This window comes from Capsicum annuum, chromosome 6 (genome assembly GCF_002878395.1).
Source record: "Capsicum annuum cultivar UCD-10X-F1 chromosome 6, UCD10Xv1.1, whole genome shotgun sequence".
Lineage (NCBI taxonomy): Eukaryota > Viridiplantae > Streptophyta > Magnoliopsida > Solanales > Solanaceae > Capsicum > Capsicum annuum.
The window spans coordinates 202,976,358-203,048,446 of record NC_061116.1 but is presented as its reverse complement, the minus strand read 5'-3'; positions in this window follow the sequence as shown (position 1 = coordinate 203,048,446).

Below are 72,089 nucleotides of genomic sequence, written 5' to 3'. Positions count from 1 at the left end.
CTTCTTTCACACGAAGAGCACGGGTGCACCCCATGGGGAAACACTAGGATGAATAAAACCTTTGTCTAGGAGGTTTGCAAGCTGTTCCTTTAACTCCTTTAGTTCCATGGGATCCATTCTATATGGCGGAATAGAAATAGGACGAGTGTCTGGCAACACATCAATGCCAAAATCTATCTCCCTATCAGGGGGTATCCCTGGGAGATCTTCAGAAAAGACTTCTATAAATTCATTCACTACAGGGACTGACTGCAGAGGAAGGTTTCCAACTTTTGAATCTTTTACTCGGATTAGATGATACATACAACCTTTAGAGATAAGCTTTTGGGCTCTAAGATAAGAGATAAAGTGACCTCTAGGTTCCATAGAACTCCCTGCCCATATAACTGGTGTCTTATTCGGGAAATAAAAAGTGACCTTTTGGGTTCTGCAATCAAGGGTGGCATAACATTAATGGAGCCAGTCCATCCCAGGGATGGCATCAAAATCTATCATATCCAGTTCTATAAGGTCTGCCATAGTTTTCCTATTATGAATATACATAACACAATTTCTATATACCCTTCTAGCTACAACAGAATCAACTACAGGAGTAGAAACAGAGAAGGGTTCTACAATAACATCGGGCTCAAACCCGAAACCAACAGCCATATAAGGGGTTACATAAGATAAAGTAGACCCGGGATCAAGTAATACATAAACATCACGAGAAAAGATTCGTAACATACCGGTGACAACATCTGTTGAAACTTCCACCTCCTGGCGGTTGTTCAAAGAATATAACCGGTTGCAACCGTTTTCGGCAGCTGAATGGGCACCCTTAGGAAAAAGAGCTGTGGAGGAGGCTTGGGACTTAGCCCCCTCCATACTTACTCCAGCAGATGGACAATCTCTCTAAAGGTGACCCACTTTGCCATAAGTATAATAGTTTCTCCCCTCAAACCAGTACTTCCCTACATGATTCCTTCCGCAAACCTTACACCACAGACGAGTACGACGCTGCTGGGCCACACTGCCCTGAGACTGTGTACCTAGAGCTTTGGACCCATAAGGAGTATGAAAACTCTAAGTTTGTCTGTCTGTCGGTGGTCTGGGTGGTGGGGCGCTGGCTGCTGATTGTGCATTATTCCAAAACTTCTGCTTCTTCGACCACTTATTACCCTAGTTACCACTCTGTTGCTGACACTGGTGCTGGTCCGCAGATCTAGCTCTCTTAGCCTGTCTGTCTTTCTCTTTAGATTCAGTAATCTTTTTCTTCTTCTCTTCCACTTAATGCAGATGAACGGTCAGTCGAGCAAATTCTAACTCCTTATTCAACATAGCCTGCTGGGACTCAAGTACCAGGTCATAAGCAAGACCAGATCTAAATTTTCTCATCCGGGCCCTCATATTACTTGTCAACTCTGGTGCATAGCGGGCTAGTTTATTAAACTTCAAAGTGTTCTCCTAGACACTCATACTGCCCTGCTTTACATTCATAAACTCTTTCTCTTTGGCCTCCCTCAACTCTAGAGGAAAGAATCAGTGAAGGAAAGCTTCCACAAATTTGCCACAAATTGTGGGCTCAGCACTTTCACCTTTTTCATTTTCCCAGTTGGTATACCACTGATTTGCAACGTCCTTGAGCTGATAGGTTGCTAGCTCCACCCCTTCAACTTCATCTACATACATCACCTTAAAGATCTTTTCTATTTCATCCACGAACTCCTGTGGATCTTCCTACACTTTGGTGCCAATGAACTTAGGTGGGTTTATCTTCATGAAATGTCCGACTCTAGCAGCCTCAGATGTAACATATGTAGACCCAACATCTTCTGATCATTGAGCCTGGTTAGCTACCAACTGAGTCAGTATATGAATAGACCATCTGAATTCTACATTTGAAATATCTCCCTGAGTAGTTGGGGGATGATTGGCATTAGTCCGCGGAGCCCGAGCTGGACTGGTCGGGACTGGAAGGACTCCCAGAGTAGGGAAAATTTTTGGAGTGTGAGCCCTGTTATGGGTCCGAATCCCATGGGTGGGATAGACCTCATCTGCCTGAGCATTCTGATCGGCGATACGACGTGGAGGCATAACTGTGTTTCTGAAACACAAGCGATCATTGATTAGGGTACAGTTCAGAATCTGAAGAACGAACTAAATCACAAAGAAGGGAAACATTTCCTAAATTCCTAGCAGCCTTCTGCTTATAAGTATGGCGCGCTACACACCCATAAATAAGACTCTACCTGACGCGATTTCACAGATACCCTGGGATCATGAACTGTGCTTTGATACCAAGTTTGTCATGACCCAAACCAGGGCCTGGCTGTGATGAGCATTTTGAACCATGGAGGCTCGAAACACCCCTATCTGTCTAATAATCATGCACATAATTCATATGATCAAAGTAATACGGAAGAAACACAATATAACGGAAATATGGTCATGAATAATATGAAAATGAAAATGGGGAATAATGTCCCATAATCTAAATTAACATATCTAAAATCGTCTGCGAAATCTCTACTACATGACTGAAATAATGTCTATATGAAAACTGGGACAAGGCCCCCAGCAAACCCCCAAAACTGAATATAAGATAAAAGGACTGCAGGACATAAGACCTTCCGAAACATAGAAGGCTCACCACTTGTCTATGCAACTCTATCTGAATGATCTACTGATTCTCTTGACCCCTAGACTGGGCCTCTAAACCTAAGAGGTTGGATAGGGGAGGGGGGTCAGCACAAAAGTAATGGCACGCAGAGATATTAAAGAAAAACATAATATTTTTACAAAAGAAAGTTGAGAGACATTATAAAGCAATTTCGTATCAAATCATTTGAAAGCACATGGGTGTAATGCAAAAGTTTTTCCTCAACAATATTGAAATACAAATGAGCTAGGTGGAATACCCTACATAATTTACACCAACAGTCAAACCTCGGTTGCCACCAAGATTAGAGTATAAGTGAGGGAGAGACACACAATATCACACAGCATGGTGTCTCGACCTAATAGTTGTGCCCAAGATCACTTGGCGTGGGCTCCTACCTATAGTCCCAATTTGGGAATGACATGAAGTCAAGTAGAAAAGATCACTTAGCCTGGTACCAATATTCCATATCGGCAAACACGTTTTTCCAGTGATGAGCCCTTGTGTCTCAACGCCTTCTTAGAGCATCCACCTTTCTCATGTAAAATCAATGCATTCAAATTCCATCTTATTCAATAACATGTCATATTCTGTAGGGTATCATCATACCCGACTTGTAAGACATCAATATCACATCCACATATGCATAATCATGTAAAAACCAAGGTCCTTCATCATTTACAAGTGGTGAACAATATTTATTTCAAATTCATGCTCTCTTTTGTTGATCACAATATAATATGGAGTATCGAAACATTATCATGGGGATTTGAAAACAATTTATCATTTATATATATCAAACTTCCATGGAAACTGTCAAATCACATATGCATGGTTTCAACCATTGAATTATATAGGCAAACAATTCCCATGACATAAAGAAAATGACTGAGAAATCATGTTGAAAGCAAGATATTAGCATTTGATTGAAAACCCCCATTTAAAAGAATACATGTTCATAAAACTACACCCATGAGATTTTTGGATAACCCCATGTACCTCTATTTCCAAGGATAATAGTTGTTTCTTGAAGCTTGCGGATTTGTGATTCCAAATATGTAATTATCTTTGAAAACCTACAGTCAAATATTGAACTATTTGGGTTTTTATTTTGAAGCCCTAAGGAGAATCTTGAGCGCTTTTGATGAAAGAATATGTATTTTGGGGTCTTTGGAACTAAATCTCGTGTTTTAGGGCTAAGTAAGGGTGGAAAAGGACCACTTTGTCCTCAACACGGAGTGTTTAAATCACCAGAATTCCTTACATAGGCGCCGCCCATCCCGTTGCCTATGTTCACATAGGTTCCACCTAGGCTATCGCCTATGTTTACGTATGCACCTCCTAGGCTATCGCCTATGTTTACATAGGCGCCACCTAGGCTATTTCCTATGCTTTCCAGTGGCCATGGGCGATTGGTTAGGCGACACTTATCACTTTGAAGGGCCATAACTTCTTGCTTGGGTGTCGAATTTTAGCCAAATTGGTATCGTTGGAAAGACACTCGAATACCTATTATTTGACACAAAGTACGCTTCTTAATTTGACATATACAGAGAGTTATGGTCGATGAAAGCTGACTCACTTTACAACGTCCACTAAAACTTAGTTGATCGAAATAGTTACAACTCGTCCTTGAGTTGAAGGAACTCTATGGTCTAAATACAAGCTTGAGTGGATTCACATGCTACACTATAATTAACATGCCATATTGGAATAGGATTTTATGGCTTCGGGATTAGCAATTCATCAAAATCATGGTCAATATTGTAGCCTGAATTACGAGGCGTTACAACAACAAAGCATGATCAAGTAACTCACTCAAGCATGAAAAAGAAAATCAATAATTAGCAAATCAGTTCACATACTTGAAGAAGAACCTGGTCTCTTACTTAGCAAGTTGTAGACTTTGTGTAGTAGGTAGGTTCTTAGAGTTATAATGAGTCATTTTTCTAGTCTCAGTGATATATAAACTGAGTTAGGAAGTGTGTCTTCAAGTTTGGGAACTCAAAGACTTGGAAACACTTATCTTGGGAAGATTTAGGTTTTTGTAGTGATAGGAGTTAGAAGTTTTAATTCCTAGTTTACAAGAAGTCTTTTAATTCTGTTGATTGTTGAGGCTCAAGTATTATAGTGAAGTTGGGGTTAAATCCTGTAGAAGTACAGGTCATGGTTTTTTATACCTTTCTTGAGCCGAGTGTTTTCTATGTAAAAATACTGTGTTCAGTATTTACTTTTGTGAACCATGTTTACTTACTTGTCCCACAGATAGGCAATTAGTAGGGCTCGTACTCTAACAATCTCCTCAAGCTGCTCATTTGACATGGTGGCAGAACTCCCCATACCTTGCAATCCACCCTAAAGACAGTGAAAGTTCCTCTCAGAAAAAAGGCAGTATGCCCTTCCCTTATACACGCCCCCAACTACATCCATCTAGCAGAAAAGAGTTTCTTCCTCTGATGACATGATTGGATTACCTTGATTATTTGTCGGTTGACTCCTTTTGAGTTTTGAACTCTTCAATAGCTTGTGAACTTATCGATTTTTCATTAAAAGTAAAATTAGTATATAATAAATAATATAAAATAAATTCTAAGTAAGATTTGAACTTACGTATCCTCTGTTTGTGTTTCAACCCAAACTTCTTTTTCATCTGTAATTTTTATATGGGTGTTCTTCCATTTCTCTTCATGAGTGGCTGACCTAGTAAGAGATGATTCCTGCAAATGAAATAAACATAGTGAACCACACGTGCATAAATAATTTACTACCATCTAAATGCATAAATAATTACCAATTTCCACTTAGTTGTCCACATGGACGCTGAACCACAAGTGTGCAATAAGCCACCTTTCTTAGAATTTCGAGATACCTTTGTCTTGGCACTGTTATTTTGAAACTTCGGAGACGCCCAATATGCAATAAGTTTATCCCAATAATCTGACCCAAGCCATCCAGACCGTCATTTATGTCAAGCTTTATAAAGAATGCAAGACAATGGAGAAAATGCCTTTTTCTTAAAATTGCTTTGAATAACCCAATCCTCAGAAAGGCTCCATGTACAGATTTTCTACAAATAAAATATATATGAGGATGGTGATAAACTGGATATTGAAAATGTTAGTTGTGATAGCTGAATATGACAATTTCTCCCAATTTTTGCAAATTATTACAGCTACATATGACAATAGCTTAAATTATCAAATATTTGATCAACATATTGACCATCAACTATCTTAAGAAAAATGCATTTTAAGCAACTAATTTAGATCAAAAGTCCTTATAACACATATTGGATGCATCAACAAGAGTTGTACATAAAGAAGTTTCGTTCCAAATGAAAATTAAAAGAAAAAAACAATTAGAATTTCTTCGCTAGAAGAAGGATGTAAGAACACTCTCTAATCGATATCACACAACTTTTACAATTGGTTCAAGAATCCACGTGTGAAACTTAAAAAGAACTATTCTTATAGATCATAATCTTGAAAATAGAGGTCGATTACCTCAAATTAAGAGAAAGGATTAACAAAAGAAATACAGGGGTATGTGTGAACCTCCTAGTATCTATAATCTTACCAGAATCATATTTGGAATAGGCCAGTCCCTTACCTACTGGTGAAGCTACTACTGAATTGTTAGTCTTTGGCAGGCTTCTCAGATGTGGAAAATTGCAAATCCAAACCAGTATTGGTTGTTTAAGCAAATGATACTACTATGAAAAAGACACGAAATGAAATCAACATTGCGACTAATAACACTGCTAGATAACTTAAAAGGAGAAGCAACAACAGATGGAAAAGGCCATTAACATTCAAACTCGAAACAGTGAACTTACAAAAATTGAAAGTGAGACAACTATTCCAGAAGTTATTATGAACAAAGACCATTGTGAACTGTTATTGTCACACCCTTTTTTCGTACTCTGAAAAGATATCATTTTAAGGTTCGAAAGGGTTTTTATTATTAAAGTGAAAAAATGAAGATTTGTTTCGAAAAAGGATTATGTTTACATTCAAAACTCAGAGTTGCCACTTAGCATAATCTGGTGTGTCAAGTCACCTTTAGACAATCCTTTTCAAAACAATTTGACTCTTCAAAACATGTTTGCGAACAAAGACTCCAGCTAAGGAATTCTGTTGACCGAGGAGAAGGTGTTAGGCACCCCTCGATCTCGTGGTTCAACCATGGTCGCTTGGTGGAGAGTATCAGCTAATTTTACACTACGAATGTATAAACCACACAAAGAACACAAAAATAATCAATCAAACAATCAAAACAAAATAATCCAAAATTTAGTGTTCAGTCCAATTATACAGTCCTGAATAGAAAAATAATGCAAAAATGTAAATCTTATTCTACCTTACACTAATTTTATACTATGCTTCCATGCTACCCGATGCCTCGGGCCTTCATCACAGATGTTCTCCAAATACAAAATACTTTAGGGCATTCCCCGGCGAATAAATACAAGTGATCGCGGGGCATTCCCCGATTAAATGAATATATTTCCAAATGAAAGAACTAAAACCAAACCATTCAACTCAAATTCCACATTCAAAAAGAAAACTTATTCCTAAATTTTGCCTACCCGAACCAACATTCGCCTATCCATTTCAACATATCATAATTTTATCATGTTCAAAGTAATATTCATGCTCATTACGAATTAAACAAAACAACAATAAACCAAAGTTAATCTAAACTCAACTTTTTTATCAATTTATCAATTCTATCCCCAAATAATTGACTAATTCTTCGATTATCAATTCAATTTCTCACATCGAAATCCAACATCAACTAACCCATAGCAAAGATTCGAACATGCTCAAACAAAAAATCATTCCTGATTAATTAACCAACTTCAACATAGAATCACCCAAAACAATCAAACTTGCTCAACCACATAATCAAGATCATATCATCAACTAAAGAATTCCATCCATAATATCAAATATTGTAAACAAAGAAATAAGATAGTAGAGCTTAGAAATGGACCTGATTTAGAACTTTTTGAAGAATATTATAAGAAAATCCACTTTCGAGAATCTCAACTTGAGCCTCAAGAATGACAAAAATCCAACTCCATATTGCCAATTACGATTCAAATAAATTTTAATTCAAGAACATGAACTCAATATAGACCTCCAAATCAACCACTTAAAACAGACATAACAAACCCCCCAAATCAAGATTTCGAAGATGAACACCAATCTCGAAACCCAAAACCAAACCTAAACAATTCGATGAGATAGAAACCTGATTTTGAACGGACGATGAAGATTCGATATAGATAGAATATTTTTTGTTTAGGACCAGATAGAATCAATGGGTTCTTGATGGAATCTGTGCGTGTGTGAATCATGAGGGTGTAGAACAGAGGAACAAGAATGGAGTTTCTATGCGTGTATATATGTTGCTGTCTTCCCTTCTCCCTGCCTCCGATCTCTATGTGTTCGTGTGAATCGTGGTGTATCAGTGTGTGTGTGTTGGTGAGGATGAGCATCACTGGTGAAGAAGAAAAAGGAAAAATCCCCCCTAAAATGGTGTATGTATATGGTATATGTATCAAATCCAAAAGGAAAAGTCAGGTCCTTTTTTTTTGACCCTTTCCCCTTTTATTGTTGTTGTCCCCCTCCTCCCTCTATAGTCTTCTCTATTTGTATTAAAATGAATAAGAGCATGGCAAAGATAATGAAATCTTGGGAAAAATGAAGTAGGTCCCTCTTATTTTTTTTAATCTTTTTTCTGAATCATTCTTTTTTGTATTGTTGAAATGGGGAAAATGTGTAAGGCATGGGGTATGAGGTAGGGTAAATTATAATGTTTGTTAGTATTAGGTTAGGGATTTATTGGATTTTTGTTATTTTTGTATTTTTGTGGGGTATAATTACATAGGTGAGGGTACACGGTAGGATAAAGTAAAAAATAGGTAAAAATGATATCGGGGAGGGACGAAATTAGGTGTCTACATCATGCACCCTTTGAATGTAAACACAAAGTATTTTCAGACAAAGAAGTAGACAACACGACAGAATTTTGTCCTGACCATTATTCAAAGGAAGAAACAGAAAAAAGAAGAACAACCGAATTCTGACTTAAGCCATCCTACACACCCAAGTTATTGAGGAATCGCGTGACAGTGTCTCAAAAGATTGGAAGGAAATGGACAATACCGAGTTGGAGAGTCGAGTTAGGTTCTATCGAGGTTCTGTTCCGCGACTCTGTCATTACATCAAAATGAAAATTACAAGTTAAAACATAAATGAAATTACAAAATCCTATCTATACAGCTTCTGTTGGACTCGTGACTTAAGTTTTATTACCTTATTCTTGAGGCGGGCTCCTAACTTGCAATTTCATCACTTGTTGCTTGGTCTTCAATTGCTTCTCCTTATTGCTTAAATTTCTATTTATTTGCCCTGTGCTTTGGGCGGGCTCCTGACTTGCCATTTCATCACCCTATTCTTCAGGCGGGCTCCTATCTTGCAATTTTATTACCCTGTTCTTCAGGCGCGCTCTTGACTTGCAATTTCATCATCCTATTCTTCAAGAGGGCTCCTGACTTGCTATTTCATCAATCTGTTAAATTTCAACTTTTCACCATGTTGCTTGACTTTTCATTTATTCGCCCTGCTCTTTAGGTGGGCTCCTGAAATCATATCAAAACTAAAAAGAAAATTATCCCAAACAAGATTATTATAAAGAGATTTCATATGCCAGGAAAGTGAAGTTCCAACACAAGAATTAAACTTTTCCCCAGTTCATCAAAGGACTTTTGCGAAAGTTACATCATTATAGGAATTAAGGAGAATGACTCGACTATAAAGTGCGTCTGATAGGAATCAAAGGAATTGACTCGACTAAAAGGTATGTCTTCTAGGGGTCAAGGAGAATGACTCGACTAAAAGGTACGTCTTATAGGAATCAAAAGAAATGACTCGAATAAAAGGTACGTCTTATAGGAATCAAAAGAAATGACTCGACTAAAAGGTACGTCTTCTAGGGGCTAAAGGGAATGACTTGACTAAAAGGTACGTCTTATAGGAATCAAAGGGAATGACTCGACTAAAAGGTACGTCTTATAGGAATCAAAGGTTATGACTTGACTAAAAGGTACATCTTATAGGAATCAAAGAGAATGACTCAACTAAAAGGTACGTCTTATAGGAATCAAAGGGAATGACTCGACTAAAAGGTACGTCTTCTAAGGGTCAAGGGGAATGACTCGACTTAAAGGTATGTCTTCTAGGAGTAATGGTTCAATTTAAGAAGTGTATCACCTAGTAAATGAAAACTAAAATCCCTGGATAGGAAAGTGTGTCTCTGAGGGATATAAGATAATGAATTTTTACCATGATTTAATTTATCAAACCTGTGCAGCAACATTGCTTTCTGTATTTGTAAAAGCGAGAAATTAGGGGCCTTGAAGTTTATGCTTTGAAATCTTTGATTTGAAGGTGACATGCGTTACTATTTAATGCAAAGAAAGGTTGTGAGCTTAAAAACATGGTGGCTGGTTTGTGGCTTTGGCTTTCGTGGAAAATGCTCTTGCCATCATCACATTTAACCTTGCTTCCAACCATTAGCCTGTGTCATTGACTTGCTGCTTCATTGACCAAATTTAGATTATTAATAGTGACTGAGACAAACACAGTATCTTTGCTTTGCTATGCTTCTCAGATATACCCCTTCGAACCTTGATATTTCATGAGTTCCCAGACTTATTTGTTGACAAAACTTTGTATTTGCCTCATTTTGGCTCACAATCATGTCTCTTTCATGCGTTGGCCTTTCTACCTTGCTTTGAAAAATTGAAGAAGCTGGTAGCTAGTTTTGAAATCTTTTCTCACTTGTTTTGACATAGACTTGACTAAAAGATAAGAGAAAAATGACAATGATTTTATTTGGATAACTGACTCAAGAAAAATAAAAATATAACAATAAAAAAGAAAGAAATGATAATGAATATCCCCATAGAAAAAGAGAAAAGAAAAGTTTATCTGAAAATGACAGTCAACTCTAATGATTATGACATGCATATCAGATTAAACTGCCTGATCTTTTCATCCAAAACTCTCACAAATTCTTGTTGAGTTAATAACCCTGAAAGTGAGTTGCTTTCTTAGGCCAATTGCATTCGGAGACCTCATTCGGATAGTGGCACCTTGAAGGGTTTTCGCCAACAAGCCTCTCTCATTTTCTTTTATCACCTGACCATTGCCTTATAGTATCCAAGAGGGTTTTTTACCAATAAGATTCTTATTTTCATTTTTCTCAACTCACAGTCATCTTATTGTGCCCATGAGGGTTTTCACCAATAAGACTCTCATTTTTATTTATCTCAACTCACCATCGTCTTACAGTGCCCGCGAGGGTTTTCACCGATAAGACTCTCTCATTTTCATTTCTCTCCTGATTCCTTATGCTGAGGAAGACAAGTAGTTCCCAAAATGCGTTATCCACATCCATTGCATGCTTAGCTTGAGCATTCTCAAAGATTGATCTGAAGGTGTTTCTTTGGTTGTAACTTGGATTTTGGATAGGGTTAGAAAGAAAGGATGACATGGGGACCAAACGAAACTTGAAGTGGGGTAGGACTTACAACTTTTGGAGTCAACTCAAACTATGAGGATTAACTCATGCCCCGTTTTCTTTTGACTGGGCAATTCTAAATTTATTATTTGGTTGAATCGAGCCTGAAGCAGGGCAGCCTACATATCTCACCCCCGAGAGGGGAGAATCAGGTCATGCATAGTTTTGGCTGCTTATTTTTCTTGATTCTGAATTCTTCTCTTTTTTTTCTTTTGTTGACTCTTTTTCTCTTTGAGATTTTTTTGACTTTATTTTTCTTGACACTCTCCTTTTTTTGACATAATTTTCTCTTTTTTTTGAAACTTTTCTAACTCTATTCTTTTTTCTCGACAATTTTTTTTTAAGCTTTGCTGACTCTATCTTGACTCCTAAAGAGGGGTATGAAATAAAATAGGACTAAAGCTCAAATGGGGTAAACAAAGGATGACACGCTGTTTGGATAGCAGAATGAAATTCCTTCGTCATGTTAATCCTTGAAAATGCAAGTACACATCATGCTATATGAAATGAAATATGAAGATCATTTGGGACACTTTAAAAACACTAACTTCAACTGAGCATGTACCAATTCTTCTTCTACCCTTGCCTAGCATACAACTCCACCTTAGTTATGCATCCCTCACATTGAATGATTCATGCTTTTGTGGAGCTGATTTCTTTTTGTTCCTCTTGATATAAGATCACGCAGCCACTGTTTGACCTAATTGAGACATGTCTTTCAATTGATGACCAAGTTATTCTCATGATTCTCACAATAATAGCCTTAATTTTCAAAGAAGGCTTCAACTTGATCACCAAATGCCCCAGCACTCTATTTATTTTCTCAGATGCTCTCTTTTTCTAACTTTAAACCGCTGATTCAATGTTCATGCTTAAACTGGATTTTAACATGTGACTGAAAATTTCACTAGCATGTCATATCTCTAGAGTCAACATAAAATGTACTATGTAAATAAAACAAACAAACAACACATATTTAAAACACAAAGGAAAATAGGACACTTCATTTAGTTACAACAAAAGATAGAAGGGTTTGAACATAATGACAAAAGGACAAAACAAGATAGATCCTAAACTACAACCCTGAAATAATTTAAATAACAGAAAATAAAACAAAACAAACTACCAGACCTCTTCGTAGTAGGGAGGGGTGACTTCTCAATTGCTCAGCCTGATATCTTAGCCACTAGTTTGCATATCAGCATGACTAGAGCTTTCCTCACTGTCAATTTTCTGCACCACAATTGATTTATCTTGAATCATCTTTTCAATTTCTCTTTTCAAAGCACGACAATCTTCAATACTGTGACACTGAACATCAGAATGATATACACATCATATATTAGGATCAAAACTTCTTGAATGTAGGTCAGGAGTATACCCAAGGATAGGAGTGATCATGCCCTGCTGTACCAATCTTTGGAATAAACTAGCATAGGCTTCCCTAATAGGAGTGAAATTATTTTTTTCCTTCCTCCTCTTTGCGAACTCTAGCCTCGGATGAAACTTAGATTTAGAGGTTCCTTGGTAAATTTGTGGGGGTCGAGGACGATATTGAGGGACAGGTGCATGCCATTATGGATAAGAAGATGGATGAGCATACAATTGTGCATTATTCAAAGAATATTGAGGAAGTGGAATGGGATTTCTTGGATTTTAGGGGAAGAAACCTTGTTACAAGTGGTTCTGTGGATCTAATATGTAAGCTTGCGATTGAGGTTGACAGTATTGGCTGGTTGGACCTCTCAAACTCTGCTTTGGCCCTGGCATGACAATAGGTGCATTTTCCCTCTTCTTTCCTTTAGTTTTCCTTGGTTGATTGCAACATTATCCCAAATGTTTCACAGAATCATTCTATCCACCAAGTTCCTTAAATTTTGATGTCTCAAAGCCTGGAGGAAGGTTAATACTTGAAAACACGCCCCAGTTTTTATATGAAATATCTTCATAGCCCAAAAGTCCCAAGGAAGTTTTCATATTATTTTCTACACTCTTAACTTTCACAACCATTTTCTTTGGGTCTTCTAGCATGCTAGGCTTCTTAGTAAGAAATTTGGCAGTCTACTTAACTTAACTGTAGGATCAAGAGTATAACAATGATCATCACAAGTATTGAACGTCGATTCACTAGTGGACTAGGGAAGCACAATCGTTGGATTGATAGCCAAAGTGGAAGCATTAGTAGAAGGATGAGCAACAAAAGCACAAATGGTATGTGGTGATATGAATGTGGTAGACTTATATTGAGGAGCTAAAGAAAGAGTGGTGGAAGTATTGAGGTGCATTTGGCATGGAATAGATACTGAGGCATGCTGTGGTGCATCAACCATAGTAGGAAACTGACTTTGCGATTTTGGTGGAAGACTCAAGGTATTTGCAGGGTCAAAAGTGGGGAACTGAGGTGGAGGTAGCCCACTGGCCCAAGCTCGGTAGGTTTCCATAATTTGTTGTCTCAGTCTCAAATTCTCTTCCTTTAAACTCTCAATTTCCTAACTCTTTATTTCATCCATGATGCCACTCTCTATATCCTTGTTGGACACAACTAACCCTTCCTTGAATTTGGTGTGATATGGAGGATCATCCACGAAGCCCCAAACCAACCACCTTAAACTAACTGAACAAGAGGCAACAAATATGTTAGAGTTCAACATTTTTTCTTCAAAACCCTTTTTTCTTTTAGAAAAGATACCGAACCCAAAAAGGGTGCCTACGTATCTCACTTCTGAGAGAGGAGAATCAGGGGTACATAGTTCGTAAAGTCTTGCCAAAATGGCCAATTAAACTCGTTTTCTATTCCTTGGAACTTTAAGAAGAAAAAAAAATAACAATTTATCAAAAGAATTAACGAAAATCTTTTTGAATTTTTTCATCTTTAACATACCTATACAAAAATGAAATCTATGATTACCAAAGAAAAATCTTTTTTGGGTTTTCGATTTTGAATTTCATAAGAAAATGAAACTTGAAACTATTAGAGAAAAATCTTTTTGTAGTTTTCTTTTAGAGATACATACAAAACACATACTCTAAATAAAGTGTGAAGAAAATCTTTTTGGATTTTTCAAATAAGATCCCCAAACCAACAATAGGTTGCCTACATATCTCACTCCCGAGAGAGAAGAATCAAGGTTGCGTAGTTTGTCCAGATTGGACAATTAATGATTAAATAACAGATTGCACCTTGACTTGAGATACGATCAAAGGAAGACGATGAACCACGTTAGTAAAATATTTTGAGTTTTTATTTTGACACTTCACAGAAAAATGACATCAACAACTATGAAAGAAAAATCTTTTAGGTATTTTCGTTATACAAAATGTAAAAAATTTCTAACATTTTTTTTTTCATTTTTCTTTTATAAAAACACCTATGAATGAAAAATATTTTTGAAGTTTTTGAATTGTGAATGCATGCTAAACGAGACAAAGGAAAATCTTTTTGATGTTCTTGAGAAAATGAGTGCGAAAGGTAAGAAAAATCTTTTTGAATTTTTGAATCGTGGAAAGCAAAAGCCATAAAAATCTCTAAAAACTACGAAACTCTTTTTTTCTTTTCCACTCACTTTTTCCTTTTTCTCTTTTTTTTTCAACACTGTCTTGTCTACACACTTTACTTCTAATAGATGCTTTTCCTAAATCAATCCATCAAATGACTATGTTACCCTCTGAGATGCAACATTTAGCACGTAGGGATGCTTTAAAGGTGAGTTTCCTACGAAGGACCAAGTGGGCCCCGCTAAGTCTCAATATGATGCGCATAAGCATGACGTAAAGGCTGACCTACATTGGGGTTTACTAACAAGGCTGTTCGAGAGAGCGTATGGTTGATAGTGGCTTGCTTTAGCTGGCCACCTACTTCATAAAACCCAATAGCTCTCCCTCCCAAAATAAGGGTGACTCAACTATAGGTCGTGTACACACGTGTACTATGGACTTGTTGTAGAAAGAAAGACTCAGGTTATGCATATGATGCCAGATATAAAGTGATAACACATAAAGTAAAAACTGTAAACAAAGAGCACGTAGGCACTCAACAAATGATAAACAATAACACAAAACAACACAAACAAAATGTTTATACACCTATAGTGCCAAGCTAAGCCGATACAAACTCCAAAATAAACTCGAATTCTGAAAAATCCCCAACAGAGTCACCAGAGCTTTCATACCCCTTTTGCGTACTCTGAAAAGATATCATTTTAAGGTTCGAAAGGATTTTTATTATTAAAGTGACAAAATGAAGATTTGTTCCGAAAAAGGATTATGTTTACATTCAAAACTCAGAGTCTCCACTTGGCATAATCCAGTGTGCCAAGTCACATTTGGACAGTTCTTTTCAAAACAATTTGACTCTTTAAAACTGGTTTGCGAACAAAGACTCTGGCTAAGGAATTTTGTTGACTGAGGGGAAGGTGTTAGGCACCCATCGATCCCGTGGTTCGACCACGGTCGCTTGGTGGAGAGTATCGGCTAATTTGACACTGCGAATGTATAAACCACACAAAGCATGCAAAAATAGTCAATCAAGCAATCAAAACTAAATAATCCAAAATTTAATGTTCAGTCTAATTATATAGTCCCGAATAGAAAATGTGAAAATGTAAATCCTATTCTACCTTACACTAATTTTATACTATGCTCCCATGCTACCCGATGCCTCGGGCCTTCATCACGGACGTCCTCTAAATACAAAATACTTTGGGGCATTCCCCGTCGAATAAATACAAGAGATCGCAGGGCATTCCCCGATTAAATGAATACATTTCCATATATAAGAACTAAAACCAAACCATTCAACTCAAATTCCACATTCAAAAAGAAAACTTATTCCTAAATTTTGCCTACCCGAACCTACATTCGCCTATCCATTTCAACATATCATAATTCTATCATGTTCAAAACAATATTCATGCTTATTACAAATTAAATAAAACAACAATAAACCAAAGTTAATCTAAATTCAACTTTTTTATCAATTTATCAATTCCAGCCTTAAATAATTGACTAATTCTTTGATTATCAATCCAATTTCTCACATCCAAATCCAACATCAACTAACCCATAGCAAAGATTCGAACATGCTCAAACAATAAATCATTCCCGATTAATTAAGCAACTTCAACATAAAATCACCACAAACAATCAAACTTGCTCAACCACACAATCAAGATCATATCATCAACCAAAGCATTCCATCCATAATATCGGATATCATAAACAAAGAAATAAAATAGTAGAGGATAGAAATGGACTTGATTCGAAAACTTTTCAAAGAATATTATAAGAAAATCGACCTCCGAGAATCTCAACTTGAGCTTCAACAATGACAAAAATCCAACTCGATATCGCCAATTTTGATTCAAACAAATTTTAATTCAAGAACACGAACTCAATATAGACCTCTGAATCAACCACTTAAAATAGAGATAACAAACCCCCCAAATCGAGATCCCAAAGATGAACACCAATCTTAAAACCTAAAACCAGACCTAAAAAATTGATGAGATGGAAACCTGATTTTGAATGGATGACGAAGATTCGATATAGATGGATTGTTTTCTGTTCATTACTAGCCGGAATCAATTGGTTCTCGATGGAATCTGTGCGTGTATGAATTGTGAGGGTGTAGAAGAAAGGAACAAGAATAGAGTTTCTGTTCATGTATATATGTTGCTGTCTTCCCTTCTCCCTTGCCTCCGATCTCTGTGTGTGCGTGTGAATTGTGGCGCATCAGTGTGTGTGTTAGTGAGGATGAGCATTACTGGTGAAGATTAAAAAGGAAAAATCCCCCTTAAAATGGCGTATGTATATGGTATATGTATCAAATCCAAAAGGAAAAGTCAGATCCATTTTTTGGGACCCTTTCCCCTTTTATTGTTCTTGTCCCCCTCCCCCCTCTATGGTCTTCTCTATTTGTATTAAAATCAATAAGAGCATGGAAAAGAGAATGAAATCTTAGGAAAAATGGAGTGCGTCCCTCCTCTTTTTTTGTCTTTTTTCTAAATCATTCCTTTTTGTATTGTTGAAATGGGGAAAACGTGTAAGGCATAGGGTATGGGGTATGGGGTAGGGTATAGGATAAAGTTTGTTAGGTTAAGGTTAGGGATTTATTGAATTTTTGTTATTTTTATATTTTTGTGGGGTATAATTACATGAGTGAGGGTACACGGTAGGATAAAGTAAAAAATGGGTAAAAACGATATCGGGGAGGAACAAAATTAGGTGTCTACAGTTACTTTGGACGTTTTCTAGCCATAGCACATTTCTAATAAAATACACAAATGGTAGCACATACGACAATTAGTAGAGAATAATGAAACAAATTTGTTACAGAGCTAAAGCCAAGAATTACAATAGCACACATCCTTGAATCTCCCTTGTTGGAAAAGATACTGTGCAATTACCATAAATCTTTTTTTCTTTTTACATTAATTTAAGTTGTTGAATCTCCTTTTCAGAAAATCTGTTATGTCTCAGGATCTTAGTACTATACACTACTTTTATTATTATTATCTATAACTAGAGTAAGGGATATTCTAACACCTTACGTCCTTGTATTTGGGGATACCTCTAATATATTGTAATCGTAAAATGAAAGAAAAAATGCAAAAACTATATACACCTCAACTTCAAGAAATTTGAAGTTGACTACATTAATTCTCACTCGACTAACTATTCAGATCATGTTTACGAAACACAATCACTAATTCATGTATCTCACTGCAAGACTTTATAACGTATCTGGGTCTTAGATGATAAAAAGTATGGTACCTTTTCAGTAGCAATTGCAAAAGCCAGTTCAATTAAGCTATATGTCCTATTAGGTACTCTAAATAGTGTCCCTCCCTTTGGTGATAAAATAGACTTGAAATAAGTCCATCTAAAGCAAATAGAAGAAGCACACCTGCCACTTCCTGATCTAATTTTCTCTGCTCTATATACTCATTTTAAAGTTAAATATCTAAAGGTAATTAGTAATATCCTAAAAGCAATACTTAAACTAAAACATGTTTTATGCTGATAAAGGATTACTAAACTAGTGTTATATAACAGTACACAGTGGAAGGTTTCAACATTAGACCTACAGCTACCCATCACCATAAAGATAGAATTTACACCCTCTTTGCACTCAAGCTAGCCCATCTGGCTAAATGCTGAACTCAAGTCCTCAAGATAGTTTAGTCTTTGCTCATTAATCATCGTGAAATAACCTTATGTACCACCTCGAAAATGGGTCCCGAAGCATTACACGGTGCTTAAGGCTATAAGTAGCCCCAAGCTAACCCTTTTGAGCCGTTTTCATACCATTCAACACTCATCGATAGGATTACTATAATCAAACATCAAGATATTATCCATAATACCATAATTCAAAATGAAAGAGATGCGAAAAGTAACAAAATAAGACCTCTCCACAAGACTGATCAATCTAACCATCTAGTCTAACAAGCCTCTACTAAACTGTATAACACTGAGCCATTGGGACAGACCCTAACTGACCCTAACATCAGGGAATAAAATAATAACTCAAAATAAAAGAGTGAAATCTGAAATAACCAGTCCTCAAACCATAAGGACTCACCACTGCAGAAAATGTAGACCAATGTTCTCGGAGAATCACGTCAAGCCTGGGAATGAGCACCTGAACCTACATTATAGGGAAAATGTAGCCCATGTACGAATACATGTGTTAGTACCATGGAATATGGACCAAGTAGGTATATGCAATTTTTCATAAAATTCCTATATCACAAATATTCATAGGAAAATATGCATGCTGTAATAAGAGACTCACATAGCTCGAAATAAAATCATCATAATCACCATAGAGTAAAACACATCGGTGAAAACATGTGAGTCATCATAGTAAATCCCAATCACTTTCATAATCATTTTCAAATTATCAAAATAAGTATTTTTCATAACAATTCACTTTAAGATATAGAAATATTCATCAAATTCTTCAAAAATGATAACTTTCTTAACTCACCCTTTCAAACTATTACATTTTTCATCTCAAACAGAAGAATACACACACACTGGGAGTCTCTTACAACTGACATAATCCATGTGAGCTACATGGAGTCCAACATCCAACCCACGTTAGGGAGAGCTGTCCTATCCTTGCCATCAGAGTAGGACCTTAATCTTTTGTTCACTAGTGATCACTATATCAATCAGCCTTAGGATCACATCCTATGGGGGCACGTAGTTCTAGGGAAGTACCAATCAAAGCTATACCTCCCACTCGGAGCAAAAGACTACTCCCGGACTGAGCTCAGATCATTTCAAAAGAAAATCCACAACAACGCAATTCCACAATTCATATCGGGAGCCATCATGCTATCCCTTTTTCATAATAAATCAACATGTAGATTTCTTTTCTCATTTGAGTTCAAAAATAACTCTTTTAAGACCAAAAGGTCAAATCATTCAAATATCAAGGTGTGTATAACACATTACTTCACCAAAGATCATAATCTCAAAAAGGGTTTAAATCTCATATATCAACACTTGAGCAAAACATTTCAAGATTCATACTTTGTATAGCAAACAAGTATAACACATATGAAAATCTGGAAATTCAACTTGAAACATGATATTAACATCAAAACACAAGGAATTTATCTTTAAGACATCACAAAAATATCATAGTCTCTTGAACAAGAATATAGGATAATAGTTTCCATCTTAAATTCATAGTTAAACAAGTAAAATCATTTATCTTCATAAAATAATACAAATTTTTGGGCACAAGAATGAAAGGATGTTCTTGTTGAAAACCCCACATACCTTTATGGTACCAGATTCGTTGAAAGATTGGACCCTCAATGTTGATTGTGCAACCCTAGTTGTTTTTCTCTTTTAGTGCTCTTAGACGATGAACTTAGAGTGATAATAGGGTTATGATGTGTTTAGATTCTATTAAATCCATAAGGTTAAGTTTAAGGGTGTGTAAGGAGTGCCAAAATACTTAATTGCCCTCAAAATAACTCAAAACAGAGTGTTTTAACTACCTAAAACACCAAGTGTGCGCCTCATTGCTTATTGCATACATTTATGTATGCTCCACATTTCTTATCGTAGACATTTAAGTCTGCGCCACATTGCTTATCACACACCTATTCCAGTAGCCATGTGCGATTGGTTTGGCGATGCACTCTACTTTGAAAAGCCATAACTCCTTGCTCAGCGTCGGATTTTGATGAAATTGGTATCGTTGGAAAGCTAATTCGATTCTCTATAAGTTGGTGGGTAGAAATATGGAGAAATACAACATATTTATCAAGTTATGCTCATTCAAAGATGACCCTTGTGAATTCAAACACTAAAACTTGATGGATTTCAAAACTCTTAGCTTGTACTACCTTAAGTGACTCATATAACCACACTTAACACATCATAAGCTCTCTAATAGTAATTCATGTGCCCAAATATGGCTTACAGAATTGGGGGTTTCACATGTACGAACAATGGTTTGCTTTCTAGCTTAGGAAAGTGCGAGGTATCACACCTTAGGAGAACCACACCCTAAAAGCTAGCTATTGAGGTGGGAGACTCCTAGGTTAATATAAGCCTTACATCAGTTTCTTATTTAATCGATATAGGACTCAAGTCCCATTACTTGCAATAATATCATAACTCATCCAAACAAAGATAAAGTCATCCCTTTTCTAACATTCTACACCGCGTTTAGGAAGACCGAACTTCATAGAGCAAGTCTTACAAGACAACTGAATACAGATGGTAGGAAGATCCACCTATCGGTTAAGTCTTTCATTCTCAAGAGTTTTGAGGACAAGAGGATGCCTGAGATTACAACTCAATGTTGGGCAATATCATAGTAAGCTAATGTATTTCTTGTGCTCTAGAAATGGTAGCTCCTACCATCTTTCAACCTACTGAAACTTATATGAAAAATTATGATAAATCTCAAAACTCTGAAATGAATAAATGGAATAGCAAGTCATCCACCCATGGTTATTTGTAGCTTTTCCAAGTAAAATGGTTGAATGGTAAATGAATTCATCCATATGGTAGATGGTGGAAGTCTGACTCATTTTTTCATTTAAAAATGATCCCCTTACTCGGTAAATCTTTTTAAAGGGAGTAAAAAACAACTATGCTTAACTAAGAAAACTGATAAATCCAACTTGAATATAAGAATACAAAGATGATACTCCTAAATCTAGCTAGAAACAAGGTAACAGAAAATAAACATCTACTTTAAACAAAAATACTCAAAAGACCACTATACTCTATACTAAAAAAAACCTGTGACAGGGAACTTAAAAGCCATTCAAGAAATTTTAACTAACAAAAGTAAAGGAACCAATAAGGCAAGAAGTCCCCAAGACAAAAACAGGTTATGCAAATTGATAAATACCATAGTTGTTGAGCCAGTTTGTTTGTACAATAGAGAGATTATGCCTAGTAGAATTTATTCCTGTAGCCCAAAAGTCATCCATTTTTTTTCAAATTTATTCCTCATTTCTTAAATTTATCAAAGTAGAATACAAGTCAACTTCTTATAATTGAAGAAAAGAATAAAGGGGTTTTAGATTTTGTTGAATAAGATACCTAAATCAAACAAACAAAATACTAGCAGTATTTAGACAGAGATGGTTTCCAAGATTTAACAACTTGAGCTTGCAAATGCGCATCAGTTGTTTCTTATCAATCAATGAATGATAACACCATTTCACATCAGATAAATAGACAAAAAAAAGGACCACTTGATACAATATAATTTGAACAGCTACAGAGAACCTAAAAATCATCAGATTGAAGACAAGACATATCTACCGTTAATAAAAAAAAATCCCAAAAAAATTGAGAAAATATATTTCCAAACAAAAGGCACGTAATTACTCGTTCAGTAAGGTGAAAGGTACCGTTAATGTAGAAAGAACAGTCTCAACTCTCAATCATAAAGGAGAAGCTATCGAAATCCAACCCAACGAAGAGCAACGTGACGTCGGAGTTTATGCAGTAGTCCAAACAGCGACTAAATTAGAACACAGGGTTTACTTACGAAATTAGAATTAAACTCAAATTCTATTGTTGTAAAGTACTTTGAATAAAAATGGTGGGAAATAAGCGGGGAAGAGGATGAACCCAAATCCTTACAATTTTAATTTTTTAGTAAAAAATGGTGGGGAATTTGTGGGGAAGAAGCTGGAACAAGCTAAGCCCTATTTTTCTTTAAGCAACATTTCCTTTTTTTGGGGGTATATTAATTTAACCCAAATTTTTAACCAAAAAAAATTAAAAATTTAACCCAAATTCTTGCCATTTTAATTTTTATTAAATTAATTAACATCTACAACTAACCTAGTTTATAAATAATTATTAAAATATGTGCAAATTAATACTAATATTAAATAATGAAATATCTAATAAGAATATCATTAAAAATTAAATTGACTTTTGACCCATTTTTTAAGAGGTATTTTTCATAATATTAATATAAAAATAATTACATTAAGGCTCATAGTATTTTTCTTATACTGACTTGTCAAATTAACTCTTACAATATGAATTGTGACAAGTAAAATGGAAAGAAGTCAGTATAAATCGGTACTTCATTTAAAAAAATATATATTGTAAACCGGTCACTATCGCTAAAAGTTTTGCTAAATAAGTATAACAATGGTGAGTTGAGATACAAAACTCGTGAACACCTTTATATCTGAGTTGCAAATTAATGATTAAGTAAATTCATATTAAAATAAAAAAGTTACATTGTTGAGTTAGAGTTATTGAAAAGGCGAATTTTGTAATTTGTTGAAAAAGTTTTGTATTAGAATACTTCCTATCCGAAGTAAATTAGGATAATATTATTTTGCGGTGTACTTTGATAATTTTATCTTAATTTAACTTAAATATTTAAGGGTATAAAAGTTCTTCAATATTTGGAGGATATTTTAGTCAACCAACATTTATATTCATGTTTTTATAATACTATAGATAAATAGATAGATATGTTGATAAATCAATACTAATTCTTATAAATATTAATAGTACACTTATACTTAGTATAGTTGTGAAAACATATATTAATGTCATTCACTAATATTGCTTAATGATATCGCTAATATACTTATGTTTAGTATAATTGTCAATGTATGACTTAGTAGTCAATAATATTTCTAAAAAATCACTAATAAATGTTACTTAGTTTAACTATCGTATAAGTTAATCAATCAATATTATTTTAACAAAGATACTCTGTTTTTTTGCTGTAATTATTGTTATGTAGATTAATCAATCAATAATATTCTGTAATGTATATCTACTTAGTGTAGTTATCAAATTATAAGATGATCAGTCAATAACATTACATAAGAATATCATTAATTCACTTCTATTTACTACAATATCGACTGTAAGCTAATCAATTACTTATAGCATTACGTATACCACTAATATACCTCTTTTTCCTATTATCAAATTAATTATAAGCTAATATAATTCATCAATTTTTGTTAAGAATACCAATAAAACATTTCTACTTATTCTAATTATCACTATCTAAGTTACTCATTCAATTATAACATTTTTAATATATATATATATATATATATATATATAGATATATATATATATATATATATATATATAAACAGTGTGAAGGGCATTATAAATGTTATTTGAACTTTTTTTCTTTCATTAGAAGTTTTTGCTTTAGACAAAATAGTCTTTTCATTATTTTTTCCTAATATTTAAGAGTTGAAAATTGATTAAATATATTTATGGTAAAATCTATTCTTATTAGAAGTCATCAGAATTAATAACAACTAATATATTTTCCATTAGTTTAATAATTCTAAATCAACTAAATTTGATTTTAAGAACATTTGAAAAATTCAGAAATAAATATAAAAGCATTATAATAAGAAAAAATTAAGAAGTGTCAATTTTTTCAAATTTTTAAGTATTTTAAGAATGTAATCAATGATTTTATTAAGATTTAACTTTAAAAACAAGAAAAGATTTTAAATGTAGAAAAAAAGAAAATAATCATATCACAAATGTGGTTCAAATTGATGAGTCTCTCTTAATCTCTGGCAGCAAGGAAAAGAGGTATTGAAGACAAATACAAAAGTTATGATCCATCAACTACTTGCAACTTCAGTTGGCAAATATGTGTGTGTGTGTTTACTTTGATATATTAAAGTCTGAAGGATTTTTGAAAAGTGATTTGAACTTTTTACGCTCGATTAAAATTCCCGCAATATATAAAATGATTTAACTTTAAGCATCAAACATTACACGTGTGAGGCACGTGCGGTTAGACTAATATATATATATATATATATATATATATATACATATATATATATAATATGTATGTATGAATGTATATAAATATAATTTTTTTTGGTTATGTGTAGAGAACTAATGTAATTTAATAGTATGAAAAGAAAAAAAGTTTTAAAGCAATTATTGAGGGATCAAACAATTGATATCATTTCTATTGTTTTTTTTTCAAATCTATTACTCCATATGGTTATTTATTAAATACTCAATTTTTACATATTTAATTTAGTGAGAAACTTCCCTCACTACAATGAAAAAAATTACCAAATAATTATATGTATCTTATTGAGGACTCCTTGGATAACTAAATTTCATTTTCATTTTTATTTTATTAATGCTTTGTTTACAGCTAAAGAAACAAATAAAAATTATGTTTAAATTTTCTTTGAAATATAAATTTATTTGTTATTATTTAGTGAGGGAAATCCCTCGCTATAACAAATTTAATATTAGATTTTCATTATCATCATATTTTAGTGAGGGATGTCCCTCTTCGCCTTTTAAAAAAAATATAAATTAATATATTAGAGATTATATTTAAATTTTCTTTGAAATATGTATTTATTTGTTATTATTTAGCGAGGGAAATCCCTTGATATAATAAATTTAATATTAACTTTTTACTATCATCGTATTTTAGTGAGGGATGTCCCTCTTTGCCTTTATTTAAAAAAATAAAATTAACTTATATAATTTGTATGAGGTTCAACGTCACAAAGTTCCTCACAATAACAACATACAGTTTGTCCCTCGCTAATCTTGATAGCTAATAGCCAAGTTTTTAGTAGTGTGGAACATTCCTTGCTAGCTGCACATTAATGCAAGCAGGGAGAGCCATTTCAAATGCCTAAATATTTTTTATGTGCCATCACGGTCCAGTCCTTGCCAATACTGTTATCCACACCATTGAATTTGTTCATTGATTCATCACCAGTAGCAAGCTTTTTACTAATGGAATTTTGAACTTTTGAATTCTTATCCATCAATTTCTTAGCAACATTCAAGCACGAATGCTGCCCAAAATATTCACTTCTCGCCACAACATCGTGAATATGCTCCATATCTGACTGTGACATCTCACCGATCATTAAATTTGGAGGTTTTAAAGATGTATTATGATCTTGTTCATCAATGTGTTGTTCAACAATTAAGTTCCTCGCTTGTAGTCCATGTTTAGATTGATGAAGAGGCTAAGACCTTAGAATTCTCTTGAGATTGAACCATCAACTCACGTGCATCTACATCACCTATTGCTTTTTCAATATTCAATTTTTAAAATTTAAAGAATAATTTATGTATAGTCCATATAGAAATTACTTAGAACTTTTCTCAGAATTTTCGTGTATTAAGTCTGGATAAAATCAATATGAAATATCAATATCCCGCTCAAGGCTTACTTGTACATATTTGGGTATATGAAATGTGCATAAAATATGGTACATATAATTAAATTACGTTTTTTTTATTTGTTACGCGTTTAAAATCTATATATAAATTTATGCATCTTTATTTTTTTTTCATTTATATATGTTTATATGTAAGAAATTTATATACAAACTGATGTGAATGATGAATACGAGATTGTTCACTGAATTTGCTATTACATTAAAAAATCATGGATAAAAATAAACATGTTTTGTGTATGGATGGTGTCTAAAATATGCTAAATTTCACTAATTTAGGTGTATTTTATTTTCTAGGTTATGAATTTTGTATAAAAATTGATGTATCTTTCGACGTTGTTAGTTTCTTGGCAAGTTGTATTATTCGTTAATAAGTACACATAGAAGGGTATAAAATATGATTTTCATAAAACTTCAGATAACAATTTTGTATCAACTATGTATGAAAAATTATTCATTGAATTTATTATTTCCTACAAAAAGAATTTAAAAAATCAAGAATAAAAATATGAAATTCACGTTGACTAACATATAAAAATATATGAAATTCACGTTGACTAACGTATAAAATTTGACTCACAGATAAAATTTATATTGCAAAAAAATAAGGAAAAAATAAATATTAGTGTATGAAAAAATTAAGAATAAAATGTGGATTTCAAAAATATGACTGAAGTGTATGCAATGAAAGAAATTTAAAGTAATTGTTAATATCAAAGAAACTAAAGTATGAAAGAACTAAAAAACACATATGAGAGAAATTTATGAAAAGACAACATTATTAAATTTTTTGAAAGGATTAACTAATATTAAAAAATTATTTAAGGAAATGAAAGAAGGAGAAATTTAGGATTTCTTATAATCGTTTTATCATATTTTTTTTATCTTTTTACTTTGTTAAGTTGAGGATTTGAGGGGATTACATAGCAAAAAAAAAAGTATAAAATAGTAAGGAGAAAATTAAGAATTTATTATCAATCCTTTATTTAAGAAAATAGATGAGGGAGAATGATAAATTCAAATATTTAAGAGAAATTTTAATCGATATATATATATATATATACATATATATATATATAATAGAATTTTTTAAAATATTTTTTTAAAAACTGCTATAGCTTACATTTAAAAACTTAATTCAAAAAATATAAAAACATATATCTACAGTTCACAATAAATAATTTTAAAAGTACATACAAAATAATTTTTTCATAAAATAATGGTAAATTGGAACAATGTAACAATTTATGATCCAATTTGACATCAAATAACGATATTTAACATTTCTAGCCGAATTAAATAACCCATAAACTTTTTCTCTCTTTCTATGAATTGTTCTACAGTATATATGAATCATTTCCAGTTTTTTTTGGAAAATCAAGTGATCTAAGAATCCAAAGGAAAAACACACCATTTTTTTATTCCCCTATTAACGTGCATACATGCAGTACAGAAACAACTGCAGAAATGCGAAATGCTGCCTCGGAAGGGATGCAACCCTTCGAGGAAATAATGCACTGTTTCGAGAAAAGGTATGATTGTTTGGATGGTTGTGGTTGTTCGGAAAAGACACACTTTTTTGAATGGACAGTTTTAGGAATCAGGTAGAAATAAAGCAAACCACAAGCAGAAAGAAAATAAGAACACACAAATTTACATGGAAACCTTTTCGAAAAAAATCACGGGCAGAGGCAGACGATGTTTCACTATAATGAAAGGAGAGGAGTACAATGTGGAGAATGAGTATTTTCTGGATACCCAAAACAACCCACTAAATGCACTTATATAATATGTGCATACAAAAAAGTCCTAGGCCAAAAAAACATAAAGGTCTACAGGCCTATCGGCCCGATCCCTATGCTACCACCATAGACCCCATTGAAAATCACAAACATGGATCGCACCGCCAAACTTTCTAGGCCGGATCAACAAAATTTGGGTCACAACTATAACAATCTCCACCTTGACACGAATTCTAATTCAGTACTCAAATCCATTTCAAGACAAACTCTCCACCTCTTCCACAAAAGCCCCTAAGGGCACATCTTAACAGCTAACACTAACCAAGTCCAATCAATGCTCAAACTTGGCACTTAGTAGTGTCTTGGTTAATATATCAACATGATTATCATGAGTACTAATCTTTCTCACCATAATATCATCACGAGCAACAATTTCACGCACAAAATAATACCGAACATCAATGTGCTTTGTTCTCTCGTGAAACATCTGATCTTTCGTAAGGAAGATAGCACTCTTACTATCGCAATAGACCGTAGTAATCTGAGAGTCTTTGCTAAGTTCACCAAATAGACCTTCCAACCAAATAGCTTCCTTGAAAGCCTCTGTAATAGCCATATACTTTGCCTTAGTAGTTGACAAAGAAACCATAGTCTGTAAGGTAGCTTTCCAACTAATAGCACAACAACCAATGGTGAAAACATAGACTGTAAGGGATCTCCTTTTATCATGATCTCCTGTAAAATTAGAATCAACATACCCGATTACTCCATCTCTATTTTGCCCAAAATGCAAACAAATATCAGCAGATCCGTACAAGTATCTGAGAATCCACTTAACTACTTTCCAATGTTCTTTACTAGGATTGGCCATGTATCTACTAACTGCACTCACGACATAAGATAAATCTGGTTGTGAACACACTATCGCATACATAAGAGACCCAACAGAACTAGAGTATGTAACTCGAGACGTATAGTCATACGCATCATCTATTTTTGGAGATAAAGTGGCCAAGAGTTTGAAGTGAGCTGCCAATAGAGTACTTACAGGTTTGGCATTTTGCATATTGAACCTGTGAAACACTTTTTCAATTTATCCTTTCTGACTCCAGTATAACTTACAATTCTTTCCATCCCTCAGAATCTCTATGCCAAGAATCTTCTTTGTTGCACTTAGATTCTTCTTATCAAACTCCTTACTGAGCTGGGTTTTAACTTTTATTATCTCTCTTATATCCTTTTCTTCAATCAACATATCATCAATATACAAGATAAGATACATAAATGAACCATCACTTACCTCCTTAAAGTATACACAACTAGCATATTTACTTCTCTAAAACATATGAAAGCTTATAAAAGAGTCAAACCTGTTATACCACTGCCTGGGCAACTTCTTTAAGCCATAAAGAGACTTTTTCAGCAAGCATACATAGTCAGCCTTTCCTAAGACTACAAAGCCCTCTGGTTGTTGCATATAGATGTCCTCCTCAAGTTCTCCAAGTAAGAATGCAATTTTTACATCCAACTGCTCAAGATCAAGATTATGCGTGGCCACAATACCAAGCAATGCTCGATTAGAACTATGCTTTACAACTGGAGAAAACACATCTGTGAAGTCGATACCTGGAACCTGACTATAACCTTTAGAAACTATTCTTGCTTTGTACCTAGCATCTTCAACTCCCTATGGCCCTTCTTTCTTTTTGAATAACCACTTGCAACGAACAACTTTCTTATCTTTAAACAATAGCACTAGATCCCATGTGCCATTTTTATGAAGTGATTCGATCTTCTCCTGTATAGCAATCATCCATCAACAGGAATCATTGTAACACCCCAGGAAATGGGTCCCGGAGCGTCACTCAGTGCTTGAGGCTATGAGTAGCCCCAAGCTAACCCTTTGAACCATTTTCATTCAGTTCAACACAAATCAACGGGGTTTTCATAAATAACTCTCAAATATCAACATAGTAATCATCATCCAAGAATAAAGGAATTTCAGAAAGATAACAAAATACGACTTATTAGTCAACTCCCAACATCTATACTAGTCTGAAAAGCCCCTAAGAAAGTCAATAAAACCAGCGAGCCATTGAGACATGCCCCAACTGACTCATACTCAGTTATCAAATATAAACAATTCCGTGAAACCAACAACAGACATCACGTCCTCGGAACATAAGGACTCACAACAAAAGAGGGTGTAGAACAGCGTGCTTGAAAAATTAGTGTCGAACCTGGAACTGATCACCTGAACCTATATTCCAAAAAAATGCAGCCCACATCCGAAGATGCGGGTCAGTACCATGGAAAGGAACCGAGTATATGGGGGTTTATGCAGTTGTATAAACATCATCATCATAAATATTTATAAGAAATATGCAGGATGTACGAAAGACTCACATAGCCCGAAGAAAATCATCATAATTATCAGAGGATGAAATAAGTACAATAACACATGTGAGTCATCATATAATTTGCCAATTACTTTCAGTTCATCAAGAATATCAATTGTCATAATGTAAATATCATTTAAATCTTTCGAAAGAATAACTTTCACAATTCCACTTTCAAATCACTTCACCATTCACCATAGACACAAGGAAATACACACACACTGGGAGATCCTATAACCGACATAAACCATGTGAGCTACATGGAGTCCAACGTATAACCCACGTTGGGGAGATTCGTCCTATCCTTTTCATCGGAGTAGGACTATCGATATCAAATCCACACAAACTAGTGATCACTATATAAATCAGCCTCAGGCTCACTCCTACAGGGGCACGTAGTTCTAGGAAAGTAAGGTCGTTGTATACCTCCCACTCGGTGCTAAAGATTTCTCCCAGAACTAGCTCAGATCATTTCAAAGACAATCCACAACAAAATAATTTTAGTAATATATAAATATACATCGGGAGCCATCATGCTTCCCATCTATCAAAATCAACCACATTGTAGATTTCTTTCACACTCGAGCTCAAAACAACTCCATTAATACAAAAAGGTCAAATCATTCAAAATATCTCAAATACTCAACATCAACGTGCTTATAACACACACTTTCTAAAAAAAACACAATTTCCAATGGGGATTCACGACCCAAATATCAAAATCATGATAAATATCGTTAAAGATTCATGTTTTATATCTCCACACATGTAAATTCATCTTTAAAAGTCATAAACATCAAGATTTCATAATAATCATCATAAGATATGGGTTCATGCTTCAAATTCATAAAAATCAAATAAAAATCATGCCTTTGTAAAGAAAATTACTTTTGGGCACAAGAACGAAAGAAAGTTCTTGTTGAAGAACCCCACATACCTTGAATGATGACCTTTAGATCGATACTCATTTTTGAGATGTTAATCGTTCCTTTGAATGATGGTTCTTGGAGTTCTTGACCTAGAAACTTGGAATCTTGAATAAATTTGCAGAATTAATGGTGAACTTTGGAGGTTCTTGAAGTTGGATGTAGGAGCTTAGGGTTTTCTTTTTGAGGGAATTTGATGAAATATAACATATAATGCTTCTAATAGGCTTTAATATAGGGTTTGGAAGGATTTTAGATGAGGAGGAATGACCAAACCGCCCCCAAAAATCAAATATTTCTCGAATCTGTCCTTTGATGGACTGTTTTGATAGTTTGAAGTAGAGCAACCATAACGTTTTACTCCGATATCCAAATTGGATGAAACCAATTTCATTAGAAAGAGGACTCTCATATCTTTCCATTGATATATAGTATCTCACCCAGATCATTGTGTATGAGGAGTTATGATCGTTTGAATTTGACCCAAAAATTCTCTTTTGATAGGCTGAAGTAGATCGACCATAACTTTTTGCTCCGATAGACAAATTGGATGAAACCCATTTCATTGGAAAGAGGACTCGCAGAGATTTGCATTGATATATAGTAGACCAACCAGTTAATTATGTACAAGGAGTTATAATCATTTAAATTTGGAGCAAAAATACGCCAGGCCTCAATACTTTTTCTTGCATGTTTTACTGTTCACTACTATTCATAGTTCGATCGGAATGTTCATAACTCGTCGCTCGGGTGTCCGTTGTGGATGATCCACATATCGTTGGAAAGATTATTCGATACTCTACGCAATGGTGGGTCATAATCTAAGACATTCCAAATGAAAATTTTATAATTCATTCTAGAAGATAGAACCCAACAAGTTTACGCAAAAAATTTCAACGAAAAATTTCCCGGGGTATTACATCATCCCCCCATTGGAAACATTCATCCTCGAATGATGCTAGACATTCCAAGATTAGATAGGTAATAGAGTATACATCTGAAACCATTGGTTAGACTCATCACCACATTATTTCTCACTCTAAATGCAACATAGAATGCATAAATTCAAGAAACTACTGCTGAACACATAATAAATGACAGCTAAACTGCTGCAACTTTTATCAAAAGTGCATGATTTAGGAAAGAACAGTACCTTTGGCTTGATCGGAGTTTGCAGAAAATATGTGCGGGTACTTGGATCGCATATCCGCCTCAGCTTCCCAAGTTGCACCCTCAACAGATTGGTTTCGCCACAACACCTTGACCAAGGGAACTTCTTTGTTCCTTAGTCTTCGGACACTGAAATCAAGAATCTCAACAGAAATCTCATCAAAATAAAGATTTTCTTGAATGTCAGCACTCACAGAGGAATCCACTACCACAGGATTGCTAATATGCTTTCTAAGCATGGAGACATGGAATATTGGATGAACAGAGGACAACTCGGAAGGCAACTAGACCTCATAAGCTACCTTACCAACACGGCTAAGAATTTTGTAAGGACCAACATAACAGGGACTAAGCTTCCCTTTCTTTCCGAATCTCTTCACCCCCCTCATGGGTGAAATTTTCAGATACACTAGGTCACCAACTTCAAACTTAAGGTCTCTCCTTCTAACATCAGCATATGACTTCTAACGACTCTGTGCAGTTTTCAACCTTTCCCTAAACAGCTTAACTTTTTCCATAGCCTCAAATACCAAACCAGGACCACTCACAGCCACTTCACCCTCCTCGAACCAACCTATGGGTAATATACACTTCCTCCCATATAAGGCTTCAAACGGAGCCATGCTAATACTAGAGTGGAAACTATTATTGTAAGCAAACTCTATCAACGGTAACTGATCATCCCAACTTCCCATAAAGTCAAGTGCACAAGCTCTCAACATATCCTCTAAGGTCTGGATGGTCCGCTCAACCTAACATCGGTCTGCGGATGCAAAGCAGAACTCAAAAGAACTTGGGTACCAAGACCCTTCTGAAAAGCTTTCCAAAATTGCGAAGTGAACTGAGTACCCCTATCCGAAATGATAGACAAGGGAACTCCATGCAGTCTGACTAGCTCTTGGATATACAATCTAGCGTAATCCTCAGTAGTATATGAAGTATGAACAGGCAAGAAATGTTCAGACTTAGTCAACCTATCAACCACAACCCAAATGGAATCATGATGGCGTTGTGAAGAAGGTAAACCAATCAGAAGTCCATATTTATCTCTTCACACTTCCAGGTGGGAATACTAAACTCTTGCATCATACCACCAGGTCTTTGGTGTTCAACCTTAACCTGTTGGCATGTTGCATACTTAGCTACAAACGCTGCTATATCTTTCTTCATGCCACTCCACCAATAGATTTCCTGCAAGTCTCGGTACATCTTGGTGGCACCAGGATGAATAGAATATCGAACCTCGTGCGCTTCAGCCATAATCCTCTATCTCAGATCATCAACATTCGGAACACATAATCTACCCTTTAATCTCAACACACCATCTCCCCCTTGGGATAAAACCTCTACTTTTTGGCCCTTGACTGACTCCTTCAGTCTGACTAATCTAGCATCTAAGTATTGCTTTTCCTTCACTTTCGAAACCAAGGAGGATTCAGAACTACTCTGAATCCCTATACTACCTTCAGCAGAGTCAAAAAACCTAACCCCCAATCTAGCCAAATGATTTACATCACGAGCCAACTCTTTCTTACCTTCTAACACATGCGAAACACTACCCATGGAGACTCTACTTAGGTCATCTTCCACAACATTGGCCTTTTTCGGATGGTACAACACACTCATATCATAGTTCTTTAATAATTCTAACAATCGTGTCTGCCTAAGATTCAATTCTCTCTGGGTAAACACATACTGCAGACTCTTATGATCAGTGAAAACATCAACATGGACACCATACAAATAGTGTCTCTAGATTTTCAAAGAAAACACAACAACAACCAACTCAAGGTCATGGGTGGGGTAATTTTTCTCATAGGGTTTCAACTGTCTAGAAGAATAAGCTATCACCTTACCCTTCTGCATCAATACGCAACACAACCCAACTCTCAAAGCATCACAGTACACCACAAAACCATCAACACTATCAGGCAAAGTCAAAACAGGGGATAAAGTGAGTCGAGTCTTCAACTCTTGAAAACTCTTCTCACAAGATTCGAACTACAAGAACTTCACTTTCTTTTGGGTCAACCAAGTCATAGGAGATGCTATAGAGGAGAAACTCTCAACAAAACGACGGTAATAGCCATCTAAACCCAAGAAACTTTAGATATCAGTCAGAGAAATAGGTCTAGGCCAATTTCTAATAGCTTCGGTCTTTTGGGGATCAACTCTAATACCCTCGGAAGAAATGATATAACCCAGAAAAGCAACTGACCTTAGCCAAAACTCACACTTATTGAACTTGGCAAACAACTTGTGATCTCTAAGTGTTTATAAGATAGTTCGGAGATGATCAGAATGTTCATCCTCACTATGAGAGTACACCAGTATATCAAAACGATAACATAATATGTTAAATTAGAGTGGAAGAAAAAACTCCTCAAAATTAAGAGGGGAATTTCAATTAAAAATAAAATTATTTTTCATGAAAATTATATTTTCTTGCTTTTTTTTTCTACATCTAATATGAGATAAAAAAAGAAAATTATCTCGCGATCAATAGTAATAATAATCAAATCGATGTTTTCCTTGGTCTTTCTCTTCCCGCTCTATTTCCTAATCTTGTCTCGCCTCTACCATCCAAACGATTGTTTTAAAATGGTAGATAGACTGTAAAAGTCAAAAGATCTGCACCTTTAAAAATTATTCTTAAGAGGTTTAATTTATTTTCTCCTCCGATTCTATATCACTTTGACCTATTTACAAAAATTATTTATTCCTCCCTTTTCCTTCAAAAAGATCAAGCGTAAAACAATTTAAAAGTCATTAAATAATTAATAAAATGATGTCCCTTCAAGGAGATTTGATAAAATTGAAAGGATACAAATATTAAGTAAAACTATCGTCCTCCTCTCAAAAGTCATAGGGAAAGCTAATGGAGTAAGTGACATGCTTATAAAGAATCTAATTTAATTCCTTATAAACACATAAAACTCATTTTAAATAGTAAAAAAACATAAACAAACATAGAAATGATGTTGTGACAACTAGGAAAAGAAAAATTCAAACTTTATAAGGTAAAAATAAAATTTTAAAAGAGATCGATGTTAAAATCACAAATGAAAAAATTATCAACATATCAATTAAATCTCTTTTAAAAAGAAAATCACATATAATTTATTTAAATCAATAAAAAATTAAAAGTTCAATATAAATTTTTAGAGATGTTACCTTTATAGTCCTTACACTTTAGTAAATGAATAATCTTGATAGAAATATTATTGATCTGACTAACTAGCATCACGCGAACTTCATCTATCATTCCAAAATAAGTAGTTCCCACTGTATTATCGCTATCAGAGCCGTCTGCGATGAAATTGTATTGATAATATGCGGTAACCCTAATGAGCATAGGGAGGATTAATTTATAGAGATTGAGACTTAATCTGGTATGTCCATCAAATAGACGGTGGACGAACAAAATCTATTCTTTATTAAATACTAGTTATAGATTTTATATTAATTGCTCCACAAATTAAAAAAAAGGAAAAAATTAAAATATACAACCTTAGGTTTTTTATTGTAAGTCATAACAATACTTTTTAGATTGGAAGTTATAGCAATTTTTAAAATAAAAATAAATTAATTTTTTAGTTTTGTAAAAAAACCTTAAAATAAGACATTGGTTACTAAAAGATATCAACCACCCTCGTATTTTTTAAAAAAAAAAATTAAACCTCAAAAGAGAAAAATACAGGCAAGGAGGGTTAGACCTTACCTTACCATTCTTAATGAGGTAACAAACCCTCAACTAATCAACAACCGTGTAAAAATAAGAACTAGAGAGAACTAGATATTTTAGGATCATTATAGATTTTATGTTACACTCTATGATGATATTACAAAGAAGGATGCTTAAGTAATGAAAAAATTTAAAGATGAATGAGAAGTTTGAGTTATTAATCACGAACTCCGTTTTACATATGTATGAACTAAAAAGAAACGCTGGCCCATCTAAAGTACATTGATATATACGATACTTCCTTTTTCTTCAAACCTGTTCAATATCACTTGAAAATTCATCACTTCTTGAATTTTTTGGGTCTTATTAAAGTTGTTGATACTGTCGCATGATTTTGATTTGTCGGTGGTGTCTTGGAACAAACTCCTCTGTCACCTTACCATCCCAACTTTGATTTTAACCATGATATTTTTTTATTTTTCTATTTTTTGCCCAGGAGAGATATCGACATCCCGAGCTGCACTTGAAAAGCATATTTCCAGCATGTCTTCATCACTTTCCTCAAATATGACATCGTCTTGGAGATTTTCAAAACTCTTTGAAGACAATGTGTCACTTTCCACCAATTGTTTGGCAGTATTAATTGGAGAAAGGAAATTTATTGCACCACCTGAAGTTTGCTTGCAGCTTGATGAATAATTACGAATTGCAAATTTATTTGGGACAAAAATTGAAGCTTGAGCATTAAGTTTGCTGCCAATATTATCCGCTTGATTTTTGTCTTCTTTATTTACCAAATCTTCCTAACAATGAGAGTTAGTATCACTTTCTTGCTCCTAATAGAATCAGGTTATTGATTTTTCCTTAATACTTAAGCCACCTCGGGATTTAATATAAGCATTGTAGGTTTTTTGGATTAATTTCATGACTAACTTTATCCGAGAGAAGATCAAAAATATTTGGTCAAGAAATGTCCTTTGGGGAAGAAGCTCGAGCATATGGAACATTCCTTGCTAGCTGCACGTTAACGCAAGCAGGAGAGCCAATTCGAATGCCTAAATATTTTTATTGTGCTACCACAGTCCAGTCCTTGCCAATACTACCATCCACTCCCTTGATTTTGTTCGCTGATTCATCACCATTAACATGCTTTTCACTGATGGAATGTTTAAAATGAATAGAATTCGAAGGGGACCACAAATTATCAACTTCTGAAATTTTATCCAATGATTTCTTAGAGACATTCAAGCACGAATGCTGTCCAGAATTTTCACTGCTCACCACAAGATCGTGAATATGGTGCATATCTGACTGTGACATCTCACGGGTCACCAAATTTATGGGTTCTAAAGATGTATAAGGCTCTTGTTCGTTAGGGTATTGTTCAAAAATTAAGTTCCTCACTCGTAGTTCATATTTCATTTGAGATGAAGGGACTAAGACCTTAGAATTCTCTCCATATTGGACCATCAACTCACGTGCATCCACATTACCTATTGTATTATTGTTTGCAATAATTTGTTGCTGCTGGGAATTAACATTGGACGCAACAAGCTTAGCAACATTGTTATGGACCTCAACATCTGTACCAAAACTTTCCAACAAGTTTGGTTGTTGGTTCTTTTCATGAGGTCTTCGATCTCCATTTTCCCATCCTATCTTCTCATTCAAAAATCCTCTCATATTCCCTTGAAATTTTTCTCCAATAGCTTCTTCACAACCTTTACCACCTGCATTCTAGATAGTATCTAGTTTCTTTTTTAGTATTGAACAACATGTACCTTCATTATGTCCTTGGTTTGCCCAAAAATTGCACTCAAGGGTAGATTATCATAAATAATTTTCTGGAAACTCTCTACAAGCTTGCCAGTTTTATTGTCCAGCTATCAAAATCATATTTGCTTTAAAAGTTTTTTCAGTAGGTCTGGAATCACCTTAATCCTAGCGGTGCTCGGTCTGGACTTAACTTGTGTTGCTTTATCTATAGCTATTGGTATTCCGATTGTTGCTTCTATAAACAATAATAACCTCTTAGCAAATAGATCTAGACCCAAGTTCGGCAAAGAAATCCACACTGCTGCCTTAGTCATTTCTTCTTTATAGTTAAAACCGATAAACCACGAGAATATCCTATATTATTGGTCCTTTCTATTGTAAGAAAAATATTTCACTGATCTTACAAAAGCAGTCACATAATCATCATATTGATCACATGCGCCTTAGCAAGAGTTATCGTGGTGCCAATGAACCAATTATACAATGACCCTTGATTCCGAGATGTTTCGATAGCAGTTTCCTTAGGTCTTTCAAACTAGTACACCTAAGTAAAGTTTAATCACAATTGCTTGATGCAACCCTTCCTCGATAGCAAATGCTTCTCTTTGCTCCATTGTAAATTTGAGTGTAGGTTCACCATGAATATATTCAATTGGTTTTAGTTGAGTTCTCATAACATTTTGCACAATCACAATAGAATTTCGTTAACACAGAGCTCACAAATGTGCCTATCAAAGTTGATGATCCTTTAGAGGACTACTTTTTTGCAGAGGATATAGAATTTTCTAGCACTGGTATAGATGGTATAGATGTGCAGCCTTCTATGGTCCATTCTACCTCACAAAACACGGCAGCATCTGATGATCAAGTTGAAGTCCCATGCACCTCTATTCCACTGTCCTCTTTTCCTACAATATGTTCTCTAAGAAGAACATCTACGATGTCTAGGAAACCTATTTGGCTAAAGGACTATGCTACTTCTAAGGATGGAAGAACTGCAGATATTCCCTAGAAAACTACCTCTTCTATGATAAAACTACAAGGTCATATCATAGCTACTTAAACAAATTCTCCACCTTCATTGAACCACATACTTCTAGGCAAGCTGCAGTAGATTCAAGATGGATCAAGGACATAAAGCTATAGATTTAAGCACTTGAAGAAAACAAGACCTGGAGGTGGTTACTTTACCTCTTAGAAAGAATACTGTGGGATCCACGTGGGTGTATAAGATCAAGTATCAACCTAATAAAGAGGTAGAGAGATTCAAAGCTATATTGGTTGCAAAAGGTTATAGTCAACAAGAAGGTTTGGATTATCATGATACCTTTTCTCATGTTTCTAAGATAGTTATAGTTAGAAGTGTAATTGTTGTAGTAGCTTCAAAAGGTTGGTTTGTATATCAGATGGATGTCTACAATGCTTTCTTACAAGGTGATCTAGACGAAGAGGTTTATATGGAGATTCTAGAAGGTTTCAAACAACAAAAAGACACAATAGTATGCAGATTGTTGAAATCCTTATATTCTTAAACAGGCTTCCAGACAATGGAACCTGAAACTTACTAATGCCTTGGTAAATGCTGGTTTTGTTCAGAGTGTACATGACTATTCCTTGTTTACATTGAAGAAACAGAAAGACAGAGTGATAATTTTAGTCTATGTTGATGACTTACTCATCACTGGTAGTAGTTCCTCATTGATATCTGATGCTAAGGAGGTTTTACACAAGTAATTTAAGTTGAAGGACTTAAGTGAGCTTAAGTATTTTTTTGGATTGAAGTGCTAAGATCAACCACAGGCATTTTGTTGATTCAGAGGAAATATATTCTGGAGCTTATCTTAGAAATAGGTCTTAGCGGTGCTAAGCCTGCTTTCACTCTATGGGGCATAATCTCAAATTGAGTACGATGGAACATGATCATGCAAATGGTTGTCTTAAAGATGCCATTTGGACTAATATTACCTCTTATCAGAGGCTTGTTGGAAAATTGATGTATGTTACTATTACCGAACCTGATATTAGTTTTGTTGTTCAGACTCTTTGTCAATTCATGCAAAATCCCAAAAGATATCATTGGGAGGCTGCTACTAGAGTGGTTGGATACCTTAAGGTTACTATTGGTCAAGGCATTTGGTTAAAGGCTCAACCTGCTATGACTCTTTTTTATTGGTGTGATTCAAATTGGGTAGCCTTTCTTAATACTAGGAGGTCTATTACAGGCTATATAATGAATTTTGTAGATTCCTTGGTCTCATGGAAGTCCAAGAAGCAGTAGATAGTGTCTAGAAGCTCAACTGAAGTTGAGTACAGAAGCATGGCTTCAGTGATTGTAGAGGTGACTTGGTTGGTTGGTCTGTTCAAGGACTTGGATGTACCCCACTAAACCTATCAAGGTAATCAGTGACAGTAGATCAGTTATTCAACTGGCTGTAATCCCTGTGTTTCATGAGAGAACTAAATATATAGAAATTGATTGTCACTTTATTAGAGACAAGATCAAGTATGGTTTTGTTCGAACTCAGAGGTAGAACCAAGATTTCAATTAAGGGGGTTCAATATTCAAAGAAAACTTAGTCGAAGGGGGTTCAACACCTACTATCACCATATAAAAATAATTTTAATCATGCATAAATAGTATATTTTTCCGTCGAAGGGGGTTCGACTGAACCCCCTAAAGGAGGCTAGCTCCGCCTCTGTTCAAACTCATGATCAAGTGTTTGATTTACTTACTAAGTTTCTGTCAACCTCAATATTTGCATTTGATGGGAAATCTTGGTGTTCTTAATATCCTGCACCCTTCAGCTTGAGGGGGAGTATTGCAAGCTCAAGATAGACGAGAAAGTAGTTTTTTTACTGTTCCATTGAAATAAAACAGTTTTTATTATTCATTCATAGTTTATATTTTTACTATGCAAGTGAGTGCAATTGGGAGTTTGATACGGGTACAATCATTAAGGACATTTTTTAGTGTGTTGAGTACAACCTACTGAGTGTACGAGTTGGAATGTGAAAAGGGCTAAAAAGTTGTCCCTCTATTGCACTCCCTGGGAGCCATTTTGTTCATTTAACACTAAGAGGCACTTTTGTCATTTTGCCTATTATTGTAACAAGTCTATAAATAGAACATGTTAAGGTTTATTTCATTTGGTTGCTGAATATTGATGTAAGAACACTTGAGAGAAGGCTCTCTAGGCTGAAAACGAGGGCATGGCAAGTGTGGAAACACTTGTGAATGTGTATTTCTTGGAAACGTTGGTGCTTGAGCAGTGGAATCCCTCTCGTGTCTTCGTAAGAGTTTGGTGTTGCTATTGTAAGTTCTAGGGGTCCTTAGATGGAATATGTCTATGGGTTCTTGGATCTTATTGTAGTGTATGTCTCACTTCCTATCTTTACATTTCATGTTTTAGTTTGTGTTGTCTAGTTAACCATTGGTTCTTGTTCTTCTTGTAATCTTGTAATCGTTGATTCTTGTTATCATAGTGTTGTTTCTTCCTACCATATTATATTGTTGATTATCTCTTGTTGTTGTTGCTGTTTTTAGGTGTCAAATAAACCTACATATCTTGTATTCTTGTTGTGTTTGTCGAATCCGAGAGATGTCCCCATTTGGTCCGCAATTTGTTGTGATTTGTGGACTGTTTTGGGGTGTGATTTCGTGTTCCCTTGTTTTGTCCCGTATTAGAGTTAGTTAGTCAGTTAAAGTGAGAGTTGATGCTAAGCTGTATAGTTGAGTTTCTTATAAGATTGTCTATAAATAGTGAGGTGTATACATATTTTGTACTGTTTTCAATCAGAAAATGCAATAAAACAGTTCTTTTTCTTCTTCCCTGCACATTACTTTGTTCAGCTCCTTGAGCTCATCAATGGTGGATGAAACTCATCAATGATAGAATGAGCTTAGACATTCAGATTTTCTCAGATGTAACAAAAGTTACCGAAGAAAAATTTCAGGTGCATTCTTCCACAATTGAACATGGAAGAGGAGCAAAAAATACTCCAGCATGCAGCATTTCAATAGAAAATGTAATATTAAAATGCTATAAAAACCCAACAATTTATTTTTTGAAAAAAAAACAATCTTTCTGCTAAATCTAAACTTGAAAATAGTCAAGTAGAAGAAATAGAACATTGTTCCAAATTTTCTGAGAGATGTAGAAGGAAAAAAAGAGTTAGATCATGAATATATCTAATTATCATATGAACTACAAAGTCATTTTTAATGAAAAATATTTTTGATGTTTGATGATTAATGAATGATAACAATCTTTTGAAACAATATGAATTAAAGATTGAACACAATGTTATTTCATTGAATTGTTGCTAAAAAAATATAGAAATTAGCAATGATTAATTAACTTTTATCAGTAAACAAAGTCTATCTATAATCCTTTTAATTATTGAGTATTTTGATAAGGATGTCCAAAACTAAAGGTTGAGTAATGTCGAAATATTTTTTGGTGAAAGTGATATGTCGACATATTTTTTGGTGAAAGTGATATAACATTAATTTTTCTTTTTTTGCTATAGATATAAAATTTAAAAATTAAATAGTTGTAGAAAGAATAACTTTTCAGACAAGTGTGATAAAAAATAGTTTCAACCAAAATGTTTTGTAAAATAAAAATTTGAGAAAATAACTTTTATAAAATAATTTCCTTTTACAGAATAACGGCAGTAAATGCATTCAAAAGTTACATAATTTATCACCTCAATTTTTTTAAAGATGTACCTAGAGATGACTTATGCATCCTTGTAAGACCAGGAACATTCATCATTTCCAAAATATCCTTTGGGTAACATTCTAAATGATCCACAAGTATGCAATATAATTTAATAACTATAATATTTTCAAAACAAGCCGAGGCACATGTAAATACAAGAGGATATTAGACATAAGTATAAATTTTAGCTATTCATGTTGAACTTTAGAAATAAATTGAAAAACTTATTTAATAGTAAAATAAACTTACTTTATTTATCAAGTTGTTGTAAACTTTTTATGAATTAGGCATGAAGATCCCCAATCCACTTAATATTGTCCTTCTGCTTAACATCCTTGTTATTTTGGAGGTAGAGATGAGCTCTATCTGTCATAGCTTGCTTTTCTAAGAGCTCATTGTGTTCATCACATGCAAATGTACAATTATTTTAAGAAGATGTCAATTAAAATTGAATTATATCATGCATTAGACTAGTTAACTTCACACATATTTATGAAATTTTTTAATTATAAAAATAACAATACAAGACATATTAAAAATAGGAGTTAGCGATGGATAGTTTATGTCGCTAAACAATAAAATATTCATTATTAATTCTATTTAACGATGAATTATGTCAAATTGTTTTAGCTCCAAACTATTTAACGATATATAATGGTGAATTTGAGAGAATTTATTTTCATTGTGTATTCATAATTGATTTATGCACAATAGATATCACAAGTGAAAGAGTAGGGAAAAAAATACTTAGAGAGGGGAATTATATCCAACGCCACAGCTCTAGCCAAAAGTTTAAAAGAATCTAGATTCGGCGAGTGGACATTTCAATTTTTGTAGTTTCTTTCGAGAGCATTGACATTGTTGTTGAAGATGTATCAATCATGATAACTGTATCAATACATTTTCAGTAAAATAAATTATAAGCAAAATTACTATGAAGATTTATTTCTCATATACAAATTCGATATTAATTTTCAGAGTTTATTGCCACTCTTTAATTTACCCGATTGCACATACTTAGGGCTAGGCATATTTTTGTTTAAACCGAAAAAAACAAAAAAAACAAACCAAAATTTAATTTTGGTTTGGTTTTTTAGTTTTTCGGATTGGTTTCGATTTCAAATTTTAGAAATTTGGTTAAACGGTTTGATTATGCGATTTACAAAAATAAAATTCGAATAAATTGAAAAATCAAAATTATATAAATAATATATTATAATATATATATATATATATATATTTAATATATATGTAAATATAATAAAAATATAATATAATCTAATATAACATATAAATAAATAAATTATAATCATTTAGTAACCCTAAATCCTAATATACTGCTTTACTTTAGACGGTAACATTAACGTGAAGGACGCAGTGGCACTCAACCATCCTCAGTTTGTTAGTTCATTTGAAATTTAAACATCGCCAACGACAACCGTTTGCTCAGTTCGTCACTGTCGTCGGCAGTCGCTGCCGAGTGCAGCCACTTCCATCACACCAATGGTGATGACTCAGTGAGGTCGATATTTATGGTTATTTCATGCGTGTTGAATTAATTCTATTTGGGAATGAAAAATATGTTTGGAAAAAAGATTATTTTTCTAGAAAAATCATCAATTTTAATTGTTCACTACTTTAATCTTTCAAATTGACATAAAAATCCGGAATAACTGAACCGAATTTGTAAAAACCGAACCAAACCGAAATAATTTTGGTTTGGCTATGGTTTTCATTTTCATCAATCCGAAAATCAAAAAATCGAACCGATATTCAACAATCAAATCGAACAAACCAAATGCCCACCCCTACACATACTAATAAAAACTTATATTATAATCAATATTTACAAATTTTATACATATTTACATAAAAAATTAAGTAACATATATTTAGAATGAATAGTTGAATCTATTATATAGAATAGGAAAAGCATAGTGATGACACACACAAGTATCATACCATTTCAAGTTTGAAAATTAATAAAAACAAGAAATTTGAGAAAAAAGGCCAATTCAGCTTTTTGATATCAACAAAGCGAATTCAAATTTAAATTAAAATATTCTATCATAATGATATCATACATTCACAATATTTGTTTATTTAAATAAACTTAAACATGAATATGTAGTTTGAGATATTATTGTTATTATGTTTAAATGGAAAAGTAAAAATAATTTGAATTGTATTGATTAAAATGTCATGTTTATAATATAAAATTAAAAATTAAAATCAAAATACTCAAAATTAAAATAAAACAAAACTAACGATATCGTTTTCCTTTATTGTGTATATGTATTACTTTTCTTTTTTTTTTTCTTTTTCTTTTTAATCTGGTGTTTGACATCTATATTTGAACCCGATTATTTGGGATTCTTGTGTGTGAGGTTCATTCAGAGGAAGCACTCCCTATCAAGAATCAAAGTTGAGACCTTTAGTTAAGAAAGAAGTAGCCCCATTCGCTGCACCACATTCTTTAGTGGTTGTGTTACTTATCTTTATCAAATGACCAACTTATGTATTCATTCTTGACAATCTAATAGAGCATATTTGAGTAAAATTGGATATACTTATTTTTACTGAAGGTAAAATATTAAATAAAAATTAATGAAAATGTTAGAGTTTATTGAAATTTTAATATATAAGGAAGGAAAAGAATAAAGTCAAAATATTATAGAAGTAAAGTTGTGTGAGATGTCAAAATGATTTCCCATGATAAAATAACATGTTAAATTAGAGAAGAAGAAAAAACTCCTCGAAATTAAAAGGAAAATTTCAATTAAAAAGAAAATTATTTTTCTTGAAAATCATATTTTCTTCCTTTTTTTTCTACATCTAATATAAGATTAAAAAAAATATTTTGCGATCAATAATAATAATAATCAAATTGGTTTTTCTCTTGGTCTTTCTCTTCCCGCTCTTATTCCCAATCTTGTGTCGCCTCTACCATCCGAACAATCGTTTTAAAATGGTAGATAGATTGTAAAAATCAAAAGATTTGCACCTTCAAAAAATTTTCTTAAGAGATTTAGTTATTTTCTCCTCTGATTCCATATCACTTTGACCTATTGACAAAAATTATTTATTCTTCCCTTTTTTCTACAAAAAGATCAAGTGTAAAACAATTTTAAGTTTATTAAATAATTAATAAATTAGTGTCCCTTCAAAGAGATTTGATAAAATTGAAAGGATACAAATTTTAAGATAAAACTATCGTCCTCCTCTGAAAAGTCATATACTATTTATGGGGAAAGCTAATTGAATAAGTGGCATGCGTATAGTAAGGATAAAAATATAGTATCTAATTCAATTCTTTATAAAGACATAAAACTCATTTTAACTAGTAAAACAACACTAACAAACATAGAAATGATGTTATGACAACTAGGAAAAGAGAAATTCATAATTTATAAGATAAAAATAAAATTTTAAAAAAGATCGATGTTAAAATCGCACATGAGAAAATTATCAACATATCAATTAAATCTCTTTTAGGAAGAAAATCACATATAATTTATTTATATCAAAGAATCAGAGATTATAAGTTTAATATAGATTTTTAGAGATGTTACCTTTATAGTCCTTACACTTTAGCAAAGCAACAATCTCGATAGCAATATTATTGATCTGACTAACTAGCATAATGTGAACTTCATCTATCATTCCAAAATAAGCAGTTGCCATTAGATTATTGCTATCAGAGCCGTCTGCTACGAAATTGTATTGATAATATCCGGTAACCCTAATGAGCAGAGGAAGGATCAATTTATAGAGATTGAGACTTAATCTGGTACGTCCATCAAATAGACAGTGGACGAACAAGATCTATTCTTTATTAAATATTAGTTATAGACTTTATATAAATTTAGCCACAAATAAAAAAAAGGGAAAAAATCAAAATATACCATAAATATATAAAAAGACATTGGTTACCAAAAGATATCAACCACCCTTTTTTTAAATAAAAAATAAAAATTAAACCCCAAAAGAGAAAAGTACAGGCAAAAAGGGTTAGACCTTACCTTACCATTCTTATTGAGGTAACAAAACCTAGACTAATCAACAAACGTGCAAAAAATAAGAACTAGATATTCTGGGATCATCATAGAGTTTATGTTACACTATGATAATATTACAAAGAAGGATGCTTAAGTAATAAAAAATATAAAAATGAATGAGAAGTTTGTGTTATCAATCACGAACTCCTTTTTACAAATGTATGAACTAAAAAGGAATGTTGGCCTATCTAAAGTACATTGATATATTCAATCCTTGCCTTCTTCTTTGAACCTACTCAAAATCACTTGAAAATTCATCACTTCTTGAATTTGTTGGGTATTCTTAAAAGTTGTTAACAAAATCACTTGAAAATTCATCACTTCTTGAATTTGCTAGGAATTCTTAAAATTTGTTGACAATGTCGCATGATTTTGCTTTGCCAGTGGTGCCTTGGAACAAACTCCTCTGTCACCTTATCATCCTAACTTCGATCTCTATCATGATATATTTTGATCTTTCTATTTCTTTGTTGTCCAGGAGAGATATCAACATCCCTAGCTGCACTTTTAAAGCATATATCCAACAAGTCTTCATCCTCACTTTCCTCAAATATGTCATCTTTTTGGAGGTTTTCAAAACTCTTTGGAGACAATGTATCACTTCCCACCAATTGTTTGGAAGTATGAATTAGAGAAAGGGAATTTAATACACCACTTAAAGTTTGCTTTCAACTTGATGAATAATTATGAAAAGGAATTTAATACTTTATCCACCTCTGAATTTGATACAGGCGTTGTAGGATTATTTGGATTAATTTGGGACCAACTTTATCTGAGAGAAGATGAAAAGGATTTGGAAGAGAGATGTCCTTTGGAGAAGAAGCTCAAGATCATGGAACATTCCTTGCTAGCTACACATTAATGCAAGCAGGGAGAGCCATTTCAAATGCCTAAATATTTTTATGTGCCATCATGGTGCAGTCCTTGCCAATACTGTTATCCACACAAATTGATTTTGTTCATTGATTCATCACCAGTAGCATGCTTTTTACTGATGGAATGTTCAAACAAAGTATAATTAGAAGGAAACCGCAAATTATCAACTTCTGAATTCTTATCCATCAATTTCTTAGCGACATTCAAGCACGAATACCGCCGAAAATATTTACTTCTTGCCACAACATCGTGAATAAGGTCCATATCTGACTATGACGTCTCACCAATCATCAAATTTGGAGGTTTTAAAGATGTATTATGATTTTGTTCAGCAATGTGTTGTTCAACAATTAAGTCCTGGCTTATAGTACATATTTAGTTTGATGAAGAGACTAAGACCTTAGAAATCTCTTGAGTTTGAACCATCAATTCACTTGCATCCACATCACCTATTGCTATTATTTGCAACAGTTTGTTGCTGCTGAGAATCAACATTCGATGCAGCAAACTTAGCAACATTGTTATGGACCTCAACATCTGGGCGGGAACTTGCCAACATGTCTGGTTGTTGGTTCTTTTCATGAGGTCTTTGATCACCATCTTCCCACCCTCTTTTCTTATTCAAAAATTCTCTCAAATTCTATTGAAATTTTTCTCTACTATGTTCTTCTTCACAACTTTCGCCTCCGATATTCTGGAGCTTATTTTTCAGTATTAAATATTTCCCTTCATTATGCCCTTGGTGTGTGCAAAAATTACATTAAAATGTTAAATTATCATAAACAATTTCCTGAAAATTTTCTAAAAGCTTACCAGTTTTATTGCCTGGTCAAATATTGAAATGTTATTCGCTCCGAAAGATTTTCAAGTCAAATATTGGTCTAGCAGTGCTCGGTATGGACTTACTTGTGTTTCTTTGTCTATAGCTATTGGTTTTCCAATTATTTTTGCTATAGACAATAATGACCTCTTGGCAAATAGATGTGGAGCCAAGTTCGTCAAAGAAATCCAAACTACTGCCTTAGTTGTTTCTTATTTGTGGTTAAAATCGATAGACAATGGGAATATCCTATATTGGTGCTCATTTACATTCTAAAAAAAAATATGTTCATTGGTCTTACAAACGTAGTCACATAATTATCATATTGATTGCACCTTAGCAAGAGTTGTCGTGGTGCCAATGAACCAATTAGACAATGACCCTTGATTCCAAAATGTTTTGGTAGCAATGTTCTTAGGTCCTTCAAATTTGATGCAACTGAAGAGAGTTTAATCACAATTGCTGGATGCAACCCTTCCTAGTTAGCAAACACTTCTCTTTCCTCCATTGTAAACTTGAGTGTATGTTCACCATGAATATATTCAATTGGTTTTAGTTGAGTTCTTGTCATATTTTAGGCAACTTGTCTTGGATTTTGTAGTCCAGAATATGATGTTTGTGGATTAGAAGCAGGGTTTAGCTCTCCCGCAACCATATATTAGGGAGAGATAGACGCGGCCATTGCTTCCACAAGTTTGTATCAAAGTTGGCTGGAGAGAGAACAGAGAGAGAGAGAGTTGCTTGCCTAAAATTGTTATCAACCATCCCTAATTTCTATCTTAAATGATTTTTTTCCCATTTCAAATGAAAATATTAACTATTCAAAATAAAAATGTCTCAATATTTTTAATGATTTTCGATATATATTTCAATATTTAATTTTTAAAATTTTAAGAATAACTTATGTATAGTTCAAATAGAAATTACTTGGAACTTTTATCAGAATTTTCGTGTATAAGTCTGGATAAAATCAATATGAAATATCAATATCCCGCTCAAGGCTTACTTGTAAATATTTTAGTATATGAAATGTGCATAAAATATTGCACATATAATTAACTTACATTTTCTTTTTATTTGTTACGTGTTTAAAATCTATATATAAATTTATGCATCTTTAATTTTTTTTCTGTTTATACAAGTTTGTATGTAAGAAATTTATATACAAACTGATGTGAATCATGAATACGAGATTGTTCACTGAATTTTATATCACATTACAAAATCATGGATATAAATAAACATGTTTTCTGTAAGGATGGTGTCTAAATTGACCCTCACCTCAATTTTGCATGGTTTCTTAGGAGGGGGTAGATGCACACACACAGTAACATACATACACGCACAAACCAGTGAAAGGAAGGGGCCGAATTTTCCATTTTTAGGGAGAGATTGAGGGAGAGAGATTGGAGATGCCAAATCAAGAGAGTGTTAGGTAGAGAAAAGAGATGTGATGGAGATAGCAGAAAGAGGGAAGTGATCGGAAACGGGAAAACCCGCCCAGAAAACGTTGGGACTCGCCAGAATCCTTCTTGACTCATCATTTTTTTCCACCGCCTGAGCTCATCGGAGCTCAAGCTACACGGATTTTGTTCTTCTATCGTGTTGACTGGGTTTTGGGTTAGTCTATTCTCGCGGTTCATTTTGTATATCGGATTTCAGGGTCTTCACGATTAAGTGGTCAATATTCATGGATTGGAACTCTGTTCATCTCAATCAGTCCATCGCTATAAATCTCGAAGTCGGAATTTGATTTGGAGATTCGTGTTGAGGTTTCGGTTTGAGAATTTCGATTTCGGATTTCTTTATTAAACAAAGAAAAGTTTCATTGAGGTCCATTTCTTCTCCTGATCTTTACTTTATCTTGATTTTTTATTGATGCTGTGGGTGTGGATGATTTATGTGTTGTGTTTTTAGTTCAAATTTTCATTAGTTGTTTGTATTTGATGTTGGTTTTGGATTTTGAGACGTGATTGGATAATTGAAGCATGCGTTAATCATGTGGTTAAAAATGGGTTTGGGGTGGAATCAAAAGTTGATAAAAGTTGCATGGTTAAATTTTGGTCGGTTATCATTTTGTTCAATTCGGGATAAACATGAATGTGATCGAGCTTAGATAGGTAAACATTGGCCGGGTAGGGGAATTTAGGGATTGTGGATTGATGGAATACTTGAGTGGTGTGATTGAATGGTTTTTGACTATATTGCTTTGGGATCACTTATATCATTTGGCCAGGGAATGCCCCGAAGTACTTGTATTATTTTATCCAGGGAATTCCCCAAGGTATTTTTGTATCCGAAGGATATTCGTGATGAAGGCCCAAGGCAGTGTGTAAAACGTCGGAGCATAGTTTAGTATAGGTTAGAATAGCATTTACATTTTTTGTATGTTTTTACTTTGGACTGTATAATTGGACTGAACATTATATTTTGGATTTTGATATGATTTTTGTTTGCTTGCTTGATTGTTGTGTGTTATGTGGTTTATACATTTGTAGTGTCAGAATTAGCTAATACGCTCCACCAAGCGATCGTGGTCGAACCACGGGATCGAGGGGTTCCTAATACCTTCCCCTTGGTCAACAGAATTCCTTAGCCGGAATCTCTGTTCGCACATCACTTTAAAGAGTCAAATCATTTTGGAAAGGATTTTCCAACGGTGACTTGGCACACCGGATTTATGTCAAGTGGCGACTCTGAGTTTTGAATGTAAAAATAATCCTTTTTTAGAACAAATCTTCATTTTTGTCACTTACTAATAAAGACCCTTTCAAACCATAAAATGAATCTTTTTGGAGTTAAAAAAGGGGTGTGACAATTTTCATAAAACTTCAGATAACAATTTTGTATCAACTGTGTAAGAAAAATTATTCATTGAATTTATTGTTTCCTACAAAAAGAATTTAAAATATAAAGAATGAAAATATGAAATTCACGTTGACTAACGTATAAAAATATATGAAATTCACGTTGACTAACGTATAAAATTTGATTCACGGATAAAATTTATATTGTAAGAAAATAAGGAAAAAATAAATATTTGTGTATGAAAAAATAAAGAATAAAATGTGGATTTCAACAATGAAACTAAAGTATGAAAGAACTAAGAAACGCAAATGAGAGAAATTTATGAAAAGACAACATTATTAAATTTTTTGAAAGGATTAACTAATATAAAAAAATTATTTAATAAAATGAAAGAAGGAGAAATTTAGGATTTCTTATAATCCTTTTACCATATTTTCTTTTTTTTTTCTTTTTACTTTGTTAAGCGGAGGATTTAAGTAAAAAAAGGGATAAAACAGTAAAGAGAAAATTAAGAATTTATTATCAATCCTTTATTTAAGAAAATAGATGAGGGAGAAAGATAAATTCAAATATTTAAGAGAGATTTTAACTTTTATATATATATGTATATATACATATATATATATGTATATATATATTTATATATTTATGTATATATATATATATATTTATGTGTATATATATATATATAGTAGATTTTTTTTAAAATATCTTTAAAAAAACTGCTATAGCTTACAATTAAAAACTTAATTCAACAAATATAAAAAAAAAATATAGCTACAGTGTACAATAAATAATTTAAAAAGTACATACAAAATAATTTTTACATAAAATAATGGTAAATTGACACAATGTAACAATTTATGATCCAATTTGACATCAAATAATGATATTTAACATTTCTAGCCGAAATAAATAACCCATAAACTTTTTTTCTCTCTTTCTATGAATTGTTCTACAGTATATATGAATCATTTTCCAGTTTTTTTTGGAAAATCAAGTGATCTAAGAATCCAAAGGAAAAACGCACCAGTTTTTTGTTCCCCCATTAACGTGCATGCATGCGGTGCAAAAACAACTGTAGAAATGCGAAATGTTGCCTCGAAAGGGATGCAACCCTTTGAGGAAATAACATACTATTTTGAGAAAAAGTATAATTTTTTGGATGGTTGTGTTTTTTCGAAAAAAGATACACTGTTTCAAATGGACAGTGTTAGGAAATAGGCAGAAGTAAAGCAAACCACAAGCAGAAAGAAAATAAGAACACAGATTTATGTGAAAATCCGTACGAAAAAACTACGGGCAGAGGCAGAGGATGTTTCACTATAATGAAAGGAGAGGAGTACAATATGGAGAATGAGTATTTTCTGGATACCCAAAACAACCCAGTAAATGCACTTATATAATATGTGCATGCAAAAAAAGTCCTAGGCCCAAAAAAGATAGAGGTCTTTGGGTCTATCGGCCCGATCCCTATGCTACCACCACAAACCCCATTGAAAATCACAAACATGGATCGCACCGCGAAACTTTCTGGGACGGATCAACCAAATTGGGGTCACAACTCTAACAATCTCCACCTTGACATGAATTCTAATTCAGAACTCAAATCCATTTCAAGAAAAACTCTCTACCTCTTCCAAAAAAGCCCCTAAGGACACATCTTAACAGCTGACACTAACCAAGTTCAAGCAATACTCAAACTTGGGTCTTGGTAGTGTCTTAGTTATCATATCAGCAGGATTATCATGAATACTAATCTTGTTCACCATATTATCACCACGAGGAATAATTTCACGCATAAAATAATACCAAACATCAATGTGCTTTGTCCTCTCATGAATATCTAATCTTTCATAAGGAAGATAACACTCTGACTTTCGCAAAAGACCATAGTAATCTATAAGTCTTTTCCAAGTTCACCAAACAGACCTTTCAACCAAATAGCTTCCTTAAAAGCCTCTGTAATAGCCATATACTTTGCCTCAGTAGTTGACAAAGAAACCATAGTCTGTAAGGTAGCTTTCTAACTAATAGCACAAAAACCAATGGTGAAATCATAGACTATAAGGGATCTCCTTTTATCATGATCTTCTGTAAAATCAGAATCAGCATACCCGATTACTCTATCTCTATTTCGTCCAAAATGCAAAAAAACATCAGTAGATCCATGCAAGTATCTGAAAATCCACTAACTGCTTTCCAATGTTATTTGCTAGGATTTTTCATGTATCTGCTAACTGCACTGATGACATAAGATAAATCTGGTTGTGAACACACCATCACATACATAAGAGACCCGACAGCACTAGAGTATGGAACTCGAGACGTATAGTCACATTCATCATCTATTTTTAGAGATAAAGTGGCCGAGAGTTTGAAGTGAGCTACCAATGGAGTACTTACAAGTTTGGTATTTTTCATATTGAACCTGTGAAACACTTTTTCAATTTATCCTTTCTGACTCTAGTATAACTTACAATTCTTTCCATCCCTCAGAATTTCTATACCAAGAATCTTCTTTGTTGTACTTAGATTCTTCATATCAAACTCCTTACTGAGCTGGGTTTTAAATTTTATTATCTCTCTTATATCCTTTTCTACAATCAACATATCATCAACATACAAGAGAAGAGAGTAATCTACAGATATTCTATAGTCTGTGAGATAATAGTGTGGGAGTAATATTGTAGTGAGTTTTGAGAAATAAAAGTGTGTTGTTTCATTTATAAAGAGTAGTAGTCTTTTGACACTGTCAAGTTGTAATCACTATTATTGTATTCCTCTATTGATTATTTTATTCACCACCTTATAATATTTGGTGTCGTTTTTACTCTCTTGTTATTGCTATTTTGTGTAGATATTATTCTGGGTAGAAATATTTATTTTCCCAACACTAAGAACTTGGAGGTGGAGTGGAATAGATTATTTGTGCACATTCTAGGATGGAACCACTATGGTTCTGTTCATATTAAAGAGGAACTTGTTTCTAATAAATCTGGGTCAGGGAATGTGTTCTAAAATGAACATGGCATGTGGTATATAGAGGTTGCAATGATGCAAATAGTAGTGCTTGGTTTGGTACTTGCTTTAGTAGGAGGAGTGATGACGAGAGAGGACTTTGACCGAAAAGATTAATTTAAAGTTTCGAAGATTTTTCATTATTAAGTGACAAAATGGAGATTTGTTTTGAAAAGAACTTTTTATATTTAAAACTCAGAGTCTCCACTTGGCATAATTCGGTGTGACAAGTTACCTTTGGAAATCCTTTTCAAAATGGTTTTGAATATATAACTGATCTGCGAACAGAGATTCTGGTTAAGGAATTCTGTTGACCGAGGGAAAGGTGTTAAGCACCCCTCGATCCCGTGATTCGACCACAGTCGTTTGGTGGAGCGTATCGGCCAATTTGACATTATGAATATATAAACCACACAAAATCACACAAAATAATCAAAAAAACAGATAAACAAAACAAATCTAAAATTAAAGCGTCCAGTCCGATTAATACAATCCCAAAATAGAAAAATGCGAAAATATAAGCCTATTCTATTCTATGCTAATTCTAAACTACACTTCCTTGCTTTCTCTACCCGATGTTTCGGGCCTTGATCGTGCGTTGTCTTCAAGTATATTGTACTTCAGGGCATTCCATGGATAAATCAATACAAATCCCTCGAGGCATCCCCCAACCAAATCAGTACAATAGATCCCAATGAATAAATCAAAACCATTCCACAAACATTTCATCATTCAACAATCACAAATTATAAATTTTGCGTACCCCCTATCGCTTGCCTATCTTTACGACGACCTATCTTATGCTACTATTATGTACAACATAATGAATCAAAATTAATCCAAATTCAACAACATCCCTATCCATTTCATGTCAAACAATCGATTCAAATTACTTTATTAATCTCTGATTCCCATCCCCAAATTTATACATGAAAGTTTAAACATAAGAACAACTATCCATCCATATCATTATTGATTTCATGCTTATGACTACTTATTCAGGTAAAACAACACCAGTTATCAACAAAATTGTTCAGTCAACAAACAACGCACTACCACAACATCCATGCACCAAATATTATAAACGAGGAAGTCAAAAGAGTAAAAATTAGAAATGGACCTTGAATGAACGAATTTCTTTGAGAATAATGTTTAAGAAGGCCAGGACTTAGAATCCCGAATAGAATACCTCAATAACGAACTAAAATCCAACTCGGTATTTGAAAAATTGCAACCCATAACAGACCACGATGAACAGACTAACCCAAACCAAATGCAGTACCCACATTGACTGATTTCAAAATCAATTTGGATTAAAATGGGTGACGCTGTTGTTGTTCGCCTGGACGTCATAAATCGATCTGGACCAAATTCAAAACCAGAAAGAAAAACTTAATACGAAATCCTAAATCAATAATATGAATAGAATTGCGAATCCAAAACCAAAACTAGTTTGACCCAGAATAGGAGTTGCAAAAAAAAACCACGCATGAACCCATTTTTGATCCAGCGAAAACAGACCACCCCCTCCCAAAATTTGGTGAGCTAATCGGGTTTCCCCTCACTTTCTTTTGTTTTCTTCTCAGTTTTTGATCTCTAATCCCCCTTTCTCACACACGATTCACTATTGTTCCCGACTAGTTTGTGTTCTCAATAGCTAGGTACGTGGATGGCAGTGGGGATTTCACTTCGGTGAGGGTCCTTTTTCGATGACAGTGGTGTGTATATGTGACAGTGTGTGTAGTTATCTTGGGACCAAGAAAAAGGAAAAATAAATGGAGTATGTATGTGATGGGTGAGGTCCTCCATGAGAATAAGTGTTGTTGTGATGCTCGAGTAGAAAAGAAAATTCTCCACTGTGTGTTGTACGTCAATGGTGAAGAAGCCATTGAGATTATTCTGTGTGGGTGTTGAGAAAGTGAGGAATTTTTGAAGTGTTCTTCTGTGCCCATGGTTAACTGAGAGTGGTGAGTATATGGGTCTATGTGTATGTACGAATTGTGCCCCCCCCCTCCAATTCTCCTCCCTTAATTTGGTATTTTTTTTAAGTATATAAAAATGGAAAAGATCCCTATAAGTTGTATCCTCCAATTCCCGTGGGTCCCCCTTCCTTTTTTGTTGTATGTATAATTTGTTATTGACAAAGAAGGAAAAGACTTGAGATGGAAATAGGTAGGGTCACGTGGGTAGGTAGGGTACGGGTAGGGTGTGGATGAGGTGTAAAAATTAGTTAGGATAAAGGAATATTTTGGGATTGGTGATTTATTTTGTTAGGATTTGTTGTATTTGTTTTCTTGTGGGGAAAGTATAGAATGGGTGAGGGTACAATAAAGTAAGGTAAAAATGAATAAAATTGGACTTAGGATGGACAAAATTAGGTGTCTACAACATGCCTCCTTTGAATGTAGACATGAAGTGTTTTCAGACAAAGAAGTAGACAACGAGACAAAATTTTATCCCGACCATTATTCAAAAAGAATGAAACAGAAGGAAGGAGGGAAACCAAGTCTTGACTTTGGAAATCATACTCATCCCTAGTTATGAGGGAATCAAGTCACAGGTATCTCAAAGGATTGAAAGGAGAGGGACTATACGAAGTTGGAGAGTCGAGTGAGGTTCCATCGAGGTTCCGGTCCGCGGCTCTTTCATTACATAAAAAATAAAAATTATGAGTTAAAACGTAAATAAAACTACAAAAATCCTATCTATGCGGCTTCTTTTGGACTCTTGACTTGAGTTTCATCACCCTATTATTCAGGCAGGCTCCTGACTTGCAATTTCTTCAACTTGTTGCCTGACTTTCAATTTCTTCACCCTGTTCTTTAGGTGGACTCCAAATTTGCTATTTTTCAATTTGTTGACTTTTAATTTCTTCACCTTGTTGTTTGACTTTCCATTTATTCGCCCTGTGCTTCGGGCTGGCTCCAATATTGCTTGAATTATCAAAATAAGGAAGTGCATCTCCTTACAGATGTTTCTTGAATTACCAAAACAAGGAAGTGCATCTACTTACCAAAACAAGGCAGTATGTCTCCTTACCAATGTTGCTTGAATTACCCAAATAAAGAAGTGCGTCTCCTTATAAATGTTGCTAAAAATACCCAAATAGGAAAGTGTGACTCCTTACCAATGCCTCTTAAATTACCAAAATAAGGAAGTGCATCTCCTTTCGAATGCCGCTTAAATTACAAAAACAAGGAAGTGTGTCTCCTTACCAATGCTGCTTGAATTACCCAAACAAGGAAGTTTGTCTCCTTAAAAATGTTGCTTGAATTGTACAAACAAGGAAGTGTTTATCCTTACAAATGTTTCTTGAATTACCTAAACAAGTAAGTGTATCTCCTTACAAATACCACTTGAATTACCAAACAAGGAAGCACGTCTCCTTACAAATACCACTTGAATTACCGAACAAGAAAGTGTGTCTCCTTCAAATGTTACTTGAATTGCCCAAACAAGGAAGTGCTTCTCCTCGAGATATTAGATTATGAGCTTTACAGTGGTTTTTGATTACCAGACCTGTGCAACAACATTGCCTCTTGCATTTATAGAAATGAGAATATTACATCCTTTGAAGTCTAGGCTTTGAAATTCTTGATCTGAATGTAACATGTGTTCCTGTTTTATACAAAGAAAACTTGTGAGTTTAAAAATATAGTGGCATGTTTATGGCTTTAGCTTTCACAGAAATCGCTCTTCCCCCATCACATTTAACCTTGCTTCCAACCATCAGCATATGTCATCGACTTGCTACATCATTGACCAAACTCAGCTTATCAAGAGTGACTCTGAAACAAACACAGTATCTTTGCTTTGCCGTGCTTCTCAGATAAACCCTTAGAACCTTGGTATTTCCATGAGTTGCCAGACTTGTCAGTTGACAAATATTTCTGCATATCTTATTTTGGCTCACAATCATGTCTCTTTCATGTGTTGGCCTTTTGTCTTGCTTTGCGCAATTAAAAAAGCCGGTAGCCAGTTTTGAAATCTTTTCTCACTTGTTTTGACATGGACTTGACTCAAAGACAACAGAAAAATGACGATGACTTTTATTTGGACAACTGACTAAAGAAAACAAAATAAAAACAAAAGAAGAAATAAAAAACAATGAATGTCCCTATTTGAAACAAAGAAATGAAAAATTATCTAGAATGACAGTCAACTCTAATGATTATGTCATGCATTTTGGATTAAGCTACTTGATTTTTCCATCCAAACTTTCTACCAATTGTTGTTGAGTTAATGGCTATGAAACTGAGTTGTTTCTTTAGGTCAATTTCCTTTAAGACCTCATTCGGATAGAGACAGCTTGAAGGGTTTTTACCAACAAGCCTTTCTCATTCGTTTTTTCTCAGTTCGCCATTATCTTATGGTGTTTGTGAGGGTTTTTCACCAATAAGACTCTTATTTACATTTTTCCCAACCCACAGTCGTCTTACAGTACCCGTGACCGATAAGACTCTCTCATTTTTATCTCTCTTGACTTACCATCACCTTATGGTGCCCGTGAGGGTTTTCACCAATAAGACTCTCTTATTTTTATTTCTCTCCTAATTTATTATACTAAGAAAGACAAATAGTTCCAAAAATGTGTCATTATATCCCTTGCATGCTTAGCCTTAACATTCTCAAAAATTGATCTGAAGGTTTTTCTTTGGTTGTACCTTGGCTTTTGGATTGGATTAGAAAGAAAGGATGACATGAGGCTCAAATGATACTTGAAATGGGATAGGACTTACAACTTTTGGAATCGACTCAAATAATGAGGATTAACCCATGCCCCAGTTTCTTTGGCTAGGTGACTCTAAACTATTTATTTAGTTGGACCAAGCCTAGAGTAGGGTAGCCTACGTATATCACCCTCGAAAGAGGAGAATCAGGTCACACGTAGTTCTGGCGGCTTGTTTTGCTTGATTCTGATTTCTTTTTTTCTTTTGACTTTTTTTTTCTATGTGATTTTCCTGACTTTATTTTTCTTGACACTCTTTTTTCTTTTTGGACACATTTTTTATCTCTTCTTCTTTTCTATTGAAACTTTTTGACTCTATTCTTTTGCTCGATACTTTTCTTTTGAGTTTTCCTGACTCTATCTTGATTCCAAAAGAGGGGTATGAAAGAAAACATGACTAAAGCTCAAATGGGGTAAACAAAGGATGATACAATGTTTGGATAGCAGATTGAAATATCTTCGTCATATCAATCCTTAAAAAATACAAGTACATATCATGCAATATGGAAATGAAAAATGAAAGATCAGTTGTGACATCTTTTGCAGCATTAACTTTGACTGGGTCTGTGCATCACTACTTCTTCCTCAAACTCCACCTTTATTGTACAATCCTCACATCGAATGAATCATGCTTTCGTGGAGCTGATTTTTCTGTCCCTCGGGATCACACATCCTCTATTTGACCTAATTGAGCAATGTTTTTCAATTGATGAACAAATATTCTTGTGATTCTCAAAATAATTGCCTTATTTTTCAAAGAAGGATTGAACTTGTCACCAAATGTCTCAGCACTCTACCTATTTTCTCAGATGCTCTCTTTTTCTAATTTTAACCCTCTGATTCAATGTTTCATGGTTAAGCTGGATTTTATGATTCGACTGAAAATTCCCTAGGCATTTCATAACACTAGAATCAACATAAAATATGATGCGTAAAGAGAAAAAGACATATTTAAAATACAAAGGGAAAGGGACACTTCATTTAGTTGAAATAAAATATAGAAAGGTTTGAACATAAAAGACACAGGGACAAAAAAAGATAGATCCCGAACTACAACCTTGAAATAATTTGAAAAATAGAAAAGAAAACAAAAAAAACTACCAAGCCTCTTCCTAGTAGGGAGAGGGGTGACTTCTAAATTGCTTAGCTTGATATCTTAGCGACTGGTTTGCATATCCACATGATTAGAGCTTTTCTCACTGTCAATGGTCTGCACCATAATTAATTTATCTTGATTCATCTTTTCTATTTCGCTTTTCAAAGAACGACAATCTTTAATACTGTGACCCTGAACATCAGAATGATATGCACATCGTACATTAGCATCAAAACTTCTTGAATGTAGGTCAGGAGTATACACAAGGAGAGAAGTGATCATGCCCTGCTGTACCAATCTCTAGAATAAACTTGAATATGACTCTCCGATTGGTGTGAAACTATCCCTCACCTTCTATCTCATTTCATCTTTTGGCTTAAATTAAAAACCAGGCCTAGAAGGGCTTCGGTATGTATGTGGAGTTAGAGAATAACTCGAAAGAGTTGGCGCACGCAAGTGTGGGTAAGATGGAGGTTGAACATATGGTTGTGCATTATACACTTGATATGGAGGTGGGGGAATGGAATATAATGGATTTTGGGAAAGATTCTGTGGAGCTTGGGCATAAACTTGGGTTTGAGCCTATGAATAATGATGGTGTGGTCCTCTTGCCCGTTCCTGTTGTCCAACTACAATGGCAGATGCATCTTCCTCATACTTTTTCCCTCCGACACTTCTCGAACCTTTTTGAATTGCTTGAGCAGTCGCTTTCAATGTTGCAAAACTCACAATGCGGCCGGTCTTAATTTCATCCTCTATCACCTTCCCCATTTTGAGGGCCTCAATAAATGGCTTTACTAATGTAGGTAACAAGGGTTGATAATATGTTTCATCTTGTGCTTGAATAAATACCTCTACTATCTTACTTTCTTTCATTGACGATTTCACCCTAGCAGTTTGTTCGCGCCATCTAATCGCATACTCTCTGAAAGTCTCAGTATTTTTTTCTTCATGTTAGTTAGGGATTTCTCATCAAGAATTAACTCCACATTGTATTGGAATTGTTGTACAAATTCATTATCTAGGTCATCCCAACTAATCCACTTGTTGATGTCTTGGTCAACAAGTCATTCTGAAGCTAGGCCTGAAAGACTCTCACCGAAATATGCCATGAGTAATTCTTCCTTCCCCCCAGCACCCCTTAGTTGGTTGCAATAACATCTCAAATGTGATAAAGGATCGCCATGTCAATCATACTTCTCAAACTTCGGCAGTTTAAAACCAAAAGATAGATGAACCCCTGGAACATACACAAATCTTTATATGAGACACTTTTGTACCCCGCAAGTCCCTAGAGGTCTTTCAGAGCTAGTTCCAAACTTCTCAGTTTTCTGTTTATTTCCTCTTGTTCTTCTGTTATAACAGGCTTCTCAGTGTTAAGAGGAAATTCAGACAGGTGAGTATAGCCATAAGGATTAGTTAACTTAAATGTGGGCTCAATAGCATGATATTAATAAGTAAAAATATTCAATACAGGCTCTCTCGCAGAGTGGGGAGGCACAACTTGTGGATAAACCTCAAAAGTAGGAGCTTCGGGTGGGGGTGGTGCTACAAAAACATGAACAGTGGGTAGAGCCGAGCATGTGGTAGCTTTGTGTTGAGGAGTGAGGAAATGAATATTAGAAGTGTTTGGATAGTATTACCCCGAAGCAGGTCCTGATGCATGTCGTGGTGTGTCAATAAAAATAGGAAATTGTGTATGTGACACTGGAGGCAAGCTACAATGATATTCTAGATTATCAGCGAGAAATGGAGGAGGTGGCAACCCATTAGCCCAAGAACAATGCATTTTTATCATTTGTTGCCTTAATTTTTGTATCTCTTGATTAGCTCCTAAATTCTCATTGCCCGAACTCCCTATCTGATCAGTGACAACAAACTTTATATCCTTGTTGGCCATAACTTTTTCTGTGACTTGGTACAATATGGAGGACTAGCCAAAATGCCACAAACCAACCACCTTAAACTAACTGAACAAAAGATAGAAAATGCGTTAGAATTCAACATTTTTTTCAAAATCTTTTTTTTTCTTTTTGAAAGGTCACCGAACCCAAGAGGGGCACTTACGTATCTCACCCCCGAAAGAGGAGAATCAGGTGTGCGTGAAGTCTTGCCAAAATGGCCAATTAATTCTTTTTCCTTTTTTTTTTCAGAAACTTCAAAAATAACAAATTGTCAAAAGAATTGACGAAAATCTTTTTGCATTTTTCAGGTTTAAACTCCTTATACAAAATGAAACCTATGATTACCAAAGAAAAATCTTTTTGGGTTTTCAATTTTTTAATTTCATACGAAAATGAGACTTGAAGCTATTAACAAAAAATCTTTTTTGTGATTTTCTTTTAAAGATGTATAGGAAACACCTACTTTAAAGGAAAATTGAAGAAAATCTTTTTTTTGGATTTTTCAAATAATATCCCCGAACCCACAATAGGCCGCCTACATATCTCACTCCCGAGAGAGGAGAGTCATGAGTGCGTAGTTTGTCCAAATTTGACAATTAAGGATTAAATAACAAACTAAACCCTGAATTGAGAGACACGACTAAAGACATACAAATAAAATCTTTTTGGATTTTTAATTTGAAACTAACACCAACAACTATGAAAGGAAAAAAGTCTTTTTGATATTTTTGTTATATAAAAATGTACAAAGCTCCTATTGAAAGGAACAAAATATTTTTGGAGTTTTCGAATTTTGAATACTTACTAAACAAATAAAAGGAAAATCTTTTTAACATTTTTGATTTTTTGGGAAATGAGTGCAAAAAGTAAAAAAAAAACATTTTTTTTTTGAATTGTGAAAAACAAGTCATAAAGAACCCTAAAAACTACCAAATCTCTTCTTTTTTTTTCACTCTTTTTTTTCTTGCTTTTTTTCAACAATTTCTTGCCTACACACTTTGCTTCTAACTCATGCTTTTTCCCAAATCAATATGTCAAATTACCATGTTACCCTCAAAGATGCAACATTTAGCACGTAGGGATACTTTTAGAGGTGAATCTTATACAAAGGGCCACGTGGGTCCTGCTATGTCTCAATAAGATGCAAATAAACATGACCTAAAGGCTGACCTATGCTGGGGTCCACTAACAAGGCTGTTCAGGGGAGCTTATGGTCGATATTGGATTGCTTTAGCTGTCCACCTACTCCATACAACCCAATGACTCCCCCTCCTAAAATAAGGGTGACTCAACTATAGGTCGTGTACACACGTGTACTACGAACTTGTTGCAAAAAGAAAGACTCGGGTTATGCACATGATGTCAGATATAAAACGGTAATACATAAAGTAAAAACTATAAACAAAAAGCACGTAGGCACTCAACAATGATAAACAATGACACAAAACAACACGAACAAAATGTCTATATACCTATATTTCCAAGCTAAGCCGATACAATCTCCAAAATAAGCTCGAATTATGAAAAATCCCCAGAAAAGTCGCCAGAGCATTCACACCCCTTTTTTTACCAAAAAGATTAATTTAAAGTTTCGAAGGATTTTCATTATTAAGTGAAAAAATGGAGATTTATTTCGAAAAGAACTTTTTATATTTAAAACTCAAAGTTGCCACTTGGCATAATCCAGTGTGCCAAGTCACCTTTGGAAATACTTTTCAAAAAGGCTTTGACTCTATAACTGATCTGCGAATAGATATTCTGGTTAAGGAATTTTGTTCACTGAGGAAAAGGTGTTAGGCACCCCTCGATCCCATGGTTCGACCATGGTCGCTTGGTGGAGCGTATCGGCTAATTTGACATTATGAATATATAAACCACACAAAATCACACAAAATAATCAATCAAAAAAACAAACAAAACAAATCCAAAATTATAGTGTCATCTCCAATTATTACAATCTCGAAATAGAAAAATGCGAAAATATAAGCCTATTCTATTCTATGATAATTCTAAACTACACTCCCTTGCTTTCTCCACCCGACGTTCTGATCCTTGACCATGCGTCATGTTTAAGTACATGGTACTTCAGGGCATTCCTCGGATAAATCAACATAAATTCCTTGCGGCATCCCCCGACCAAATGAATACAATAGATCCCAATGCATAAATCAAAACCATTCCACAAACATTTCATTATTCAACAATCACAAATCCTAAGTTTTGTGTACCTCCTATCGCTTGCCTATCCTTACGATGGACTATCTTATACTACTGTTATGTTCAACATATTGAATCAAAATTAATCCAAATTCAACGACATCCCTATCCATTTTATGTCAAACAACCGATTCAAATTAATGCACTAATCTCTGATTCTCATCCCTAAAATTTATACATGAAAGATTAAACATAAGAACAATTATACATCCATATCATCATCAATTTCATGCTTACGACTACTTATTCAGGTAAAACAATACCAATTATCAACAAAATTATTCAATCAACAAACAACGCACTACCACAACATCCATGCACCAAATATCATAAACAAGGAAGTCAAAAGAGTAAAGATTAGAAATAGACCTCAAAGAATAGATTTCGTTTAGATGAATGTTTAAGAAGGCCCGGACTTAGAATCTCGAATAAAATACCTCAACAACGAACTAAAATCCAACTCGGTATTTGAGAAATTGCAACCCACAATAGACCACGATGAACAGACTGACCTAAACTAAATGCAGTACCCATATTGACTGATTTTGGAATCGATTTGGAAAAAAATGGGTGATGCTGCTGTTGTTCTCCTGGACGTCGTAAATCGATCTGGACCAAATTCAAAACCAGCAAGAAAAACTCTATACGAACTCCTAAATCGATAATTTTGAACAGAACTGCGAATCCAAAACCAAAACTAGTTTGACCCAGAATAGGAATCGTAAAAACAAACCACGAACGAACCCATTTCTGATCCAGCTAAAACAGACCACCCCCTCCCAAAATTCGGCAAGCGGATCAAGTTTTCCCTCACTTTTTTTGTTTTCTTCTCAGTTTTTGATCTTTGATCTCCCTCTCTCACACATAATTCACTCTTGTTCCCTACTATTTTTTGTTCTCAACAGCTGGGTGCGTGGATGGTAGTGTGGATTTCACTTCGGTGAGGGTCCTTTTCCGATGACAGTGGTGTGTATATGTGATAGTGTGTGTAGTTCTCTTGGGACCAAGAAAAAGGAAAAAGAAATGGAGTATGTATATAATGGGTGAGGTCCTCCGTGAGAATGAGTATTGCTATGATGGTGGAGAAGAAAAGAAAATTCTCTACTGTGTGTTATGCATCTATAGTGAAGAAGCCATTGAGATTATTCTGTGTGGATGTTGAGAAAGTGAGGAATTTTTTAAGTGTTGTTCTGTTCCCATGGTCAATTGAGAGTGGTGAGTATATGGGTCTATATGTATGTGAAAATTGTGCCCCCCCCCCCCTTCTAATTCTCCTCCCACAATTTGGTATTTTGTTTAAAGTATATACAAATGGAAAAGATCCTTATGAGTTGTATCCCCTAATTCCCGTGGGCCCCCTTCTTTTTTTATTGTATGTGTAATTTGTAATGAACAAAGAAGGAAAAAATGTGAGATGGAAATGGGTAGGGTCTCATGGGTAGGTAGGGTAGGGGTAGGGTGTGGATGAGGTGTAAAAATTAGTTAGGATAAGGGAATATTTTGGGATTGGTGATTTAATTTGTTAGGATTTGTTGTATTTGTTTTCTTGTGGGGAAAGTATAGAATGGGTAAGGGTACAATAAAGTGAGGTAAAAATGAATAAAATTGGACTTGGGAGGGACAAAATTAGGTGTCTACAGCAAACACAGAGGCAAACGAAGATACCATGGCATGATTTTATACACAAATGATCAGATAATGACATGATAAGCACCACATAATAGTTCCTATGAACATGCTTTCTAACACGTTAAAGCATCCAATGAGTAAATAGATAATTAAATTGCATCGTTTTAGGAATGTACAGGTGAGCAGCAATAAGAAATAATATAAATAATAAAGACAAACACTTGTGAGAATACGATGTGGGGATCCCACTAAACCTCCCATAAAACCAAAGAAGAATATCTTATTGCTTTTGCATTAAAATAATCAATGATTTTTGGTAGGAGAGTAATGATTGTGTCACTTGTCCATTAACCGAAAAGAAGAGTTATTTATATATATTGGGAGAGTAGAGAAGTAAAAGGTGAGGAATAGGTAATAAAATCAATCAGTGTCGATATGAAAGGAAAATTAAATATTCTGTAAAATCAGTCAGTAAGTTAATCAATTGAGTGGGCGAGAGATATGCTAATTTGTCGGTTAAGTAAACTTTTTCCTTTAAATAAGTGATCCAATCAATCGAAGGGAAAAGTAAAAAAGATAAAAGAATATTCAAGAAAAATTCAAATCTGTGGATTGAATCCCCAAGAGGAACAAAATATGTTAAGTTACCATAAATGTATACACGCAATTTGTCAAGTATATGTAAAGAAAAATAAGAAAGCTCACACAGAAAATTTCTGCCATAAATATGTAACCATGATGCCATTATTTTTTTTAAAAAAAAAAATACAACAAACCAATCGATAAACATATTCTCATTCACATACAAGTTATAAATATTCAAGTAATATTTACTAAAAATGACTCAAAAGAAAGGAAAAGTTGTCTCAATTTCAACGAGGAAACTGAATCAATTAACATCATACCAAATAAAATAATCTTCAATTAGTAAAACATCTATTTACGACATGAAATATCATCAACCAAATATGAGAGAAAATAATAAAGTGTCAGTGTAAGGCAAAGTAAAAATCAGTCACATAATTATCCCTCCAACAATAACCCAATTCACATCAACACGTCAATAGTTCATCTCACTATGTAGGAATTATGATGAAGTGTCAAGACATGAGTATATGCTAAATTATTTCTAATGCCACAGTTGATAGAAATTGGGGTTCATCACACATGACAATCTAAACAAGTAGTCAATAACGAATTATAAGGAATCGCACCAAAATATCAATCGGACTCCGTCAGTTTTAAACCGTAAACTTTGTCAAAGAAAAGAAAAGAAGAGGATAGGATTAATCAGACATACAACTTCAACATGTAAACAAACTTGTGGATGGGTTATTAAGAGCCCATTTTTTTTCAAAAATGGGTCAGCAGTGCGAAGAAGGTTGGTGGCGGGTGGACGGCAGAGATGAATTAGGGTGGCGACGGTTGGTTCGCGAAGGAGTTTAGAGCGCACGGGGGTGTCATGGTGATGTTAGAGCAGTGCTGGTGTGCTGGTTCATCTCCAAAAGAGGAAAACGAAAGGAGAGATGGTGATAGAGGTGGAGGGGGCTGGTGGCACGACACTTGCAGTGGCGAGGACGGACGACGGGAAGTGAGAGAGGGAGCTGTCATCGCTGGTCGTTGCTGTTTTGCTGGAGACGGAACTTTCTTCGGTGGTTGAGGCGGTGGTGGCTTGTGGCGAGGTTAATGGTGAACGGAGGGACGGCGCCAGAGCAGGCTGGTCACTGGCTGTTGTTCGACGGAGTTGGGGATAATTTTTCTAGAGGGAGAAAAGAGAGAGGTTTGTGGGGAGAGGGAGAGAGAGACGGATGAAAGAGGGAGGTAGAGGCTGATAGGAATGAAAAATTAGGATTAGGTTTGGTTTCGGTTGTATAAAAGGAAGATAAATGGGATTTAATCTCAGTCGTTAGATCAATCTTGATCAACGGCTAACATATAAGCTTATGTGGAATTTAAAATATGACTAGGATCATAATAGATTAGGCTAAAATTGACGAAAATATGGCTAAAATTGACATAAACAAAATGTAATTTGGCTAGATTTGTAATAGATAAGGTAAAAATTAAGATATAAGATAAATAAATTAGACAAATTGATTTACAAAATAGGCCGTTATTTAAATTAAAGTAGAGATAATAATATATAATAATAATTTAATAATTAATTATAATAATAAAGATTAAATAATAACATATATAATAACGATGTTAATAATAATAAATAAAAATACTAACATAAATAAATAGTATTAAATAATGAAAAACTAGACAATGTGTTTTGAGAAAAAAAATGTGAGTGTGCACAATTACGTGAAAAAATAATTTAATAAAATTACATAAAATATCGTATTTAAAAATTATAAAATGATTCTAAAAGATAGTAAAATAATTTATGCATTTTTCTAAGTTATGAATGCGATACGTCAGTACATATTTAATGTAAAAAATGATGTGTAAAAATATTAATAATTAAAATTAAATAATTTTATAAAATAACAGCATAAAACTAATATCGGGAGGTCAAAATTTAGTGTCAACACCCATCGCATGTCCGGGGGTGTGTCTTTGAATGATCATGTAACTTTATTTAAGGAAATCGTCTCTAATTTAGAGACTCTTGAGGTTAAGTACAATGAGAAAGATCTAGGGTTAATTTTTCTATGTTCGCTGCTAGCATCATATTCGACTTTTAGGGATACAATTTTATATAATCATGATACCCTAACCCTAGCTAAAGTCTATGATTTGTTGTTCTCTAAGAAGAAGATAAAGTATCTTGTGAATGGGTCGGTGACTCAAGAAGATGGTCTCATTGTTCGAGGAAGGACTCATGAGAGGAACTTTGGAGGTGATGACAAGAATAGGTCAAAATCTAGAAACAGAAACAAAACCTATAATTACTGCCAGAAGAAGGGTCATATCAAATCTAAGTGTTATAAGTTACAGAATAGAAATAAACGGAAAGCTGAAAACTAGAAAGGAAAACAACCAGAGAAGTCCGGTGAAGCCAATTTTGTTGAAGATAGCAGTAGTGATGGAGAACTCTTGGTAGTTTCTGATGGTAACTCCAAACCCTGTGAGAATTGGATTCTTAATTCAGCTTGCACATTTCATATGTGTCACAATAGGGATTGGTTTACAATATATGAAATGGTCTCTAAAGGTTCTATGTTGATGAAAAATAACACACCTTATAATATAGATGGTATTGGAATAATTAGGATTAAGATGTTTGATGGGGTTGTGAGGACACTTGTTATTGTGCGGTATTTCCCAGACCTGAAGAGAAATCTTATTTCCTTTAGTACCTTTGATTCGAACGGATATAAGTACACGGATGAAGGTGGAGTCTTGAAGGTTAGTAAATGTGATCTTGTTGTGATGAAGGGACAGAGAAAAACTGCTAATTTATACGTCTTCCAAGGCTTTACGGTTACAGGTGATGCTATTGTTTCTACTTTCTCTCTATAAGATAGTGATATTGCTAAGCTTTGGCATATATGCCTGGGATATATGAGTGAAAATAGGATGGCTGAACTAAGTATGAGAGGCCTTCTTGATGGCTAAAGTATTACCAAATTGGAGTTTTGTGAGCACTGTATTTTTGAAACAGAAGAGAGTCATATTCACTAAAGGCATCCACTCTACTAAAATCACACTTGATTACATTCATTTTGATCTCTGGGGTCCTTCTAGAGTACTTTCTAGAGGATGTTCTAATTACATGGTGACTATTATTGATGAATATTCTAGAAAAGTTTGGGTGTACTTCCTAAAGATAAAGAATTATGTATTGCCTATTTTCAAGAAGTGGAAGACTATGATTGAAAAACAAATAGGGAAGCAGGGAAAACGCCTTCGGCTTGATAATGGTTTAGAGCTCTATTCTAATGAATTTAATGTTCTGTGCAAGTCAGAAGGAATTGTGAGGCACTTAACAATTCATCATACTCCGCAGCAGAATAGTATGGCTAATGAATGAATAGGACAATAATAGAGAAGGTACGTTGTACTCTCTCTAATACTGGTTTACCCAAGTTTTTTTGGGCCGAAGCTGCTTCCATAACTTGTCTTCTTATTAACCGCTCTCATCCAGTTGCGATTAACAAAAACACTCCACAAGAGGTATGGTTAAGTACTCCTACCAGTTACTCTGATTTGAAGATTGTCCTTCTTATGCTCATGTTTATAATGGAAAGTTGGAACCTAGATCTGTCAAGTGCTTATTTATGGGTTATAAGTCTGGGGTTAAATGATATAAGCTTTGGTATCCAGAAAATAGAAAGGTTAAAATTAACAAGGATGTTGTGTTCGATGAAATTGTCATGCTTTGGTCTTCGCCCCAGATGAGCCTAGTGACATGAATCAGCAAAAGTCAAGCAACCATGTTGAGTTACAGAATAGAGCCATACCAATGCCTACTTCTCAGTCTAGCCTGGAGGTACAAAGTGATACTATTTCTTCTTCACTCCCCGTGGCACCATAATATTCTATTTCTAAAGACAGACCTAGGAGAGATATTAGACCTCCTCAGAAGTATGGTAAAGCTGAATTGGTTGCTTATGCATTGAATGTAGCAGAAGGTATTGATTCCGGTGAAGAACCTTCTTCTTACTCAGACACATTTAGTTATGATAATTCTAGCCGATGGATGATTGCTATGCAGGAGGAAATGGAATCACTTCATAAGGAAGACAAATGGGATTTGTTGAGACTCCCTAAAGATAAGAAAGATGTTTGTTGCAAGTGGATATTTAAAAATAAAACCATCGGGAGTTAAAGATGCTAGGTACAAAGCAAGACTAGTTGCTAAAGGTTACAGTCAGGTTCTAGGTGTTGACTTCACAGATGTATTTTCTACAGTTATAAAGCATAGTTTGATTCGAGCCTTTCTTGATATCGTGGCCATACACAATCTTGAGCTTGAGCAGTTGGATGTCAAAACTGCATTCATACATGGAGAACTGAAGGAGGACATCTATATGTAATAACCAGAGGGTTTTTTAGTCTCAGAAAAGTAGGACGATGTATGCTTCCTGAAAAAGTTCCTTTTATGTCTTAAAATAGTCGACCAGATAGTGGTATAAGAGGTTTGACTCTTTTATGACTTCACATATGTTTAGGAGTAGTTATGATAGTGTGTCTATTTCAAGGAGGTAAGTGATGGTTCGTTCATGTATCTTCTTTTGTATGTTGATGATATATTGATTGCAGTGAAGGATATGAGAGAGAGAAGAAAAGTCAAAGCCCAGATCAGTCAGAAGTTTGAGATGAAGGATTTAGGAGGAACAAAGAAGATCCTTGGAATGGAAATTCTGAGGGATAGAGAGAAGTGTAAATTATACTTGAGTCGGAAAAGGTACATTGAGAAAGTGCTTCACAAATTCAATATGCAAAATGTCTAACCTGTTATTACTCTATTGGTATCTCATTTCAAATTCTGGACCACATTATCTCCAAATACAGATGATGAGCGTGACTATATGTCTCAAGTTCCATACTCTAGTGTCGTTGGGTCTCTTAAGTATGCGATGGTGTGTTCACGACCAGCTTTATCGTATGCAGTCAGTGCAGTTAGCAGATACATGCAAATCCTAATAAAGAACATTGGAAAATAGTTCAGTGGATTTTTGAGATACTTGGATGGATCTGCTGATATTTGTTTGCAGTTTGAGCGAAATAGAGATGTAGTGATCGGGTATGTTGATTCTAATTTTGAAGGAGACCTTGATAAAAGGAGGTCCCTTATAGGCTATGTTTTCATCATTGGTGGTTGTGCTATTAGTTGGAAAGCTACTTTACAGACTACAGTTGCTTTGTTAACTACTGAGGCAGGGTACATAGCTATTACAAATTCTTACAAGGAAGCTATTTGGTTAAAGGGTCTGTTTGGTGAACTTAGCAAAGACTTACAAATTACTACCAGGGTTGGCTCAAGCGTATTGGTGGCCTAATGCGAAAATCAAATAGAGGCCTTAAACTTTTTAAAAAAAAATAATTTTTTTTACTAACTCTATTTTCAAAATTATATAATCGATTTTAACTAATTATTTTTTTAAGTAACAATATAATTAATGCATTTAATCTTTCTTGAGACATAATACTCTAGATATATGAACTTCTAATGATTCTTTTTTTATATAAAAAATAATTTTTCTATAAATAATATTTATTTATTTTTAAAAAATCTATAATATATTATCGTGAAAAGTGAGGCCCCTCAAATTTGGGGGCCTAAGGCGACCGCCTATTTTTTTCTAAGGTAGAGCAGTCCCTGATTACTACTATCTTTTGTGACATTCAGAGTGCTATCTTCCTTACAAAAAATTAGATGTTTCACAAGAGGACAAAGCACATCAATGTTCGTTATCATTTTGTGCATGAAATTATTGCTCATGGTGATATTGTGATAAACAATATTAGTACTCATGATAACCTTATTGATATGATGACCAAGACACTACCAAGTGCCAAGTTTGAGCATTGCTTGGACTTGGTTGGTTTCAGCAGTTAAGATGTGCCCTTAGGGGTTTTTGTTGAAGAGGTGGAG